This window comes from Argentina anserina, chromosome 2 (assembly GCF_933775445.1).
Source record: "Argentina anserina chromosome 2, drPotAnse1.1, whole genome shotgun sequence".
Lineage (NCBI taxonomy): Eukaryota > Viridiplantae > Streptophyta > Magnoliopsida > Rosales > Rosaceae > Argentina > Argentina anserina.
The window spans coordinates 10862909-10934997 of record NC_065873.1 but is presented as its reverse complement, the minus strand read 5'-3'; the positions used below and the strand labels follow the sequence as shown (position 1 = coordinate 10934997).

The 72089-nt window shown below is 37.6% G+C and overlaps 2 protein-coding genes, 2 long non-coding RNA genes, 1 other non-coding gene and 1 pseudogene across 18 annotated transcripts in view; 3 read left to right on the top strand and 3 right to left on the bottom strand.

The window, feature by feature from the left end:
* Positions 1-21147: 21147 nt before the first annotated feature.
* Positions 21148-26825, bottom strand: LOC126784921 (copper-transporting ATPase PAA1, chloroplastic). Of its 2 annotated transcripts, none has more exons than XM_050510472.1 (8): positions 26393-26825; positions 26236-26289; positions 25922-26075; positions 23466-23540; positions 23031-23308; positions 21881-22096; positions 21507-21605; positions 21148-21388 (listed from the first exon to the last, which is right to left on the bottom strand). In XM_050510472.1, the coding sequence occupies exons 1-8, from the start codon at positions 26759-26761 to the stop codon at positions 21176-21178; spliced, it is 1458 nt and encodes a 485-aa protein (XP_050366429.1). In that variant the 5' UTR covers positions 26762-26825; the 3' UTR covers positions 21148-21175. The 2 variants fall into 2 exon arrangements, with proteins under 2 accessions (XP_050366429.1, XP_050366428.1); XM_050510471.1 differs by having other exon boundaries at positions 21152-21388; positions 21863-22096.
* Positions 26826-27038: 213 nt separating this feature from the next.
* Positions 27039-37221, top strand: LOC126784919 (uncharacterized). 2 transcript variants are annotated; one of them, XM_050510469.1, is made up of 16 exons: positions 27039-27505; positions 27585-27675; positions 27759-28068; positions 28156-28366; positions 28860-29097; positions 29491-29957; positions 30466-30568; positions 30853-31049; positions 31142-31486; positions 31667-31759; positions 31830-32048; positions 33867-34106; positions 35503-35712; positions 36012-36281; positions 36395-36577; positions 36840-37221. In XM_050510469.1, exons 1-16 carry the CDS (start codon positions 27227-27229, stop codon positions 36999-37001), a joined length of 3618 nt encoding a protein of 1205 aa, XP_050366426.1. In that variant the 5' UTR covers positions 27039-27226; the 3' UTR covers positions 37002-37221. The 2 variants fall into 2 exon arrangements, with proteins under 2 accessions (XP_050366426.1, XP_050366424.1); XM_050510467.1 differs by having other exon boundaries at positions 36389-36577.
* A 6593-nt stretch (positions 37222-43814) lies between these two features.
* Positions 43815-47180, top strand: LOC126784922 (uncharacterized). Of its 11 annotated transcripts, none has more exons than XR_007671003.1 (10): positions 43815-44173; positions 44447-44481; positions 44626-44728; positions 44809-44901; positions 45093-45181; positions 45526-45634; positions 45873-46396; positions 46476-46730; positions 46788-46907; positions 46997-47180. It is a non-coding gene; the product is annotated as an uncharacterized LOC126784922 (long non-coding RNA). The 11 variants fall into 11 exon arrangements; XR_007670999.1 differs by having other exon boundaries at positions 44308-44481; XR_007670998.1 differs by having other exon boundaries at positions 43815-44481; positions 45873-45976; positions 46195-46396.
* A 1012-nt stretch (positions 47181-48192) lies between these two features.
* On the bottom strand, positions 48193-59957 carry LOC126783933 (heat shock 70 kDa protein 15-like; annotated as a pseudogene).
* A 368-nt stretch (positions 59958-60325) lies between these two features.
* LOC126785556 (small nucleolar RNA R71) lies at positions 60326-60432 on the top strand. The gene has a single exon (XR_007671086.1). It is a non-coding gene; the product is annotated as a small nucleolar RNA R71 (small nucleolar RNA).
* A 7191-nt stretch (positions 60433-67623) lies between these two features.
* The window catches only part of LOC126784923 (uncharacterized), a 10538-nt gene continuing 6072 nt past the window's right edge, over positions 67624-72089 (bottom strand). For both annotated transcript variants that reach the window (XR_007671010.1, XR_007671008.1), the window contains one exon: positions 67624-67916. This is a non-coding gene — a long non-coding RNA (uncharacterized LOC126784923). The remainder of the gene's footprint in view (positions 67917-72089) is intronic.

The window sequence follows — 72089 nt, the reverse complement described above, 5'->3', positions numbered from 1 at the left end:
CACAAATCGCAAGCTTCATCCAAGAATAAGAACAAAACCAAAACCGAATTTAAACAAGAGTGAGTCATGGTTACACTTTATAAATCAAGCAATCCACAAGTGTAGCCGAGACTTCTATGAATGAAACCTTCTTCACAAGCGTGTTTGAAGGCTATTGATTGGTGGGGAATGATGGAATCGGTTTTAGGATTTCTTGGAAGGGTGAAGGATGAATTCGGCAGAGCTATGGCTTGTGTTTGTGTGTAGGGCAAATGATGATCTGAATGGGGAGGCCGAGCCTCTATATATAGGGGTTTAGGAAGCCTTCTTGCCGTGCCATAAGGAGATAGAAACAATTGGGAAACTGAAATCCTCTTTGTTATGGATTTGATTTATGTACTCCATATCCAACTTGATGTAGGAAACCAAGTCCAATAGGGAGATCACATTAAGGGCTGCTCGGCATTCTCTTGGTCCAACTAGGAGTAGCTAGGCCGGCCTCCTCTTCTCCTTCTTCAACTCGAATATGATTTCCTTGTTCAACTAGGAATGCATCTCGGCAACTCTTCTTCCTTTCCAAATATGATTTGTCCTTCCTGAAAAGAATTCGTCGATTAAGGAATAGGAAAGAATGAAAATAGGAAAGTAGAGTCCTAGTCGAGTAAGGAATCCTATCTCAATAAGGAGTTCTAACACTTAGCACAATTTCATCATCAATTCATCTAAATTCGAAATAGCTCTCCTTAGAACATAGAAATGACAAATATGAAACTAAAACAACTAAATAAGAAGTAACAAAGCATAAGAATAGGGCATATATACATTAAGAACGTCACACTTTGTGCTCCTATCAATTTCATCATTAAATCACTCATAATCGATATAAGCACTGCCTAAACACTTATTCAACAAAAGGAACTAAAACACACTAAATAAGAGGTAATAAAGAGTAACAATATGGTATATATACATTAAGAACGTCACACTTTGTGCTCCTATCAAATTATCCCACACTTAGACTTTACTAGTCCCTTAGCAAAACTAAAACAAGAAACCAAAAACACAAACACAAAATCAAACAAAGATACAAAACACATTCTATTGCCTTTAACATTTTGTCCCAGAAATCTTCAAACGTATAGCATCAAGAATAACTCTCAATCGAAACAACAAGTAAAATTCAAAGGTTAATTAACATGTAGATCTCGCATAGCAAGTAAGACATGGCAGAACATTTAGTGATTGTAAGCTTAACATGTTTCAAACAAGTTCAAATTCATCTTCACAAGGGTATGCACTCTAATTTTCTCTCAAGATCATGGCTCATGCTTAAAAGCTTATCACACACAAAGATAGATATAAACATTAAGTTCAAAGTGAAAACCTCATGAAAGATACCAATCACATGCACAAATGCACCAAAACCATATGCTTACTCTTGTGACAATCTCTACAGATCAAGGGCTACTCATCTTAAGAATCATGTAGATCTTTATTATATGTAGACTTAGGCTCGGCAAGGATATAAGTTTTCAGATAGAGGAATCACAAAGGTCATCCTAAAGATTTAGTAGAGTGAGAACAAACCATCTTATGTCACCAAACTCCATAAAAACAAGGGCCAAGTATCATCTTGTTGGACCCATCATTCATTCTAAACAACGTGAAAACGAACAAAGACTAAAGTGTAACATTACTGAGACTTCAATAAGTACAACACAGCTCCAAATTCACAAACACAAGTGCCATGGCGTATACATTCATTTTCATTCTTCTCGTTTTTTCTTTCTTTTCAATCTATAATCTAATCATTTTTTTCTTCTTCTTTTCTCACGGCATCATGTTTTGATACATAGCATACACCCCACACTTGAATTTAAATCATCACTCCATATTTACATAAAAAATCGGCTATGCCAAGCCTTAAAGACAAGGGTAGAGAAAAACTATACTAAGCAAAGATATTAACATGTTGGTAATGACAGAAAAGGCTTAACGTAGGCTCAAAGGGGTTAACACTAAGGTGTCCCAAGAAGGGCAAACGTAAGGCATACATCTTTTTGGCATAAAGTGGTGGTAATCCTAAAAAGATCCAATAATCATTTTCAAAATCAGAGCATATTATGATATAAAGTCTTAACAATCAACAAGACTAAATTCTAGTAAATTTCTTGAGTCAATTAAAGAGCTATGGCATGTAAATTGATCAAGTTGAAAGAATAATGAGGTTACAACAAAACATAGCCAAGAAAATATAGATTTAACACTAAAAATGAAAAGCACATATATAACTCAAAAACACACATAGGGTTATATGAATCAAACTTGTTATCACTTGTTCATTCTATACCAATGTTACACTTCCTCATGTACTACATGTTCATACAATTTCTAACAACATCAATTAACCACCGAATAACAATTAAGCACCTTTCAATCTTGTGATCATCTATCAACCATAAATTCAAAGATTATACTCATCCTAGACAGTTAAAGACACCTAAGACTCAAAAACAAAAACAAAACAACAAAATCGAAAAATAGAAAACAAAAACAATAAAAATAGGAAATCAAACAGGAAAATCGAAAAACATAGGCATCAACCAATAGAATACAATGAACGATGTATATCCCACCTCACACTTAAAACTTACATTGCCCTTAATGTACAATATGATAAGCAATGAAAATTAAAAAGAGATAAGAAATCGCAAACACTCGTTGACAGCTTCTTCGTTGGCTTAAGTTTATAGTCTATGGCCTAGACTTCTCCATCAGATCACTTGCTAGCCGTAGGTTCAAGGATAGAAGTCTCCTCAACTACATGATGTACCAAACTTTCCATATACGACTTCAAGCGATGTCCATTGACCATGAACTCTGTCCTTTTCCCATCACTCTTGATCCGTATAGCTCCAAAAGGAAAAATGGTAGTGATAGTAAAAGGTCCTAACCATCTAGAACGTAATTTGCCTAAACATAACTTAAGTCGAGAATGAAACAATAAAACTTTCTGCCCAACGACAAAGTCTTTCTGACGAATCATGTGGTCATGGAACACCTTTGTTTTCTCCTTGTAAATCATAGTTGATTCATAGGCTGCATTTCTTATCTTTTCAAGCTCATGCAATTGTAACTTCCTATACAATCCGGCCTTGTCAATGTCTATGTTAAAGTTCTTCACAGCCCACCAAGCGCGATGTTCAAGCTCCACGGGAAGATGTCACGCCAGTTAAGTATATGGAAATTGTTTAGAAACAAGATAATTCACAATATCTACATACCATAGTTCACTTATCCCAACTCCGAAGAGTTGCTCATCCAGAAAACTCTCTTGAATGGCCAATGGTTCGACATCTCTCACTAGACAGCTCAAATGGACAACCACAACATTGTCACTTCCCTTCTTGTCCTTGATCTCAAGATCAAACTCTTATAGTAAGAGAATCCATCGAACCAATCTCGATTTGGCATCCTTCTTTGTCATCAAGTACTTTAAAGATGCATGGTCAGTGTATACAATAACCTTTGATTGAAGTACATAAGAATGAAACTTATCCAAAGAAAAGATAACCGCAAGAAGTTCTTTCTCAGTTGTGGTGTAGTTATGTTGAGCATCATTGAGCCTTCATGAGGTATAGTAAATCGCGTAGGGCTGCTTGTTTTTTCTCTGCCCTAGAACGGCTCCAACTCCATAGTCAGAGGAATCACATATTAATTCAAACGACAAAGACCAATCCGGCAGTGCCATGATCAATGTCGACATTAAGAGCCTCTTCAAGGTCTTAAATGCGTGCTTGCAATCATCATCAAAGTTAAAGGGAACGTCCTTTTAAAGCAATGAACTCAAAGGTCTTGCAATCTTGGAAAAATCTTTGATAAACCTATGATAGAAACCTGCATGTCCAAGAAACGATCGAACATTCCTCACAGTTGTGGGGAGGGGTAAGTGAAATGACAATATGGCCTAAGATCTATTTTAGACTTATCAACTTCAATTCTCTTAGATGAAACAATATGGCCTAAGACAATGCTTTGTGCAACCATGAAATGACATTTTCCCAATTCAAAACCAAGTTTGTTTCCTCACAACGTTTAAGCACAAGTTCCACATGCATCAAAATATTCACCATAAATAGAAAAGTCATTCATGTAAACTTCAATTTTAGAACCAATAAACTCAGAGAAAATGTGATACATATAACATTAAAACGTACTTGGAGTGTTGCATAAACCAAAAGGCATACAACGATAAGCAAACATGCCAAAATGACATGTGAACATCGTCTTTTCTTGATTTTCATCCGCAACACTAATATGATTGTAACCACTATAGCCATCGAGAAAATAATAGAAAGAATGACCAGCCAACCTCTCAAGCATTTGATCAATAAACGACAAAGGCATATGGTTTTTCCTTGTTGTGGCATTGAGCTTCCTATAGTCAATGCAAACTCGATGACTGGTAACTGTTCTCTGAGGCACTAACTCGTTATCTTCATTCTTCACCACTGTGATTCTGGACTTTTTTTGCATGATTTTAATAGGAGAAACCCACCGGCTATCGGAAATAGGGTAAATCACTTCACAATCATGCAATTTCGTGATCTCATCTTGCACAACCTTCATCATTGGTGGGTGGAGGCGTCTTTGGGCCTCCTTGGTTGGATTTGCTCTATCTTCAAGCAAAATTTGGTGAACACACATAGTGGGGCTGATTCCTTTAATGTCGGCTAAGGTCTAAGCTATGGCCGTCTTGTGTTGCTTAAGAACTTCAACAAGTCTCTCCTCTTGAACCTTGTTGAGTGCAGATGATATAATCACCGGCAATGTCTCTCCATCTCCTAGAAATGCATACTTCAATTGGTCGGGAAGTACCTTAAGATCAAGCTTTGGGGGCTGTACCACTGAAGGTAGATTCTTATTAGTAGTTAAGAGATTCGAAGGGGAGAAACATAACTTACCTCACATGGCAGAACCTCAAGAGAGGCCATGCACTAGGCCAAAATTTTAAATAGACAATAGTTGACAGACAATGCATGGTAAAAAAATCATTGTCTGAGTTTTCAGACAATGGTTTTAAAATAAGCATTGTATGAAACTCCTGTGTGGACAATGGTTTTATAAGTACCATTGTCAGATCTCATATAAGACAATACTTTATATTTTGCCTCAAAAAACACATTGTCCATGTTTCTGCTATAGACAATGGTTTTGTAACTGGATATTGTATGTACACGTGTTGAGGACAATGATTTTTCTTCTTTTCCAAAACATTGTCCTACACTATATATTTTACAATGGATTGGTTGAGAAGTTTTGATGCATTGTCCAAAAAATGAATGTTTTTTATAAATACAAGGGCATTCTCATCTTTGTGCATTAGTACAAATCGAAGTTGGGCTCTCACTAAAGTCACCAACTCTCACTCTGTCGGGCCTTTCTATCCTTCCTCCTCTAACCCTAAGTCACATTTCCCTTTTCTTCCCGAGCTCTCTTTCTTCTTCCCTCTACCGACACTGATAATGCCAATTCCGGCCACCATCTTCTTCTGATCATAACCTACCCAAACTCGCAGTCCAACAACATCTCCTAGCACCCCCGTCATTACCAGTAATGGATTCTCTATTCCCGGCGATTTCTCACTATAGTGTCGTCACCGCTGGACTCTTGGAGATGAAGGAGAGTACAAACTAAAAGTATGGGCAGCTACCCAGGCTAGGAGGTCGAGTCAGCAACATCATCGGAGCTTCAATCTTGGTCCTTTGCGATCCCTAACATCCGGTGAGTATTTGGCCTCATTACCATCAGAATTAGAGCCAAAGGCCTATCGTGACTCATATCCCAAAATTAGGCACCACCGCCGCTCCTCCACCGTAGCTCCACCTGCCGCTCCACTGTTCACGGTGGCTAGGGTTTCAGAAAATGATTATGATAGGTAAACCTCGTCTTCTCTTTTGTTTTGGAGCTATCATTTTGTATTGGATTGATTTATAATACAATATTTGAAATTCTGATTAATTGTGAGGGATCGGATTTTGACTTTGGTGAATATGGGGAGTCTCATAAATCTTTAAAGCTTGAAAATCACAAATATAGAAGGACTAAAGGTTACTGATTCAAATATAATTAGAATCAGAAAAGGTAAGGTTCCCTATATAGATTATGATGTGATTAGCAAATCGGATCATAGGTATTTTAGGTGACTGGAGGAGTTGCATATAGTGGAATACAGAAGAAAGCTTGCATTCTAATTTGGATAAGAAGATTTGGTAAGGGCCTTGATATTTTTTGCTCTTTACATTTTACTATCAATTATAAAATATTGTATTGAACTGTCAATGAACATTGTACGTATGTTGTAGGAACATCCTTGGATTTTACTTGCTTGCTTTGGGATGTGGTTTTGAAAATTTGCTACGTATTTGGTACTTCAATTTGGTTGATGCACATGACAGCAGAAAAGAAAGATCAATCTCAACTTGGAATGGAAGAATTGTAAGGATTTTAGTGATTATCGTTACAGTCAACTTGGAAAAGTTTGTGAAATAGTTTGTGATCAATGCATGCTGTAAATATTGAGAAGTAGTGAATATTTAACCAAAATGGTTATCCTTGAATTTATGGTCTATACTAACTGCATTGGATTTAGTTCATTGAGTTATTATTGATAGGAGCACAAAGTGTGACGTTTTAATGTATATATGCCATATTCTTGTGCTTTGTTACTTTTTATTTAGTTGTTTTAGATTCATATTTGTTATTTGTATGTTTAGGTAGAGTTATTTCGAAAAGAAGAGTTTTGATGATGAAATTGTGCTAATTGTTAGAAATCTTTTATTGAGCTATGATTCCTTACTCAACTAGGATTCTACTTTCCTATTTTCATTCTTGCCTATTCCTTATTTGTTGATTTCTTTTCAGGAAAGACAAATCCTAGTTGGACAAGGAGTAATGGAGTTATGATGCATTCCTAGTTGGACAAGGAGATCATGTCCGAGTTGGATAAGGACATAAGAGAGGTCGGCCTAGCATTTCCTAGTTCAACATGGAGAGTTGTCGTGCAGCCTTTGGTTGTCTCCCATTTGGATTTGATTTCCTACATCAAGTTGGATTTGGAGTTCAAGAATCATAGTCCATATCAAAGAACATTTCAACATCCCAATCGGATTATATCTCCTTATTGGGACGGAGTGAAGGCTGTTTTGAGTCATATATATAGAGGCACGACCTCCTTGTTAAATCATCATCAACCTTGCGCCATATACTAGCCAAAGCTCTACTGAATTTCATACTCACCAATTCAGAAAATCCTAAAACTGATTTCTCCATCCTTTCACCACCATATGCCTACGTGGTCATCCATTTCCCTAGAAGACTTGTTTCCGACTTTGTGACACCGAGTAGGATATCACAAAGTGTAACCATGATCCTTCTAGTTTTGATTTCGTGTTTTAGTTTTTGTTATTGGATGATTTATGTTTTGGTTTTGTTAAATTTTATTATGATTTTGTCTATGAAATTGTTATGACTTTCGAATGATGTATTGAATTAATGGTTTCGATTTCTATACAATGATTTTAGGTTTCCTTGCCGTGTGTTTCTGTTCAATATACTTAGAGAATTTTCAGTGTGTTCATATGAAAATATATTTGATTGATATGTGTAGTAAGATTGCATATGTTAATCAACCAAAGATATAAATATTTAGGATGCACGTAATAGACTAAGTATTTGTTCTTGATGTGGTTCACTGTTGATTTGCCTAAATAATCCATTGATGCCGTAAGGTTTATATGTGTTAGCTAGGTTTCGATTTAAGACTTGTGCTATGAACATGTTTATCTTTTCTATGTGATTTTCGAAATTGCATGATTGTTGGTTAAATAGGTGACATGCTTAATGAATTCAATATGCGTGGCTTTGAAGTTACATGCTAGGATAAGTATGTTAGATTTCAAAGAAGGCGCGTAGCAAGACTTGAATGTGTTGAGTGTCTATGTGTTAGGATAACCGCATAGGACCCTAAAATTGCTTGATCGATTTTAAGTTGAGAATAGATACTTTCGGCATGAACTTGATTGAGTATAAATTTCTTTCCTTTTGTTCTTTATATGATTTTTTTTGGTGATGACTTTTTGTGTTGCTTGGTTGATCACATGTATATATTAGTTTAGGTTTTATTTTCTGTTTTTATCTTTGATCCGAAACTCCTATCTAATCTTTTAAACTCTTATGAGTTCGTTGTTAATTATTTGTGATTATTTGCCCTGGCTGGATCCCCGGTTTGTGAACGATACCCTCTTGCTTCATACTACTTACAATGCTTACAGGGTTAATATTGATGTTGAGTAATCGAACCGATCAATTATTTGGTTAAAGTTTGAGGTAGTAAATGATATTGTTTGAATCATCTCTGTATTTGATGTATATGAATGCTATCTTTTGTTTCTTCAATATTAATAGCCAGGGTTATGGTATTGTTTGAATCATCTCTGTTACTAGGACAAGCTTGCTATAGTACTAACAAGAAGAAAGAATGGCTAAGACCACTATTTGAGGTAACTATGTTTCTCTTTCTTAGGAGGCTAGTATGTATTTATCTTTCAAGTCACAGAAATCTTCCCCATTATGCTTCAACATTAGAACTTACTCTTTCTCTTGATAATACACACTTCCATCTAGCTAAATTTATGTTCTTTGTGTTCAAATATGTTGTTGGGATGCACTATTGATTATTAGATACTCATGGTTCTCCATTAGGACTATAAAACTGATTTAGAGACGGAATCACATTATGCACATCAAGTATTTGACATAATGCTTGAATGACATAAGCAAACTAAGTCAGTGGCTATTCATGTTAAACGAAAACCCTAATTTTCTTGTGTCATCCTCAGCTTTTAAAACCTTAAAATAGACTCTTCAAGGATCATTTTAGTTTTGGTTTCATGTAAAATTTGATTTGAGAAACTTATGGTGTTTTAAAGTTTGTACACTGTTTCAGGAAATCTGCAGATTCTGCGGTTTTAGTGACTTTGGTTATGTGTTTGACCATTCATTTGAGCTCCAAATGACTTGAAATTTTGTGAGATTGTCACTTTACATGTCTACTTTCATCTGGAGATTTTCACTATAAAAGTATTTGAAGATCAATCTTTGGTGACTGTTTTTCTCTTGATACATGTTTTCTAAACATTTCTCAAAATTGATGCTCATTCTACAAAATTTGCAGCTTATCAACTCCTCTGATTTAAAAAATTCATGTGTTGCTATTCTATCTTTTGATTTTGTTGATACTTGGGAAACTTGAAAAGATTTTTCTTAGTCTGTTTGCACTTGTTGCCTTTGCTGCGACAACCTTGTTTATTGGTTAAGGGTGGTATGTATCATGTAATGCATGTGGAGTTTAATTTCTTATCTCTTTTGTAATAAATCTTTTAGGGGCGAAAGATGTCAAAAACCTTGGGGAATGTAATAGATCCTTTAGCTACAATCAAGGAATACATAACAGACGCATTACGATTTATACTGGCTCTAGGGACTGCTGGCCAGGTTTGTTTTCCATGAGTTATTATTGCATTAGTGTTAGATGTCAGAATGTTTTGACATGAATAATATATATGGAGTTTATGCTTTGGATTTTAGTGTGTACATGCTGATTTGATTTTATTGTTCTTGTAGGACCTTAATTTATCCACTGAGGGGATGACATCTAATAAGGCCTTCACTAATAAACTATATATGGAATGATGGAAAGTTTGTGTTGCAGAATTTGTCCAGTGAGGGTGATGCCTCAGCTTGGAAAAATGTACTTACGTATAAGGTTTGTTTCTTCTCTGGGTTTTTGTTATTTGTTCTTTTATAAAGTATTTTTCTTTTGACGGTGACCACACTTACTGGTCAAAATATGCTTTCAATCGATAAGTAAATCCTATTGTGCTTTCTTATTCTTCATAGGATGTGAGACTAGAGAACAATATGGAGGAAAATGAAGAAAGTAAAAACAGGAGGGTATGTGAGACTTTAGTGGATAGAGTTGTAACTGGAAAAGGTTATGTACAAGAAAGAGTATAATTATGCTATTACTTTCTTATTCTTCATAGAATGTGCTGAATTACTGTTGTGCAAACTATTGCTTAACTGACACTTCTCCAAGTATATTGGGGCCAGCAAAGCTCGTCTTTCCCAATCTGGTACATAGAATGACGTTTCTAAGGCTTCTGTTGCTCAAGCAGTTCCATTGTATGTTTTTGAAAACATACACAAATTGCTACACCCTTCATGTCGTTTGTACCTGAAAAACTCTAGTAGGTAAATGGTATAAGGATACTGTATAAACCATTATACTTGATTTTGCTCCATAGACTTAATGTGTATAATTAGATTTGAATCTTAGATTTTGTTATTGTACTGTAGGTACTTGGTGTTCATGAAAGATGATGTTGAATCTCCTCCAAGAATGCAACTGAAGGTAGAGAGTGGGTCGACTATCTACATGAATTCTTGAAGAAATGCCAACATGGTAATGAATTAGCTTATCATAGTGCATTTGATACAATAGAGATGATGTAATGAATTAGATGATTATGAGAATGCCTTTTTTTTTTGAATTGGTTTTGATTATTAGAAACAAATTGAATTTGGAACAAATGACAATTAAAATGAAAAAAAACTTAAATTATATAAAATAACTAAAAGGAGAAAGACTATTTTCTATATTGATTAAAAAGCATTGTCTGTGACTAACTATACAAAATAGGCAAACATAGAAGGAACCATTGTATTGCAATATTTTAGTCAATGAACAAGTAAAAAAACCATTGTCTTATATTACTCTAACAATAACACATTGGAAAAGTATCATTGTTAAAAGGTATTTTTATACAATGTTTGTTTGATTAAAAATATTGTATGTTCTGGTATTCAGACAATAAGTCTTTTAACCATGTGCATTGTCTGAGTTAGATATCAGACTAGGGGTGGGCACGGGACGGGGCTCATCCCACGTCCCGTCCCACTCTTTTTAATCGGAACGGGATCGGGACGGGACAAGGGTTTTTAAGAATGCATCCCACTCGGGATTAATCCCGGTTGGGACGGGACATGATCGGGACGGGACGGGACAAATCCCACATTCCTATGAAGTTAAATAAAAACATATATTTTTACTTTTTCATTAACAAAATAAAATTTAATAATAAAATTTTAACAAAAAAATGCATATTACGTTCAAAATATTATAATTTACCATTTTTAGACCTCCATCCCGTCCCTATGAATTTCGGGACGGGATAGGGATTTCCGTTTTTTATGCCCACCCCTATATCAGACAATGCTTTTCGTGCATTGTCTAAACCATATTACACCCTCATATCAGACAATGGGTAAAAACCATTGTTAACCTCGATTTTTGGCCTAGTGACGTTCTCTAACACAGAAGAAGGCACAATATCATTGGTTTCCAACTCAGAAACGTTGGAACCATCGCTTGCAAATCCAGCCCTTTGGGCAATGGTGAGTACCAACTCGTCAATTGTCAAGGTATCTAGATAGTTATCTGCAAGGAAATCAAGTATATCAACTGAAAAACAATAACTTAATTCCGAAAGGGGATACCTCATAACTTCAAAGATGTTGAAGCTTATCACTTCATCGTCAAACTCAAAGGTGAGTGATCCACTAAAAACGTCGATCTTTGATCTTGCAGTCCTCATGAAGGGACGGGAACCTCTCTGTCATCTACCTCCCTTGACTCCATGTCAAGGACATAGAAATCCGTAGGGAATATCAAGCTCAAAACCTACACAAGAACATCTTCAACATAGTCCAAAGGGGCTTTGTTGGAACAGTCAGCCAATCTAATAACAACATTATCTCTTTTCAAATCCCCTAGACCTAGATCAACATAAATGTAATAAGACATTACATTAATCGATGCTCCTAAGTCTAACATTATCTTATCAAATTTTGTGTTACCTATTCTACAAGGGATAGAAAAACTCCCTGGATCCTTCAGCTTAGGTGGTAGCTTCTTTTGGAGCACGGCTGAAACCATCTCACTCATCGTGACCACTTCCTTCTCTCGAGTCATTCTCCGTTGCACATGTATGAGTATAACATTATCAAAGCCCTTCAAGAGTTGTGTCGCGAGTTGGAAATAAGGTACCAAATCTTCCTTCTTGACCTCGTAATTAGTGGGTAGTTGATCAATCACCAACTTTGAGTCCCCATACACTTCGAGACTTTGGATTTCAATTTCTAACGATGTTTGCAATCCCATAACCAACACTTGGTACTCTGCGACATTGTTGGAGCACAACTCCCCAAGAGTGAAAGAATATGGCAATATCTGTTTTTGTGGAGAGACAAAGATAACACCAGCCCCTGCTCCATCTGCCCTAGATGAGCCATCAAAAACATCTTCCAAGTAAGGAGGACCTCTGCAAGGAAGACTTCCTCGTTTGGGAACTCATATGAAATTTCCCAATCCGCTGGAATAGGGTGGTCTGCCAAGAAGTCGGTCAACGCCTGTCATTTCACTACTTTAGCGGGCACATATACGATGTCGTATTGGTTCAATAATAATGCCCACTTAGCCATGCGCCCGGCTAGAACTGGTTTAGATAATATGAACTTAACTAGATTGGCTCGTGCCACCAAGTGCATTGTGTAAGCTTGCATGTAATGCCTCAATTTTTGAATGGCGAATACGAGTGCAAGACACATCTTCTCCATCGGCGGATAATTTAGCTTAGGTCTAGTGAGGGTCCGACTTAAGTAGTACAACGCTTTCTCTTTTTTGGCTTCATTTTCTTGGGCAAGAAGGGCCCTAAGTGATCTCTCTTATGCCGCGATGTAAAGGATAAGAGGTTTCCCGGCGATAGGTGCATCCAACACCGGAGGATTCGCCAGGTATTTTTTTTATGCTCTCAAAGGCATTGTGACAAGCTTCATCCCATAAAAATAGAACATCTTTCTTCATGAGTCGACTGAATGGTTGGCAATGGCCCGCCAGGTTTAATATGAACCGTTTGATGAAGGCAAGTCGTCCTTGGAGGCTTTTCAACTCGCGCAAATTTCTTGGCTCTGGCATTTCCTAGATGGCTTTAATTTTGGATTGGTCTACCTCAATGCCTCGGTGCTTCACGATGAATCCAAGAAATTTTCCAGAACTGACGCCGAAGGCACACTTCAAGGGATTCATTTTTAACTGCTATTTGCGTAACCTGTCGAACACTCTTCGTAGATCTTGCAGGTGATCAATTCTTTTCTTTGTTTTGAAAACCAAATCATCAAAAGCATTCTACATACTTGTGCAACATGTCACCGAAAATTTTCTACATAGCGCGTTGGTACGTTGCACCGGCATTTTTTAACCCGAATGACATGATCTTATAGCAATAAATTCCTTTGGGAGTTCGAAATGCAGTGAGTTCCTCATCCTCTAAGGCCATCCTTATCTGGTTGTAACCTGATGATCCGTCCATGAATGACAAAATCTCATGCCCGGTTATCGCATCCACTATGAGCTCTATGATTGGCAGAGGGAAATCATCTTTTGGACATGCCTCATTTAAATCACGAAAATCTACACAAACGCGGATTTGTCTGTTCTTCTTCTTGACATGAACAATGTTTGCGACCCACTTGGGATACTGAACCTCTCTAATGAAGCCTGCGGCAATCAACTTATCAACTTCTGCTTCAATTTGAGGAATAAGTTCTGTTCGAAAGCGTCTTTGTGTTTTCTTGGTTGGCCGAGCCTCTGTTTGACTGCAAGTCGATGAACTGCTACCTTTGGACATCCAAGCAAAACCATCTTTGGACTCGAGCAGCAAATCAAGATATTTTTTTTCTTTTTCAGAACTTAAAGACGCACTCACAAAAATAGGTCTTGGGTCTTCCTCTGTTCCCAAGTTAATCTCCTTAAGTTCGTCCATAGTGACTTGCCCCCCGTCTTCAAATTCTGGAGGAGCTTCGTCTACTTCAATTTCTAAATCATCATGATCGTCTTCCTCTATGGCATCTGCTTCTGCCACCGTGGCATGATAAGAGGTTTGGACAATGTCATCCTCACCGCCATTATCGAGGTTGCTGTCTCCTTTTTGGCCAGTGAATATGATGGTATGTTGCTTCACTTTGAGTTGATCCATGAAATCCACTTCCAACAAACAATACCTCTTCATGCGTGACGGGATAAGGCTTCGGATTTCTTTGCTCTCTGCTCGACTACAAGTCGTTTTCCTCTTGCATATTTGTTGTTCCTTAGGTGCTTGGATCCTTTCCAATGCAGGCTTTCACGAAATGGGGGTTGACTCTTTCTTATCTTTGTCTGAACTTGACATCCTTTTGAATACAAAAAACCGAGTGGTTGTACTACCGATGAGATTGAAGACAGAACCTCTACTTGCTGTCATGTTCACAGGGTCAAAAACCGACGCCCTTGTGATTGATCCTTCAATACGTTCAGATGTTGCTCTTCGGGAATCTGGAGAATGCGATCAAACAACGAAATGCGAGGGATTAACTGAACCTCTTGACTCTTCTCTTCAACTACCTCGACACTGATATGTTGCACATTGGCTCGCTCCGCCCTTATTCTTCTTGAAATTCTGATTGGCTTGCTCGAAGTGAAACCGAGACTAGCTTTATAAGAATCAATTGTTGCCCCTTGCTCTCTTAACTTCTTTTGTGGCTCATCGAGCTCATGCGCCATCTTTGTTGCAGCTTGGTCGTCCTTTTTGCTTGATGAACCAAAGTCGTATTCGGCCTTTTCTAACAGCTTGTATGCGTTAGGATCGAACCCTTCACTTGTTCTTTTCTTGGGCAGCGACCCATGTTCTGTCTTACCTTGAATTGGTTTGACAAACCCCTTTAGTGGCTGTATTGTAGGATTTTGGTTGCTCACCTTTATTAATGGCAATGTTGACTCATCCTTCAACAATTTCACATCATCCTCTTCTAATTTTTGTAGGCACTCTTGTGACTTTGTCCCCACAAATGGAGACTCCCCCTCCCTTCGTTTAGACTTTCGAACATAGCGAAGGACCGAAAGGCATGACTGGCTTTTCTTTCCACAGACGATGTTGCCACTTTAGATGAGACTTTTTGCGACACTTCACCATGAAGCTCAACGTCTTTTGATTTGGCATCATTCTCCCTAACTTGAGCTGTTTTCCCCGTGGAGGGTACTCCGACCAGAAGGACTTCTTTCATTGACTCCTCATCTGTGTAGAATTTAGAATCCGCAAAGTATGATTCAGCTTCTATGAATGGTTTGGTATCTCCTACCACGGTTTTCACAACTCCGCGATAGAACTTGAAGTATTGGTGTAAAGTTGATGGCACGATGCCATTTTCATGTACCCATGGTCGTCCCAACAACAAGTTGTATGAGGTCTTCGCATTGATAACATGAAACAAGGTTTTGATTTTAGTTCTCTGATGTCCATATCTTGTCTGATCATTCTTATCGCTCTTTGTCCTCCTTGGTTGAAACCTTGGATCATGAGACGACTCCTTGATAACTCATCAACGTTGATGCTGAGTTGAGACATGGTTAACTTGGGCATGATATTTACTGCTGACCCTCCGTCTATGAGCATGCGATTCAACTTCCGCTCTCGTATGTACCCTGTTACAAAAAGAGGTCGATTATGTGGCTTAGAGCCCAATTGGATGTCATCATCTGTGAAGTGAATGGTATCACAATATGCATCACACGCGCCACATTCCTTCATACTTGTGGAGTGTTTTCCTACGTCGATAAGCAACTCCACAAGTGCGCATCTCGTTGATTTTGGCAATTGCATCAAGTCAGAGAGGCTAAGTTGGAAAGGTAGACTCTCTGATTGTTTCAACACCTCATTTTTCTTTAACACTTGACTTGCACATATTTCCCTTGCTTCAGGCTTCTAGTCTTCTTTGGAGCTAACTTCACAACTTGTGGCCATTGAAGTGACATTCGGTTGTTTTGTAGGCAAGTGTTCTTTTAGCAAGTTCCGGTGAAGAGGCTTCCACAAATATGGAACGACTTTCATCTCAAAACTTCCTCGTCCGTTCTCCTCCCGTCGTGGAGGTGATTTCTTATGGCTTGGTTGGGCAATCGGTGAATTTGACATCATACATTTGCGAGTTCTTCTCCGGGTGACCAATATCCATCCTTCATCATCGGCATTAGAGGCAACTTGGGGGATAGGCGTGGAAGCATAACATTCTTTAACTTCTTTGGTCTTCTTATGTTCGCGTGCCTCCTTTGTGAAACATAACGTGCTTTCATCGGGTGAAAATGGAGTGGAACTGGCTCGAATGACCCGAATGTTATGGTAGTGCAATTGACTTTAGCAACATCCAGCTCAATCTTCCCTTGCTTGGCGAGGTTCATTATCAAATCCTTGAGAACAAAGCACTTCTCTATAAGGTGACTAATGAGGCGATGATATTTGCAATACTTCGGATCGTTGACACGATGCATTTCTTCTGGACGCTTGCACTCCAGAATATCTATTATCTTGTTTTCGAGCAGATCCTCTAACATGCCCGCCACATCAAAGTCTTGGAACAAGTACGTCTTTCGCTCCATCTCCTTCAACGTGCGTTTACTCCTATCGTAGGTTCGAGGAGGTTCCACCTTATTGAACTCTTTCTTATCCCGCGTAGAGATCTTAACCGGTGCAGTATTGATGACCATTAATTCTTTAGAAGGCTTCTTCACAACTTTGTCAAATCTGCTTCCGAAGACTTTGTCTTTTCGTTGGTCAACCATGGACTCATTCTTTCCCTTATGACTTGTCAAGCTTAGCTCTATGTCGTGGGCTCGAGTAGCCAACTCTTTGAAAGAACGAGGCTTGATTCCTTGCAAGATGTATAACAAATCAAAGTGCATGCCTTGGATGCACATTTCAACGACTGACACCTCTGACAGTCGGTCCTTGCAATCAAGGCTAAGTGAGCGCCATCTATTGATGTAGCCGATCGCGGGTTCATCCTTCCGTTACTTCGTGTTAGTTAGCTCCATCATGCTCACCGTCCGCCTTGTACTGAATCGATTAAGGAACTTGCGCTCCATTTGGTCCCAACTGTCAACATAGTCCGGCTCTAAGTCTGTATACCACTCGAAGGCATTTCCCTTTAAAGAGCGAACAAACTGCTTGCCAAGGTGATCACCTTATGTCCTGGCGTTACTGCAAGTCTCCACAAAGTAGGCAACGTGTTGCTTTGGGTTCCCTTTACCTTCAAATTGTTGGAAATTTGGTGGCTGATACCCCAGCGGCATCCTTAAGTTGTCGATCCTCTTAGTGTAAGGTTTGGAGTAAGTGAGGGGGTCACGAGAAGGACCTCCATATTGAGCCCGAATTGAGTTGGTGATGATGTCTTGCAATTGCTGGAGTGATAATGAACCAAGCGAGTCGCCATCGTTCTTGGACGTTTCTCCCTTTTCGTTTACTTTGCTCCTGCCAGGCGACCTTTTGGTGGAGTTCTCAGCATCGTGATCTTTCAACTTTCTATAAAGTTCAGCGATCATGTCCTTTTCTTCAACCGTTCGGATGAGCTTTTCAACCATCTCCAACAGATTGGAGAGTTGCTCCTCAATTGTGGATGCCCCAGTCACCAAGACCTGCGCATTGTCAGAAGAGGATTCATGTACCATAGAATGAAAGTTATCGCTATCTTCTATGGGACTTCCATGGTATGATGTCGTGCTTGATTCATTATCAGAGAAAACGTCTTCCAGGATAGGGCCATCACCATGAACAAGTAGAAGAGATTGCTCATTTGGCTCCTTCTCCTTTGACAGTTGCTTCTTCCCACTTTAAGAGACATGCTCTATTGCTCCCAAGCTCTCCAAGGTGATGACTGGTTGACGAGGCTTACTAGCAAGTGCTATAAACGTCGTGGGTTGAGCTTTAGCTACGCTCCGGGTGACAAGAGCAATTGGTTCACTCTTTGATTTGGAGAATGCTTTTTTGGATTTCTTGACCAGCTAGGCCTCTCTGCTTAACCTCGCGGTTGTGGACTTGGATTTCGTCGATAGAACGGCTTGGTTGTTCTTGGAAGCCATCGCACAAACGAATTTGAAGATTTCTTCGGAGAAGGAGATGAGAGGCCTAAAATGTCCCACTGGGCGTGCCAATTTGTAGAACGAGAATCTGAAAACAAACAAGAGTGCAGACATGATAGGAGCACAAAGTGTGACGTTCTTATTGCGTTTATGTCCTATTCTTACTCTTTGTTACCTCTTATATAGTATATTTTAGTTTCTTTTTTTTTATGAATAATTGTCTAGGTAGAGCTTATATCAATTATGAGTGAATTGATGATAAAATTGTGCTAAGAATCCTTGTTGAAATATGATTCCTTGTTCGAGTATGATTCATCCTTTCGTATTTTTTTGTTTCTAACGTACTTATTCTAATTAGGAAATACAAATCTATGTTGGAGAAGGAAAGCAATCCTAGTTCCACAAGGAAAGAGAAGAAGATACACTTAAAAGCCCAATTCATGCAAGAATGAAAATGCTGTCAAGATTTGTAGTCCAAATTCGACGGGCACCCATGGATAGCTCCAATCGAGTTAGAAGACCCACCTTATATGAATAAAACGCTATGTGAGTCTAATTTCTGTAGGATTTGGAATCAAATCAATATCTTTTTTCTATAGGGAGATATGACCGAATCATTGCTCGGAGGTCCAGTGAGCTCGGCGGAATTATCTCAGCCATTGATTTGCTTTTGATTCAAGGGCTATGAGGGAAACTTGAGACCTTGTTTCTCCTGCATATAGAGTACAAATATGTATCAGAATATCCATAAATCCCTGCACCAAAGAATGTCAAAGAAGGCATGCAGCAAATTAAATGAGAAGAGGCAAGAAAGTCAAAGAAGGCATGCAACAAATTTAATGAGGAGAGGTAAGAAACATCAAACTTGGCTGCAACAATTAAGACTTTTGCTACCTCCCTAATTCAAAGGAAGAAATTTGTGCAAAAGAAATCACCATTAAAGGAGGAAGAATATATGCAATTAATGCAAAAGATATGCAATCCTTATAGAAATCAGAATTCTGGCAGTGCAGATCATCCAACTTTAACGGGCTCCCCTGGACAGCTCAAAATGATTGAGAAAATGCATGATTTATGGATGAAAAGCCACGGAAGTATAGTTGAAATTGCCAGTTGGAATCATCTCAATATCTATTTTCTAGAGAAAGTTATGGCCACAACAAGGGACAAAGGTCTGATCTGCCGAATCTAGGAAACCTCAACCAATTTGGTTTCAACTTTGTGGACTTTGTGGCCATCCTCCCTTGGGTTTCTTCCTCTATATATAGCACCTCATTTCTACATAAAATCATCATCAACCTTGCTCACAAGACTTGCCAAAGCTCTGCCCAAACACTTTCATTCACCAAGCATCATAGAATCCGAATTCACCACCCTTCACCATATTTTCTGTCCAAAGCTTGGGAGCCTAGGATACCATTCTCTTGAAGATCTTGTGCTACCACTGTAAGGAACCTTGGAGGAGAATTATAAAGTGTAACTCTATGATCTTCATGTTTAGTTTTCGGGTTTTTATGTTCTTGTTCTTGGATGATTTATGTTTAGGTCTTGTTAAAGTTATTTTTATTCTTGTCTATGAGATATTTGTAACTTTTGAATGACATGATGAATTAAGGTTTTTGATTTTAATTCAATGATTTTAAGTTTTATGCCATGAGTTTCTGTTTATTTATGTTCTTAATTCATTTTCGGTGTGTTCTTATATTGCATGTGTGATTAAGACAAGTAGTTGATGTCACATATGTTAATCATTCAAAGTTAAAAATGATTTTGATACAAGTAGTTGATTAATTGTTTGTCCCCTTTGTTCCTCCACCGATTATGATCTTAAGTTCGACATTGGATATGTGCTTTAAACATGTTGATTTCTCTTTGTGATACGTAATTGCATGATGAATTGGTATGTTAGATTTCATAGCAAGACAAGTAATTGAGCTCGATAATATCTATGTATTAGGAACCAAGTAGGAACTTGATGCATGATCGAATTTAAGATGAACTATGATACTTACGGCATGAACAAGATTGAGAGTAGATTTCGTTACCTTTGTTCTTATGTTATTTGTTTGGTAATTTCTTATGTGTTGGTTGGTTGATCACATGTATATATTAGTTTAGGTTTATTTTATGTTTGATCCGAAATATATTCCAAAATCCTCAAACTCTTATGAATTCGTTGTTAGATGTTTGTGATTCTATGCCCTGGTTGGATCCCCGGTTTGTGAACGATACCCTCTTGCTTTATACTATTAACGATGCTTACAGGGTTAATATTGATCTCGAGTAATCGACCCGATCAAATGGCGCCGTTGCCGGGGATCCATCTTTATGGATCTCTAATCTTTTAATTTCGAATTCACTGTTCATATGGTAAATTTGTATATGTTTTTTTTGTTGTTGTTGTAACATATAGTAAATATATCTTAGGTTGTTGTTTTGGTGATTGAGTGAATGATTGTTGTAGGTTGTAAATCGAACGGAATATGTAAAGTCTATTTTGTTAATATTAGCCTTAACCCCTCATGTTTTCTTCCAAAGTTTTTGCATGAGGTTGAGGGCGGCTTTTATTAACACTTGGTGATTTGTCTAACACCCAAGTTTTAGTCCAGCTGAGTAAGGGGCACGCTCTTTTATTACCCTGGTGCATGAGACCAAAATTGGATCTCAGAGAACTATTGACTGACATACATCTCGGTGATGTAGTCGATAGGGAGTTCGCTCTCCGTAGTTCAACAAATGAGTCATACCATGTTCACTATCTCTAATTAAGCTATACGGCCTTCTGAAACAAAGACTTGATCTTGTGTCTAGGCATCCATACTTAGGCCGCACGTCCACCTCGGTTTACAACTTAGAATCAATCAATCATTCAATCATTGAAATAACAAAAAGAACTTGTGAATTGTATGAACTTTGTAAACGTAAAGAACTAACTTTGTCCTTGGTTGTTTCTTATTTCTTATTTAATTTCATTATATAGGGGTTGCTTGGGTTTAAAATTGATAAGATAAATTTTTCACCCTAATAATAAATTTATTAAAATTGATAGAAAGCAGGGGTTTGCTTGGGTTTTATATGTTTACTAAAGGCAGGTTCACTTTATAAATAAATATGTCTATATATACTTCAAGGTCAGATGGATATCACAGCTGTGAGAACATAACTGCAAAATAATGTCAATTCAAGCACTAAGAGTGATGACCTTGTCAGCCAGACTGGAGCCTCCTGACTCTGTGCTTGTTCTACTAGACGAACAATGTCTGCCATTGCAGTCTCACCACCAGGTCTCTGCACTGCAATTGTCAGACTTCCGTTGATATTTATGCTTCCAGCTGCAACTTGACTCTGGCATAAACAAAACGTATTCCAATGTCATGATAAATTCATATAACACATGGAAATTAGGTAAATGAAGTAATTTCTGAATAAAAATGAGGCCCATTCTGAGCAAGCAGATATGTACCCCAGGTAGTTTGGTCACAGGCAATGGCTCTCCAGTAAAACTTGACTCATCAATGGTACTTCTACCAGCTTTAACAATTCCATCTACTGGAACACGGTCCTAATGCAATGGGAGAAGTGAATTCCTTAAATTAAAAGAAATTGTATTTTAAACAAGAATTTATTATTCACAAACTACTATGTTTATGATCCCAGAAATTGAAAGCGAGAGCTAATTAAACAAGTGGTTTCCCACGGAATAAAAGAATAATTCCCCAAAAGCAAAATTCGATTATGGTATAAGTGAGAAAGCTACACATAGATAATGTTCAAGGGAAAGTACAAAACAACAAATAATAAATGACAAGTTGACCATACTCCAGGTAGAACAATAACTTGATCTCCTGCACAGAGGCTGTTCGATGGAACTTCAACTATGGTTTCCGAATCTTTAACACCATCATTGACGAGAAGACGAGCTTTTGCTGGTAAAATACTAAGAAGCTCGGTCATATCACTGCTTGCTTTAATTTTAGCTCTTTGTTCAAGATTCCTCCCCAGGAGTATGAATGCTATCAACATAATTGGTTCCTCAAAGAAAGTCTTCCAGCCCTGCATCCAGAAGCTAACATTGAGCATTTGGCAAAAGAAGCAGCAAGAAGAGTACAGATCTGTTCCTAGACATCTCTATTAATTTAGAAAACAAAAGGGAAAAGAGTGAATTTAAATTTTAAAATTAAGGTAATATATATATATATATATAAAGAAGACACAATCCAATCATTGGCTAGTCAGTCTATCAGGTAACTCAATCCATGCCACCAAAATTTCTCCACACAGCACATCTTCAGGTAACTCAATCATATCACCATTCTAGCAACAAATAATATTAATGAGGATGTATGATTGTATAAATGCAGTCATATCAGAATCTAGTCCTAACTTTTCTCTGCGTTTTTTTTTCTCTCTTTCTCCTTCGGGTAATCTCAATCATATCCACCATTCTAGCAACAAATAATATTAATGAGGATGTATGATTGTATAAATGCAGTCATATCACAATCTAGTCCTAACTTTTCTCTGCGTTTTTTTTTCTTTCTCTTTCTCCTTCTCCTTCCTTCTTTCTGTTCCCTCTTCTTCTATAATTAAGATTCTAGCATTCTTAACCTTGAGAGTTGTTAGCATATATAAATATGTAATTTTGATTATGTGTTTTATGATCTTTAAAATAATTATGTTGATAAGGTAATAATAGATCATATTTTAGATGTTTGGGCATTCACATAAAAGATGCAAGTACAAAAAAACAACACCAACTGATAAAACATAAAAAATGTGTTCCCCAGCATCCTAACTACTGTGGAAGGGGGGATTAAAACACTGGACCTTTACCAGCAATTTGCTGGAGGAAAAGTGAGGAAACCTAGAATGTCAAATTGCTGTTCATCATCTTAACAACAAAGAATTCAATTAGTTCATCCAGAATCAGTAATTAGAACTTCATAAATGTACACAACCCATAATGAAGAAGACGATTAGCACCAACCAGCTTTGGTATGAAGGCAGCTAAGGAACTGACTGTAAATGAAGATAAAGCCCCAAGACCAACTAAAGTATTCATATTTGGAGCCCCTTTAACAAGACTCTTCAAACCATCAAGGATAAGCCGACGCCCAAGACCAAGCAATGTAAATAAAGATAGAGACATATGGAATCCTGTTGAATGAAATCCATGGATCCATGAAGCAGTAGGTCCAAAAAAATGAGATAGATGACCGACTAGGCAGACAGCACATAGAGCCCAAGAGAAAGCAAGCTCCTGACCTAACCAAAAAAACAAGACAAATAGCAATTAGATGCACCATGCAAAGCATAAAAATAAAAAAGTAAACATCAGTAGTAAGTGCTTCGAAGCAGTTTGGACACACTGATTTAAATCTATCAAGTAAACTAGAGATGCTCACTACTTAAAGATGTCTACCACTTTCTTTCAGGCGTTTGCGCTTATCTTCCATTTTTCCTTCAAACATTTTCAGAAAACTGTTTCTTCCTGAATCTGCACATAAGGAATAACCAATTAGCACTAAAATTAAAGATATTTGTTCATACAGATGTGATGTATGGGAACAAAAAAACATTCTTTTTTACAGACAAAAATATTCTGAAGATGCTGGATAAAACTCTTAAAGAAAAGAAAGTATTTTTCTGTCCTAAGCAAAACCGTATTTTGTCTCCGTTACTGAAAAATACTTGTGTTCCTCTTGATGTAGATATTTTCAGATAAGTAGCCAGTACTGCATGATGCAGTAAAATAACAGCCTTCGCACATGACCCAGCACTCAAAAACACATCAACTATCATAGAAAGGAGTTTCCAGACACAACCTACAATACACAAGAAAGGTGCAGCATCTGATATATGCGATGGAAGGAGCAATTCTAGAAGTAGAATATACATATACAAAAGCTCCTCCCACTAAGGGATCTCTATTTTTTGACTATTTGAGGGATTGCTAAAAGACCTACAATTCAATCTCGTTTCTACAATATAATCGTGCATTTTTGAGGTCCTTGGTTAGAAAGTAGATCACCTCTGCATATATGATATGGGAAGTCACTTAGCACATACCATAAAATATCATGATCACAATGATCAGTTCTCAGTAATATTGTGTTCATCTTTCTTTTTGATTCAATTCCAGCTTCAATCCTCATTTCCTTTGCATTGGATCCAACAAATGAAAGATTTGCTTTGTCAAAAAGGGATGGAGAAAAAGATGTCTTGACCAGAATTTCCCAAAACTTTTCTAGCGAGTCCTCCCATGGTTACCAATAGAGGAAGCTACATGAAATAAGATGGATTTTGTATTGTACCATCCAACTACTTCTTAGGATGGCAACAGCTATGATCTTGGTAGATGCAGTAGTAAAATCAGGCAGTGAGAAAGGAGAATGCTCTATAGGAGTTACCAATTTGAGCTTTAAAGTAAAATATAGGGAGTGACAACACAATATGAACTCAGCTTCGGTCCTCCGAAGAAAGTCAGGGAAGTTGTATTTAGGATCGGGCATATAAAGAGTTGATAATATATAGCTAGAAATTGTAGCTATACCTATAGCATTCTATACAGCAAAGTGCTGACTACATGTTCATGAAAGAGAAGATAATAGATGCTTTAAATAATTGTGGACAAAATGTAAAGAGTATATACCAAGATCATCTATGCCCATATGGACAAACAATCAGTCTAAATCTCAAATACAAAATACAACAAATTATTTGATTTACGGAGTCCTTAATTTCCTATTAACATCTAAGAGATCTCTAAGTTCATAGGCTGGAAGTGAAACTGCACATTCTCCAATAAATAGGTGATCTGCCACAGAATTTCCCTCAAACCAATCCACCAAACGGTTGAGGCTACCTAAAGGAGCAAGCAAGTTGTATCAATAACAATGTTTAAGCCTCTATTTTTTCATCTAAGAAGTTGGAGAACTAAAACGTTATTTGCATATACACAACACTGAAATTAAATCAAATGATATTAGGACATACCATAAAGAATTATGGTTGACCCTGGAAAGACATGTTTTCACTTTTATGGTGATATATCTCCTTGTGTAGCTCCCTGACCTGCCACTTAACCCAGAACGCTTTACATAATAAAATAACAACCCTAAACAAATCATTACATCTACTGTGATTTTCAGATATTGGGGTGAGAACTAGACAACCAGAAGTAGAAATCTAAGTATTATCAAGGAATAATTCACGAAGCTGCATAGTCAACAGGCCAAAGAAACTGTTATCATGCAATAATATTGTTTGTTGACATAGAACAATAAAGGGATTTGTTACTAGAAGAGTAATTAGAAGAGTCGGCAGATTAGGGTTGTAATCAGAGACAGAAGCCTTTTGAGGTCTGGATATGGACGGAGCTCTACAGAGTTTTAGATCAGGGACAAGAATACAAACAGAACTAAACCATTGCCCAAAACAGATGGTTTAGTTCTGACAAAATCTACCTTATAATTTTTCTATTAGTCGTAGAAGTTAGATCAACTAAAATCCTAAGTCAAAAGGCTACAGGCAACATGGAGCAGTTATATAGTCCTTAGCCCCAATAAATACACTAATGAACCATTGTACACTATGTACAGTACATTAAATGTATACGATGTTCCAAAAATTGATCAGAAAATTTTATAAAGAAAAACAAGGGAGCTAGAATTGCTGTATGCATGAACCTACCTATATCAGCTGATAACATTGACTGTGACAAAATTTACCAATCATACAATTTCGAATATATAAAATCAGACTTAATAGATAGTTGATGCTAATGAAATTAAAAAGTTTCTTATCACAGAATTTTTTTCCAATCATACAATTATGAAAAAAAAATCAGATTCAATAATGAAATTAAAAGAGTCTTACCACGAATGTTAGAACTGAAACCACAATTAGTCAAATGCTTTGCAAGTGTCTCCCCCAACTGGGTTTGCCAGTTTGGTGTAAGCTTGGCTTCAGAGACAGGCCAAACAATTGCCACCTCTGTCGTAAGATTTACACTCGCAGATGACACCTGCGGCTGCCATAACATAAAAAAAAATAAAAATAAAACAACAAGCGAAAGCAGATTAACTAACTAATGAACCTAAAATTGCTTAAACTTGACAAAAACAACAACCAAAAAACAGAAGGCAAGAGTAATTCAATCACAATTCGAAAATCGAAACCGCACGACTTACTTGGCTCTCTAGAATTCGCTTCACACTTGCTGCACAACCTCCGCATGTCATTCCCTTTAGGAAATTGAGCAAACTCCATGACGTCAGAGATCGATCGATAGATAGATACACAAATCAAAGAAACACAGAGGAAATAAAGAGAGAGAGGGGCGCATACTCCAACATCGAGCATTATGACGTCAGTTGACACGGCAGAGACCTCACCGCCGCCGCTCTCTCCGCCGAAGCCGCCATTTCCACCGCCGGAAGCGAAGGACGCGTGGCTGCTGCCGACGCACTGTAAACGACGCCGTGTGGCAGGATCAACAGAAACAACGCCGCACAGGCTCTGCCGCCGCCTGAGAAGGCCGCCGCGCTGCCTCTGGCAGTGAAACGCGGCGTAGTTGGAAGTGAGGCGATTAGATATCAGTCGAGCGGCGAGGGGTTGAGCCGGAAAGATTTTGCAGAGGCGGCGGTTGAGGGCTTTGGTGACGGTGAGGAGAGCCAAAGCGGTGGATGTGGTCGTGGCGTTCAATGTTGACTCCATCGGAGAGAGAGAGAGAGATGATGCCCAATCCTCTCTTTCCTTCTTTATCTGCTTTGTATGCAATGCTGCCGTTGAAAAAAGATAACTATTACAAAATTACTAATAGGTACACTTAAGAGTTTTGAGCTCATATGATTAGTTAATTACCGCTAGGCACCGTTGTGTTTGAGAAAATATTACTGAGGGTCAGTATATGGGAGCCCAGTAATATTTGATTTTTTAAAGATATATGAATGCAAATATATACGAGCATGTATTGAGACATCATTAGGGTTTTGTGACTTCCTTCTCTCCTCTCTCTCGCCGCGCGCCTCTTTTCCTCTCTTCTTCTCTTCTTCTTCTTCTTTCCCGAGTTTCTTCTCCTTCTTCATCTGCCGTCACCATCTCACCAAGCCACCACCACAAAACGAATCCGTCATCCAAAACCAAGAGACGTTGGAAGTTTAGGGTTTTAGAGATACGGCGATGGTCGACGGTGGTAGCAGTGAGCAGTCACACAAGGCACATAGGTCCCGGCAGTCGGGCTCTAAGGCCGACAAGAAGCAGGAGAAGAAGAATAAGCAGAACAAGCCCCAAAAGGATCAGAACCCCAAGGCATTCGCTTTCAAGTCAACAGTCAAGGCCAAGCGTCTCCAGTCTCGCGCCGTCGAGAAAGAGCAGCGAAGGCTCCATGTCCCCACCATTGACCGCTCTTACGGCCTCGAACCGCCTCCTTTTGTTGTTCTTGTCCATGGGCCTCCCAAGGTATATATACCCTTGGTCATCATCATGCTCAACTCAGTTTTTTGTTTCTTTCAATTCTCTGAAACTCGATTGTTGTTAGGTTGGAAAGTCTCTGTTGATTAAGTCCCTGGTAAAGCATTATACGAAACATGATTTACGCCAAGTTCAAGGCCCTATTACCATTGTAACAGGTGCCTAGCTCTCTTTCCTTGTCTGCCTCTTTCGCAATCATTCGTGACTTTCGGCTTATCCCATTTTTTTGGATTGTTGATAGGGAAGCAGAGGCGGGTTCAGTTTGTGGAGTGCCCCAATGATATTAATGGTATGATTGATGCGGCGAAATTTGCTGATTTAGCATTGCTTCTTATAGATGGAAGCTATGGCTTTGAAATGGAAACATTTGAGTTCCTTAATATATTGCAAGTTCATGGCTTCCCAAAGGTCATGGGAGTTCTCACTCACCTTGATAAGTTCCAAGATGCAAAGAAACTGAGGAAAACAAAGCAGCATCTGAAACATCGTTTCTGGACTGAAATATATGACGGGGCTAAATTATTTTATTTGTCAGGTCTTATTCATGATAAGTAAGTATCCACTTGTGTGTTTCAATTGATGTTTATGGTGTTAATCAAATTTTTTATTTTCTTTCCTCTTCCCATCTTAACAACTAGGTATGTCAAACGTGAAATTCACAATCTGGCTCGTTTCATATCTGTTATGAAGTTCCATCCTTTGTCTTGGAGAACTGCTCATCCGTATGTTCTTGTAGATCGTTTTGAAGATGTAACTCCCCCTGAAAAAATGCGCTTGAATAACAAGTGTGATAGAAATATCACACTTTATGGTTATTTGCGGGGGTGTAACATGAAAAAAGGAACAAAGGTAATTATGATGCTTTTTTCCCCTTTGGCTTTTGCTCATTTTAATTGAAATATACTCTCTTCTTTGAAGACCAGATCAGTACTTGATTCTAGGTTTTGATATAGTGTTTCAAGGGTTTCCCACCAGGAGCTGTAATTACAACTTTTAGCCATATCAGGCTTTCCTGCCTTGTTTTTGAAAGGAAAAAAAAGTATCTGTATATAATTTACAGGATTTACTACCAACAAATTTGTGTGATTGATTGTAATGTCTCTTATCATTTTGGATAGATTGACAGTCTGGTAAAGAAATAGTAATAATACAAATTTTGAAGGTTGGCCTTAATTCTATGAGCATTTACTTGCTCTGAAACTAGGTTTTATGGATGTCATGTCGTTCCATTTGAATGATATATGTTTCTCTTAGGTTGTTCACGTAGGTGTCGGTGATTACAGTTAAAATTTAGTTGGTTTGATTGGAATGATATATTTTACTGATGTGCATTGTCTATCAGATTCATATTGCAGGTGTTGGTGATTACAGTGTTGCTGGAATGACGGGCTTAGCTGATCCATGCCCTCTACCCTCAGCTGCCAAAAAGAAGGGGCTGCGTGATAAAGAAAAATTGTTTTATGCACCTATGTCTGGACTTGGGGATCTCATGTATGACAAAGATGCTGTGTATGTAAATATAAATGATCACTTTGTTCAGTTTTCAAACCAGGATGAAAAGGGGAAAGCATCGAACGGAGGTTGGTTTTTCTTTTATGATAAATTCTGGTATAATTTAATATATGACACAATTAAAAATATTTAGGATTTAATAACTAAAGAATAACCTTGTATACTTTAATGGGAACTTTTTAGTTAACATATGAACCTCAAAGTGGCAACACGAGTACTCAAAGTGGTAGATCATACATACATAGAATAGAACATGTCTGAGTAATGTTGATGGACCGTGCATTTACCTTTTGTTTATATTCTTTGTGTGATTGTTTGGAAAATACCACATTATTTCTAGTGCACTCAGTGTCACCATTTTGTTCTTTAGGGTGATTTTTTTTTTCTGCAAAATCAGATTTTCGACCTCTTTGTCTATTTCCATCAATTTTATATGTTGGAAACTTGGCTCTCTGTCACAGGAGAGCTCGAGGATGTGGGTGTGAGCATGGTTAAAAGTCTTCAAAACCCAAAATATTCGCTTGATGAAAAGTTGGAGCAGAGCTTCATTAACTTTTATATCCAGAATCCGAATTCGGAACCTCAAAACAATAAGAAAGATCTTGACAAAGCCAGAGAAAGTATTCGGATGATAGAGCCTTTGGAGGAACATCAGTCTGAGGAAGCAATGATAGCTGGTGGCTCTGGTCAAGGATGTGAGCATGGTGATATTGATGGGTCAGAATCAAAATCTTATCAGAATGATGCTGCTGCTCAAAATGTTGCAATAACAGAAAGTGACACTAGTGAATCTGACAGAGAACATGGTGATGTACTAGATCAAGATGTTAATCTTAAAGATCACTTGAAGGAACTTGTTGAGCTTCACGATGGAAGGCCGAGAAGAAAAGTTGTCTTTAAAAATGATCGTAATCCTACCGTCGTGGAGGTGAGCATAGCTTGATAGCAAGTGTCTCTCCTAATATTTAGTTTGCATAAATTCCTGAAATTAGAATTTGATTGTCCTAATAAATAGGGTGTCTACATTCGTACAAGTAGAAATTGGTCGTCCATATACTGTACTATACACTTAAGAGCTCTAATAGTTTTTGATACTTGGGTGTTTTTCTGGAGTACACATATCTGTGCTAGAATCACAGTAAGGCTACTTTCAAGTACTGAGTATGATGATCAGATATGATCCCCTTCCTTGTGAACTTATTGGCTTTTATCTAACGATCGTTATGGGTTGGTCATGGTTTAGCACCACCATTTTTTTTTCTTAATGATCCTTTTACTCTATTTTGTCTTCGCAATATGCTATCCTGGTAATAAGTTTTTGATTGAGGATTGCATGTATGCTTTATATTGTTGCCCCCTTTTACTAGATGGAATGCCCCTTGTTACGACTGCCATGATCTTTGTCTATAGAACTTATGTTCGATGCTTCATTATAGGATACAGAAGATTCGGAAGATGATGACAACGGTGGGGATAATGATGCAGATAATCATACCTCTTCTGGTTCAGAGGAAGATAGAGATATCCATGAGACATATGGTACATATTTGCACTGTTAGTTTTGTATGTAATAATGTTCTCATTTTGAAGCAAGAACCATTCAAAGGTTCATAACCTTTAGAGCCTCTGTAACCTGGTTGGTTTATTTTACAAAGCTCCGAGTTATATGCTTTTTTAAACAAACAGTAATATAATAGATTTGTAGTGGATAGTTTCAAAAATTCTCTTCACGAATGGCATTACAATGTTTCTATTGTTGTTCCATTCACAATCGGTATTTTATTATCTGTGTAATGCGTTTACTGTTTTTGACCTCCTACTAGATGACATGGGAAACATAGCAAAGTGGAAAGAGTCTTTGGCAGAACGGACATATTCGAGACAGACTACTAACCTTATGCAACTTGTATATGGGAACTCATCATCAATTTCAACTAAAGCCACTGAAGAACAAGACAGTAGTACAGATGGGGAAAGTGATGAAGATGACTTCTTTAAACCAAAAGAAGATGGAATCAAGGTTTTTTGTGGAGAATGCTGTTTATAATATTTGCATCTGACAAATTTGCTGGTGGGCGTTGTTGTATCATTTTCTTCGTTTGTTTTTTGCAGAAAAATAGACTAGAAGAAGGAATTCAGAATGTTGAGGACTCTTCCAAATTTACAAATCCTTCAATCAAAAATTGGAATGATAAGAAGCTTATAGAAGGTGTGCGCGATCGTTTTGTGACTGGTGATTGGTCAAAGGCTGCTAAAAGAAATCAAGATTTAGGGGCTGCATCTGAAGATGAAGATGCTGTCTTTGGTGACTTTGAGGATTTAGAAACGGGTGAGAAGCACGATGGGTATCACATTAATGATACAAATGAAGTTGCAAACAGAAAAAAAGCTGGCTTAGATGAAGAGGAGCGGAGGCTCAGAAAGCTTGCTCTCCGTGCCAAGTTTGATGCTCAATATCCTTTTGACACTAAACGTTTCTTATAGTTTTCGATCCAAAGAAAAGTTCTTGTGGCTTACTTTTTCATTTGTGTTTGTGTTAGGTCGGTGGGTCCATATTCAAGGCTCTTGTTAAATAACGTTTTTTTTTTGTCCTAGTTAAAGGGAATGTCTTTTGTGACCTTAATAGTATCTACATATGATGAACCTGATACAAGTGACGAGGAACGTGATGATACTCACGTAAGCCAGTTTGGACGAGATCAAGCTAAAGAAAGCAGCTATGTTGACAAGGTAAGTTTCTGTCCTAGATCCAAGATCATTTCTACACTTGCTGGTGGGAGCTTATGCCAAATTCTTTCAGCTGAGGGAGGAAATTGAACTTCGGAAACAAATGAATTTAGCCGAACTCAATGACCTTGATGAGGACACCCGATTAGAAGTAGAGGGTTTCCGGACAGGGACTTACCTTCGGTTGGAAGTTCATGATGTTCCTTATGAGATGGTTGAATATTTTCGTCCCTGGCATCCTATTTTGGTTGGAGGAATTGGTCTTGGGGAAGAAAGCACTGGATACATGCAGGTAACTATAAATTGAAAGTACCATTTATTGGTTTCAAATTTCTATTGTTTTCTGCTAGCTCTCCCGTTTTGCTCTGCCAATTTAATATAGTTGCTAGCGATTAAACAATTAGAACTATACACTTGGGCCGGTTGTACAATAAAAGTACTTATTTTATTTTATACCGGCTCTCCAGTCCGATAGGGTTACTATAGTACTAGATAACTTGAGGCACAATAAGTGATTGTACTAAAGCTTAGAGTATGCTAACGCGTAGGTGATTAACTTTTTCTATGTTTTTTTTTTCTGACAAGAAACAATTTATTCACTAAATAATTGCTGAACTGTCCCTGAAACAAATTTGACAAAGTACTCTGGACTACAACATTTCTCTTCCTGGAATATCTTCTTCACCTATAGAGGAGGCCAACCCCTTTTTTCTAATCAATAGATATATAGCTTGAATTAGTGATGCTAAAACCAACTCTTTTCATTTTAGGAAAGCTTATCTTGAAAATCTGAATGATAGTTGAAAAATTGTGTTTTAAGCTGCTCAGATAAAAAGGCCTAAAGAGATGCTCAAAAACTCAATTCCCTCTCATAGCTCTTATGACCGCGCACCACGGCAGGCTTCAATGTTTTTTCCCCTTGTGATCTATTACCACCTTTGGTATAGCTATAACACACCACAGCCTAAATAATTTTGCCTTTTTTCACATGTCAACAAAGTAGATCAGTCTCCCCTTCCCCAGGGATTTGCACAACAGTTCAGTCGGGTGAGATACAGTTGTGTGCACTTCTCATGGACACAAAGCCATCCGGACACTTTTGACCTTACTTTTCCTAACAAATTTGTTCGCACAAAGACTGGTTCTGAATCGTCACAAATTAGGAAGATCTGAATCCTCCGAAGGTGAAATTCCAATTGTTCATGAGCACTTGTATTTATTGGTTGCTGAGCCCTGAAACACTTGTCTTAGGTTATGAAAACTCTGATCATTTTGATAAAATTCATTTGTATTGTAGGTGAATTGTAAGTTTAAAATTTTTACCTGTCTTTTCCAACTACTAGATCTTCAATAAGTGTACAATTCCTTACTCTGTCTCATAAGTCTGCTTAAGAGATCCAGAAAGTGTTCCGGGGATCACCTTGTCTTACTCCTCTGAAAGCTAATTTTTTTCCTTGGTCTTCAGTTTTTAACGTTGAAAAAACTTGTTGACCTCTGTCAACCGTCCTATGGTTTTTCTGTTTATTTTTTTAAATAATGATTCATAATCTTGGTTCTTTCTCAAAAAAAAAAAATCTTGTTTATTCCTCCAATTCCCAACCTAGATTTTCCAAGATATGTCTAGATTGTACAGGTTACTGTGTATGGCTGAATTACACTGGTCATAGGATTCTTTTAATTCTTCAGATATATTTTGACGACCAGCTGGCCTTTTTTCTTATCTCGTTAAACACCTCATTAGTGAATAAACTGCAAATGAAATCTTTCTCACTTCTCTGAAAGCACACTGAGCATGAGAAATAGTATCACTCTAAGCATGGGGTGATTAATTGATACCTTATAAATAAGAAAGAGCTATGAATTGTACTATGTTTTTTCATCCGAGCAAGAGGTGCCAGTCCAACATTAAGAACTGTAGTGAAAGTTTGGATTAATTCTTTTGGAATGTGGTCTTCTGTTCTTACCAGTCTCACAGGGCTATAGATTGATCTATGTTTTATTCATAATGAGCACTCTGTAATAACAATAGCTTGGTATTCTAATGTTGTGATCAATAATCCTATAACTTGGAATGTTTCATCTTTTGCAATGTTGTGTTTTATTCTACCAGGCCAGGTTAAAGCGGCATAGATGGCATAAGAAAGTGCTAAAGTCCAGTGACCCCATCATTGTATCTCTTGGTTGGAGGCGTTACCAAACAATTCCTGTTTATGCCATTGAAGATTGCAATGGAAGGCATCGCATGCTTAAGTACACTCCAGAACACATGCATTGCCTTGCAATGTTTTGGGGCCCGCTTGCCCCTCCCAATACTGGCGTGGTTGCTTTCCAGAATTTATCGAACAATCAGGTTTGGCCATTCTGTTCCATTTCTGTTAGTTTTTGCTATATATGTAGTACTCTATGTATGCACGTACAAACAAATGGAAAACTTTTGTTTCATTATCTATGTAATGTGAACATAAGCTGCATCCACATTCCATATATAATTTAATGGCATTAGATCACAAATTTGTTTAGTAAACTTTAGGCACAGAATGTTCTATTGCCATGAGTAAATCATGTGCACATTAATTCATCATTGGTCAACGGTTACTGTTTTACTGTGTGGGTTGTATGTTTGCTAGGATTAACTGGCAGTGACATAAAGAGGTATAAGATTCTTTGAACTAAAGTGCAATGGTAATGGGTAGCACCAGTTTATGTTTTGAGAAACCATCCTAACCATTTATTTTATCTGATTACTGCATCATGGCCACACTCGGATGTGGGCATTTTAGATTTCTGTATTCTGCAAATGTATTGAAATTTGGATTGCTGTTCTAAATTTTTGAAGCTTTTGAAGTATCATCATTTCTACATATTGGATCTACTGTAATCAGTGTTGTTTGCTAGAAAAAGCCTGATGTTTCTAGAGGAGTTAGAGCATTTATTTGGTGCTTTCTGGGAAATGCTTTTTCTTTGAGTCTGGTCCTGCTTTTTATAACTTTTAGAACTTGATTGCGTCAAATATGGGACTAGTTTGTGTTAGATAATGGAACCCACGCCGAGGGAGGACAATTATAAAACTCTGTTTTACAACTGCACGAGAAACAAACGAACCCTCTGGTATATACATTATCCTTGTAGGGTTGGTGGTGTACATGATACTTTGTGGAGAACTAAAAAGAGATTGATAATAGCTTAGTGTTGATGGTGGTTCAAGATAGATCTCTAAATGAAGATAGTTTGGTGCACAAATGAAATTTCTGAGGACGTCTGTTTTTCTTGATCCATACTGATTCAGTTGAGTACAGGTGCACCACCCCTGTAGCTTTAAGAATATCAAAAGTAGATCCATAGAATGTAGGGTTTATTTCAAGTGGTCGTTGTTGTAGTCCACAACGGACAGAAAAACAAGTACAAACAACTGTTCTCAGTTTGCAATAGAAACTGAAAAGCTCTTTTTACCAAAGAGAAAAAAAAAGGAATAGACGGAAAATCTCAAATTACAGTGCCTCAACCCTGACTAGTCACTTGTTCCAATTCCACAATTGGTAAACACTATTGACGCCTTTAAAGCACAGTTCACCTCTGGTTATTTTATTACTGGATTCCAGATTTCTGTTCCATCTGTTTTCAGAAATAAAAAGTCGTGCCCCCTCTTGCCAAAGTTATTTATCATATTTTTTGTATTTAGTTTTCTGATAACAAGTGTGGTTTTATATAACTTCATGCTTTTTACGGTATTTCTTTTGGTTGGCCAGGCAACGTTTAGGATCACCGCCACGGGAGTTGTGCTTGAGTTCAACCATGCATCTCGAATAGTGAAGAAACTCAAACTAGTTGGTTACCCTTGCAAGATATTCAAGAATACAGCACTTATAAAAGATATGTTTACTTCGGATCTTGAAATAGCACGATTTGAAGGTGCTTCTGTCCGAACAGTCAGTGGCATCCGGGGGCAGGTGAAAAAGGTACGGTGCATGTGGGGAATACCCATCTTCAGTCCCTTATATCTACTGAAGTTAGTTTGTCCATGCGAATCTGTTGCTTGCTTTTGCTTTCCAAAACCATAATTCATGGATCTTGTTGGTGCATTAGCTGTCTTTGTTTATGTTATTGTGATAAAATGATTGCTTTCAATGCTGGTATTGAATGATGGCAGAATAGACTTTATGAAATATTTTGAGGTCTTTACTGTTGCACTGGCATTGTGGCCAGATATCGGTTTGTATGGTCCGTGATGCTGATTATTTCTGTATGGTCTGTCCAGGCTGCAAAAGAAGAAATTGGTAACCAACCGAAAAAGAAGGGTGGACCACCAAAGGAGGGAATTGTTAGGTGCACCTTCGAGGACAAAATCAAGATGAGTGACATTGTGTTTCTGCGCGCGTGGACTCAAGTTGATGTTCCTTGCTTCTTCAACCCATTGACCACATCTCTGCAACCTCGTGATGTGACCTGGCAAGGGATGAAAACTGTAGCTGAGTTGAGGAGAGAACGTGATATTCCTATTCCTGTTAACATAGATTCACTTTACAAGGTATGTCTGATAAAAATGCGCAGTACAGCGACACTTAATCGCAGAAACTATACTTATTTTTACTAAATTAGTCTGTTTGGTTAGCTAAATTAGTCTATTCGCTTTAGCAACAGCCAAATGAAAGGAGGCGGAAAAAGTTCAACCCGCTGGTGATTCCTAAAGTGATCCAAAAAGGACTTCCATTCAAATCAAAGCCCAAAGATACACCGAGTAGAAGGCAAGCTGTTGTGAGGGAGCCTGGCGAACAGAAAGCTCAAGTTCTGATTCAAGATGCCAAGTTAATCAATTCTGACAAGGTAGACTAATATTGTCTTTGCAAACATCATTGTGATGGTCAAATTTGTTATAAAATTGAATGTGTGCACACCACTAAATAAGTTTTTCACACACGCTCACACATGAACACGCACACACATTGGGGTTTAATTTACGTGGTAATATCTCCATGGGCGAAGATTTATTTGCTTGATAGTTAACACAATAATACCTGATGTGTAGTGATTTTATTAATATATGTTTAGCTGAGTATCAAACTGTCAACTTCACATGGTCTTGCAGTTAAAGACGCGCAAGATTAAGGTTGGGAAAAAAAGAAAAGAAATTGAAGTACAGAAAGCCAAAGATGAGCAGGTGTCAAGAAAGCGCCAGAGAGAAGAACGACGTGAGAGATATCGGGTGCAAGACAAAGCTCAGAAGAAAACGAGGAGACACTTGGAGTGATGCTAGTCAGCAACAATGTTTTGGTTGAATAGGTGGTGTAGCAGTAAAGAAACAACTGATGCAGAAGTATGAAGAACACAAATTTGGCTTTTTTATTTCAATTCGATTTGATGCGAATATTTTAACTTCTGCTACGAATATTTTTTATTTATCAAATATTGCAGACGTTTCATACAAATTAATGGGCAATGAAATTTCCGACTTACCAGCCACTTCCGGATCCTGATGGCCCTTTGCTCTCATATGATCCTTCCACGCTTGATCTCTTTCCTTCTTCAATTGGACTTAGATCTGTTGACTCACGTTTTTTCTGAGATTGCTGTGCAAATGAGATATGTAAAAACTAAAAACTGCTTCTTGATCCAACAAGTGGACTCAGATCCTCTCCTCATGAGCGTCTCTTCATATTGCCTCATATCTTAATTAAAGCCGTTAATTTAATGATTAAACGGAAAAGAGTCAACTTGTATTTACAATTAACATTTTTTAACATTTTCTTATTTCCCTTCAGCAAAAGCTGCCTCTTCTTCTCTTGACTCATTTCCGTCGACGTCCAACTTACCTCCATTCTCCAAAACAACAAACATATGAAAATTTAAAGTGATATATATATATATATATATATATATATATCAATGAACGAATTAAATCTGTTAAATGTAAACCGTTTATGTAGATCTCAATTTTGAAAGTTCAAACCATTATCAAATTGAATGAAATTTTGCATAAATGATCTTGAATAGCATACCTAAATATTAAATCACATGTGAAGAAAAAGTTTGACCGAAAAGTGTGTTAAAATTGGAACTTCACTATGTAAATTTAGAGTGAAAGTTTACTCTAGACAAGGACTGTATGTTTCAATTACAAAGATTAAATTGTTACCCACATCAACACCTTTCTTGATTTGGGATTCAAAATTGATAATTCGATTATAGGCATGCCTAAAGAACGCAGGTTTCCCTTAGAAGTCCACCTTTGATATCAAGTTGTTGAAACATCACCAAGTCGACATTCTGATTAAACAAGATTTTTTTTTTCAAATCTATTTTATGGGCACATATTCATAGATCAAAACAAAATATATAATTAGCGTTTGATGTCCTTGTGACTGAGATAACACATTTAGGGGAAGGCAGATGGGTTTAACAGAAGATAAACACCGTTTTTGTATACCAAACACCCAAAATCTAGCATGAGCTGCTGTGGTAATTTTGGTGAACTCGCCGGAGCTGCTAGTGGTGCTTATGGACTCGTTGGTGAGAGAGAGAGAGAGAGAGAGAGAGTGTGTGAAATTTAATTTACTTTTTATAGTTAGTAGGGAGAGAGAGGGTGACTATGTTCATATGGGGGGTTTGGAGAGTGAAATTGAATTCACTATAGGACAAAACTTAGCAGACCAGCACTGGTCAGCTTCAACTGACCACGGCTAATCATATCATAACACACGGAAATATTTAATTATTATTTTCTAAAGCAGTTTAAGAACGAATGATTTCTATCTGAATGCTTCTTCTATACCTTAGTTGAAGCTTGGAAATTGCTTCTCTCTTTCTATGTGAAGCAATAAACAAAAGGGAATGAAATTTAAGGGTGAATTTGAGCTGTGCTCATGGAGCTTAGTTTTGGAAGAAGAGAACCATGGATTTGTCTTAATTGGGGAAGGAGGGAAACTCAGGCACCTAACCTAAAATCTGGGATTTTTCTTCCCTCTCCTCGCCGAAACAGTATGAATACTTCAATCGATAAAACCTCACCAAATTAACGGCAGTGTTGCGAGCCATGCAATCCCACAGCCCATTAATCTTCATTCCTCCGAGCTATGTTGTCAAGTTTGGGTTCGCAGAAGCTTTTTCAGGTTAAGAGCAGTTGGTAGATACAAGAGTTTCACGAATATCGATCACAACAACAAGATGAATACATCTTATCCCAACTTTGAGTGTTGCCGACTTGCCGTGGAAGAGATAGACACAAGTAGAGAAAGTTAGATGGTGATGATGTTTAGAACTCGAGCTGAAAACAATTTAGAAAGAAAAAGGCCAGGTGTCATGATTAGATTGGCCAGGGTCAGCTAGAGCTGACCAGGGCTGGTCTGCTAAGTTTTTTCCTTCACTATATATAATTTGGTGCCTACTGTTCATCTTCGAAGGGGAGGGACTGTAGCTAAGGATTCAGGCTACTAATGAGCCCTTATTTCCCTCTTATTTACGATCTTGCCATTAGAGAGAGAGATAGAGAATGTGTGTATGCGAAATTTAATTTACTTTTAATACTTAGTAGGGTGAGAGAGGGTGACACTGTTTATATGGGGGGTATGGAAAGAGAGAGAGAGAGAGTGTGTGTAAAATTTAATTTATTTTAATTCACTATATATCATTTGGTGTCTACTGTTCACCTTCGGAAGTATACAGTAAGGATTTGGGCTTTTAATGAGCTCTTATTTCCCTCTTATTTACAGTCTTGCCATCAACCTGTCTACAAAATAGAACAAACCCATCAGTTGCACGTGTCAAGCCTCCTAATTCTCTAGGTCGGTCTCGACTGCTTTGTTCTCAAGTCTACCCAAACTTCTACCGCCTCTTCTCTTCGTTCTCAACTCTATCGCTATGTCCTCATAATATCCCGTCAGTTGTTAAGGTAAAGTTAATTGAGATTTTTGAATACTTTTGTTTTATTTTCGCATCGATCCCTTTATTTTTAAATCGGTTCCTTAAATTGTTGCGTTTTTTCGTTCTTTGTTTGTTGTTTGTGATTGTTGTTGTCACATCGTAGAAAAGGAAAATGACCGTATTGAAATGGTAATATAGAAAGTTAACAAGCGAAGCTAATAGCTCCACACGGGTCTGCACTTGTTCTTCGTCTTGTTCCTACGCTCCTACTCCATGCTTCAAGCTTCTCAAGCATGGACAAGGTGTAAGGTGAAACCATGCCATGCACGCCCCTGCCTATAGCATTAGCGAGGGTGTAACAGTTTGTGTGTTGGTTGGTTGATCACATGTACATATTAGATTAGTTTTACTTTCTGTTCTTAAACCAATTCGAAACTCATAAAACCTAAACCCCAATTTGCAATTTTGATGTTTACTTGATTGTGTGACCTTCCCTATATTTAGGCCCCCGGGTTTATTGATGGCTAAATAACACGCCTATCAGGCCTTCATTATCCCATCATCAATATATGTATAGTTGGATACAATTGTTCATGTATATTGGTTATCACTCTCCACTCAATCGTACTAAAATACAAAAATTGATGGTTGTCTTCACAGGATTAAGAAATTGATGTTGATGCCCTTATATTGTTTACTTGGTCCTCATACTGAATTTAACTCATCTAAAGTTATCTTTTACCTTTCAGTGATTCCTTAACTCAAAATGTGCACTAGGGTTCAAATTTTCCTAAGTTCAAGTAGGAGCACCACCACAAATGAAGGTCGAAAGGAACCCAAACAAATTGCTTTCAGGATATATCAATCGCCAGTTAATGGTCAGTTATTTTCGTAACTTGAATAGTTGGAATTGCTTCTTCTCTGTTGTGTTCTCTTCCTCTTTCTATGCTGTTGCTGATTTGTTTAGCGTTTTTTTTTAAATCTTAGCAGCTATTTCTTTGGATACATACTACTACAGGCTTTTATTAAAATTTCCACCATTGTTTTAACAAAGGCATTCCTGCAAAAAAAAAAAAGTAATGGTTCTCAAAATTCTATTCTAATCCATAATGACATATTGAAAATAATATCAAACGTAGTTACTTGATTGATTTTCTTTTTTGCCACAGGAGAACCACAAACTTCAACACTGCCAACTAAGCCATCCAAAAATAGGCAGCCAACTTTTGATTTCTTAATTTGTATATCATGATGACGACATTGGTTGATGTGCTTAGCTTTTTGGAATTAATCTCAAGAGAGATTTTAAATACACACCCCAAATCTCTTAATACACACTCATACTTAATACATCACTTATTTCAATTCTCATTCCAATATTTTTAATATGTCATTATTAGATATACAAGGATACTTTTACAGTGATTAGTATATATATATATATATTAACATCGTATACATGTTCATATCGATTCTTATTTGTTCTTACGAATCATTATAGATTGCAATTTTTTTTTTCAAATTCTTTAACCATAAAAATGATAAACAACATGAAATATATATATATATATATATATATATTGATTGTTTGAAGAAGATGAATATTTCTTTGTTAATAATGTATGAAGATGAAATTTAATGAAGGATGAAAAATCATAATTCTTTTTCATGAATTACTTTATTTGGGACTCTAAAAATAGAAATGATCTTTTTCGGTGAAAATTAAGGAATGAGTTGATTGTTTGAATCTCCCACTTAATTTTCCATCAAAATATATACTAATTTAAATTTCCTTGTAAATTTTCTTATTTTAATTGTTTCTATAAATAAATTCTTAGTTTTGGTCATTCAACATACATGCAAAATGTTATTTAAATTGAATGATAGGGGTGTGTATCAAGAGTTTATAGGTGTGTATTTAAAACTTAGGTGTGTATCTATATGTGTCATTTTTTTTTATAAATCATATTAGGTGATGTTGAATATGATCTGTGTATTGTTTTGTTTTGTATTTTGAAACCTCCTGATATGTTATGCTTTAGTTTTGTGTGGAAATCAGTGAACCTTCATCTGTAATCACTATGTAACGTAAATATCTTTATTAATGTATATGTACTTATTTATAAATGATCGAGCTCTTACAAATATATGCAAGTGCTGATGTTATTTTGACATTTTAGCGTAAGACACAGAAAATAAATAGTGCGATTACAAAGCCGTGGCAAAGCGTAGCCACACTAACTAGTCTAGTTTATCATTAATTTATGTGAGAAGTGGAAATCCCATCGGCTCCTCACATACCATTGTTTTGATTAAAAATTTTGAATATATATTCTTCATTTCGTGGAGTGTTTTAGATCGATCCCCACTAGCTAACTCGTAGTGTCCTAGGGCTGGGCGCGGGTTTAGCCCGAGCTATTTTTTTCAAGGCCCGGTCCCGGCCCGGTTGTAGTATGACGGGCCGGGCTTTATTCTTAAAAAATCAGGGCCCAGGTAAAACTCGGCCCGGGTCAGTTAATTGAAGCGCCCGGGTAAAACCCAGACCAGTATCATCTGGGCCTAACTCTGTTTTTGGTTATGTTCCAGTGTTATTATATCTATTCTATAACTTTAGGATCACATATGAAAGCCAATTACATAATGACACGCAATGTCCCGGGTTTCCGGGTTTTTTTGTTTAAGGATTTGAAGGCCCGGGACCGGCCCGGCCATAACAAAGCCTGACCCATTTATCACATGACAACACACGAGCCCGGAAAATAATCCGGTCCCTCCGGACGGACCCGTCGGTCCGGTCCGGGTTTTTTTTTCTTCTTCGGGCTTTTTGCCCAGCCCTAATCATACCCAAATTTTGATGCATATTTATGATGGCTTGCTGGACTAATTAAGAACCTCAATGATCTATTTGGAGCTTGCAAAATTATTAAGTTATTCAAAAGAAAAAAAAAGAAAAAAAGTTTTCAACTGGTCAAGAAAGTTGGACCAGAAATCAAATAACCAGTTGGTCAGTCATGCGGTGCTTTTTTGGAAAACAAGAAGTTATGACTGTTTAAGTGTGTGAATGTCATATCACATGTGAATTAGGACGAACACTAATTTTTGTGTGTCCTTTTAAAAAGAGACAATTGTTTTAGGGCTGACGCCTGGCACAAATGATTGGTAGGAATGATGTGACGGTGATTCATCTCACTTTTCATCAAATTTGTTCACGGACATAGGAGTTGAGCAACAAGAGAGGGATCCTTTATAAGTACAGAGGGGCTAATATTGGGTTCCTAGGTGGATTTTGTTGGTGTCTTCGCCTTTGTGGGGGTTATCAAGAACGGAAGGCGGTTGAGATAATCGATCCCAATATCCGTCCAATTTCTTGTTTAGAACATGTTTCTCTCTAATGTCATGAGTCTTACATGTCATTGATAAAATAGGGGAAAACTTGATTTTAATGATGTTGATTTTCATGATATTTTTCTGGTATGTCACCATAATTAATTGTAAAGTGAATAAAGTAAACAATTACGTAGTCTTGGCTAGTTTGTGCTTATTAAATACAAGTTTGTAGCCGATTAATTCTACTCTCGCATGTTACATATGGTAATCTCATATCTAGGCTCTATATATCCTTGTGTATTTAGTTTCATTAATTAAGATTTAAGACTTAGAAAAGTCGTACTAACCCTCATTATGTTAAATAAGTTTTATATTTGAAAGTTGTAACTACAACCCACACAAGGATTAATTTTTCATAATCACACCCAAATTGAGCCCCACCCCCCCATATGCAATATTTCCACAAATTAACAGCAGATACACCATATGTATTTGAAAGCAGAATAGCAGGGACACCATGTTAGTTAGCGAGAGATGGCTTGATTATACTATATTATCAAACAATGTGTGTGCAAGAGGTTACTATCTATACTTTCGAGCCAATATATATGAGTCGAGAGAGTTTGCTACAAAAGAAAAGAATTTTTGTCAAACTGATTAGGCTGGGATCCAAATCCTTTTCAAAATTTATTTTCCAGAAAACGAAAAATAATGCATACCGGAAAAATGATTACACACTCTAAACGAGAATTATTCTGGCCACGACTCACGACAAGAAGAGAGTGACATGGCAGTCAGTGATTGGCAGGTAAAAAAACCACATGCGCGGTGGGATTGCAAAATTGATTTGAATCCGTTCTAAACCTAACTTGATTAATCCGCCACCCTCCTCCTCATCCATGGCCACCATTTGCTGTGAAACCCAGAACTAATTTCCGACCTTTTCTCATCATCCTCACCACCGCTGTCTACCCCACTTCGTCGCCCTTCTCTCAGTCCCACATGCGCAGCTCAACGTCTTAACCAGTGAGATAACCGCAATATGCAGCAGGACGAGGTCATATGGCAGGTCATCCGCCACAAGCACTCCAAGTAGGTCGTCGTTTACCTCATCTCCTTCATAGCTTTTCAATCCGATTCTTCTAATATTCGGTTTTCCCCTTACCGGGATTTTGCAACCGGAGCTCCTGCCCTCTCTTGCCAATAGTCGCTACGCCACCATTCGCGACCACGATGGTACTTACTGTTCTCTCTGAAATTTTCATATTTGGTTTTTTATGAGGAAATGTGCAGATGCCTGTACAAAGTTCGTTGTTTTACTTTGGACTACGCTTTTTTCGTGTTTTTCGTTCGACTTACCTTCTTGACAGTTGATGAGGTTATGAGTCAGGAGGTTGCATACAACTTTGGTGCCCATTCGATGAACTGTTTCATACAATAGAGTTTGATCCATTTGTATGCTTGAGCATGAATTGAGATTAGGGGTTGATAGATTAGTGTGTTCTGTAGGCAGGGAGACTGAGAAAATACTTATGAATGCTACCGTAAGTCTTCTATCTTTATGTGAACACTATAAGAATAGCTTATAAATTAAACAAATTGTGGAACATTGTCCTTTCATGTCAAGTTATTATACATTACTAGCAATGCCCATGACCTTTTATGTAATTTTGTTGGTGTCCCTGCAGGAGTCTTTTATCTTCATATGAAAACTATAGAGAGAGCTCATATGCCAAACAAATTGTGGGAAAGAGTTATGAGAAAGCACTTGAAATCATTGACAAACATCTGGTATTCCTTCCCTCTCATTTCGTGTATCGAGATTCAGATTCTTGAATTTGGTAATCACTATGGCCTTTTTGAATGGACAGATAGCCTAAGTTTCTTATACATAAAACAAAGCAACGGCGCACTAAAATGACTCAGATGCATAAGCGCATGAGGAAACTTGCTTTGAAAACAAGGTATAAATCATCTCATTTCCTAATTACACTCTCTGTAGCTCCTGAATATCTAATGATAATTGTACTTTAATCAAAAAGATTGTTGGGAAGAATGCCTTCAGAGTTCAGAGTAATAGTTTTATTACTCTTATAATGTTCACATTAGATATATTCACCCAACAAACTTAGCATTACTTTGTGCTGTTTATCAGGGGGAAAATAATGACAATTCCCAAGGAAGGAAATAAAGAGAGAATCTAGAAGAGAGGGTAAGGCTGAAACGACTGCAGTCCTGGAACAGGTCATGACTTATGCTGCTTCCATACATCATAAAGTTACTAGATGTATATCTTATTCCACTTGACTCTCATGTTTCCTATTCTTCTGCAGACCATTAAGAAAGAACTATTAGCACGGCTTAAGAACAGTGTGTATGATGATCTATATAAAGATATATATAATCACCCTTTTAATAAATACCAAAAAATCCTTGAAGGGGAAGAAAAGAATACTAAAGTAGAAGAAGACTACGATTCATGTGCAAGTATCTCCTTTCTTTTAAGTAGACCCGATTGCAAGCTTTACTTGAACAATTAGATTTGTATTTTATCGTCATCTAAATACTCTTGTTTGTGGAAAAAGCAGGAAGGTATGCCATAATATGTTGAAGGTTATGAGGATCTTGAAGAGGAGGATGATATTGAAGATATGGGTGATCTTGCATTGAACCATTCACATGCAGATGATGATGATGGTAGATCTTAATTCTGTACCTTAACAAATATTGTAGAAAGTGAACATCTGTGTAGTCCATGCTCCATAGTGCATTTGCATAAACCCAGTGTTCATACTGTATGGTGGTTTGACTTTTAGAAGATAGAAGATTTATGAGGTTATTTTCCCTTTTTTTGTATAAAGAATTATGAAAAGTTTCGTATGTCTTTGTCTGTATCAAATGGACTGAATACATCTTAATGGTGCTGTTGGAACAGATGAAGAGGTAGAAGCAGGTACTGACAAGAGAGGGAGAAAGTCTCGGAAGTTTATGAAACATGGAGCTGGTGCCAAATCAAAGAAACCTAGGGTCCTTGTTGAGGTAATGGCTAATTGTTCTTATATTCTTCTAGTCTGCTACCTTTTGAATATTAACGCATTTTAGTTTGTCATTCTAAGTTTCTATTTTCTAACAAGTAATGTGAGGGTAAATGATTTTTATTGATGATGAATTAAATGAAGGGTGCAAAATTACTGGATATTACAGCAAAATATGATTTTTTCACTACTTCCTCGTATAAAATCATTAACTCGATCCAGATCTCTGAAGCACTTGGGCAAAGGATTTTCTGACATTTGTGCCTATGCTGCTACGCATATGTGGGGTTATAGAGCAAATTGCACTTGTTGTATGAGTCATTATGTAGGTGAGGTTTGTAAAGTCCGTCGATTCGATTAAGGATTAAGGAAAGATGGTGGAAATGACTTTCCAATTGCACTTGTTGTATGAGTCATTATGTAGGTGAGGTTTGTAAAGTCCGTCGATTCGATTAAGGATTAAGGAAAGATGGTGGAAATGACTTTCTAATATGTGCGTGTAGCTTTGACTCGCAGAAGATGGTATAAATAGAAGAGCAATCTACCTGATACAAAACATCCAACATTCGATATCAGTTGAGTTACAATGGCAGGCTTGGCGCAACCGAAATCCCAGAGGTGGTGCCTAGGGCTCCTCCAATGGCCAGACTTTGGCACAGCAGCTGACAACTTAGACTCGATTGCTGCAATGATGCTCATAAGGCTGGGTTACAGGCACTTCGACACAGCTTCCATATACACCTCAGAGCAGACTCTAGGTGAAGCTGTGACCGCTCTTAGCCTCGGCCTTATTGCCTCTAGAGAGCAGACTCTAGGTGAAGCTGTGACCGCTCTTAGCCTCGGCCTTATTGCCTCTAGAGGCTAAGCACTTCAAAGTTGTGGTGCAATGATGCTCATCCAGACTTGGTCATTCCTGCTCTAAAGAAATCACTTCAGTAAGTCACACAATAATTAGCTAGTAGCATTTCAAAGTTTGGTAAATTTGTGGGGACTAATTAGTTTATAATTGAATGTGTATTTGCAGTAGTCATCAAATGGAGTACCTTGATCTGTATCTGATTCACTGGCCCACAAGTGGCAAGTGTTATAACAAATGTATCAATTAGATACTGATCAATCCTTTTGCTTGATTTATACAGTAGTAGAGTAATTGAATTTTACAGCAATATAAAACAAATTGAAGTCTATATAGCAATAACAATTCTTATTCTAAAGTTTTATATCTAAGCAAACACTGATATAGAAAAATAGAATTGTATATGAAGGATGAATTGGAAACTGACTTGCTTGGTTTTGATAGAGGCTTGCAAACACTGATATAGAAAAATAGAATTGTATACGAAGGATGAATTGGAAACTGACTTGCTTGGTTTTGATAGAGCAAGTGTTATAACAAATGTATCAATTAGATACTGATCAATCCTTTTGCTTGATTTATACAGTAGTAGAGTAATTGAATTTTACAGCATAGCAATAACAATTCTTATTCTAAAGTGTTATATCTAAGCAAACACTGATATAGAAAAATAGAATTGTATATGAAGGATGAATTGGAAACTGACTTGCTTGGTTTTGATAGAGGCTTGCAAACACTGATATAGAAAAATAGAATTGTATACGAAGGATGAATTGGAAACTGACTTGCTTGGTTTTGATAGAGCAAGTGTTATAACAAATGTATCAATTAGATACTGATCAATCCTTTTGCTTGATTTATACAGTAGTAGAGTAATTGAATTTTACAGCATAGCAATAACAATTCTTATTCTAAAGTTTTATATCTAAGCAAACACTGATATAGAAAAATAGAATTGTATATGAAGGATGAATTGGAATCTGACTTGCTTGGTTTTGATAGAGGCTTGCAAACACTGATATAGAAAAATAGAATTGTATACGAAGCATGACTTGGAAACTGACTTGCTTGGTTTTGATAGAGGCTTGCAGTAGCAATCTCAGTAGCAATCTCCTAAGACATAAATTCACCCGTACTAGTGCTCGTACAACCTTGGACGTCTATCTTGCAGGATGCAACTATCAAGTTCTTGTCTATGCACCCAACAAAAACTTCTTGCAAACTCTAATTTGTAGTGGTAACAAATAAAATGTATAATGGGAGGTAAATATTGTAGTGGTAACAAATAAAACGTATAATGGACCTGTCAAGTGCTTCAGTCTTCCTTTTCACGTCAGCTGACAAAATAAAACGTATAATGGAAGTTACCTGTCAAGCGCTTCAGTCTTCCCTTTCACGTCAGCTGACAAGAGCACACTCGCTGACGACCTATAATGCACAAAGGCATACAATTTAGACAGAAGATATTGAATACTGGGAAAAGTTGGACACTTTACAAAGAAATAACAAGTTGAAAGACCTTTTGTTTATCAGCCATACCAATGTGATCAAATTTTGGATCACTTGATATTGCAGCTTCTCTTTAACTAATGACACAGATCCCTTCTCAGTATGCTCCATGTACCGCTATTCAATAATATCACCTTGCTCTAAACTATCAAAATGAATAGTTGATTGATAAAGAGAAGTCAAAGAAGATAATCAGTATAATGACTGAATGAGCCTTAGTCATGCTTAGGGCTTTGTTACTTTTGACAATCCTCCAGTTCATGCTGCCCAGTTCTACATTGATGATATTGCGGCTGTTACTAGGCCTAGGAGAGTTTCTTGCTCTAGCCAGTTTTTAGTTTTTCTTTCTGCTTTGTTTAGGCTCTTTGAGCCTCACTTGTAACCAAAAAAAAAAGGAAAAAAAGGAAAAAAAGAAGAAGATGGTGCCAGAAACCTCACCTTCTTTTGCCAACCAGCATTTAGAGAGTTATTATTGATGGTGCCCCAATTGCTTGTTTTCTTGAAACTAACATTATCGAAAGATAGGGAGACATCATGATGTATCTTTGATATTGTAAAGCTTTTGCCAATGAAATTATATTCGAACAAAAAAAATAAGCTCCTTAAATTCCAGTAACTTGTCACTCAACTGGAGGCACAAAAAAAAGGTTTTATTGATGCATCCCCCAAGGACAAAATATAACTGCTTTTGCTGGCCCGCAGGGCGGGGGTGGAGGGTAAAAAAATTAGCAGTAGAAGTAGAAGTCTAAAAGCAGAAAACAAATTAAAGTACCTTGTTTCTCATGTCGTAAACATATGCCTCAACATAATTTTCTTGTCTTTTGTTTCTTCCATAACACGATTTTGTAATGCCATATCATATTCACTTTCTATTGCCTTCTGCACATCTGCTGCAACCATTCCTCCATAAACTAACTCTACACAGGAATGATTGTTTTCTTTACCTTTCTTTTAGGAGCATCAGCCTGCATGCAAATTGATTTATCAGCAAAGCTACTATTTTTTTACACTGAGATTGAATGCAAAATGCCGACAATATGAACGCAAAATAGCTGAATATGGAGGAGAGATGCAATCAAAGGTTGATGTCAACCATCTACAGCCTTTGTCTACAAAGATTTGATGCATAAAAATGTCACCCAGATGCCACAGTATACACAATTCATCCTAATCCAAATGACATGCCCAAGAATGCATCTTTTTTATATGGAAAGAACTATATCATGTGAAATAGTAACTTAGTTAACACATAGCAAACCCACATCAGGCTACTGACCTTGGCATCTGTTTCCATCTGCACAGACTTGTCACCAGACTCGGGAACACCATTTTCAGCACTTGGAGCATCATTACTCTTGGCATGTTGCATGTTGACATCAGCCTCCTCAGAACTTGGCAGAGGCACATCACTGGGTGCCTCATCAGTCTCCATCTTAGTTTCCTCTGGTTGCTCTTTTGTGACATGAACCTCAATTTCTTCCTCTTCCAAAAGCTACAGAAGAAGTTCAGAAAAGATAATAAGATTGCGACAAGATAAGAAAGATAAACTAGGAATACTTGAACGCATGAATATTGAAAAACCTACAGTGGCTGAATCCACAGAAACGATCCCCATGATAATTCAAGCGAGCTTTGACCTTCACCTTTGCCCTTTGACCTTTAGTAGATTGGAAAGGACAAATCTGCACATATCATTTGAAAACAAATTCAATTCCTGACCAAGCAACGAGGAATCAGAGCATACAAGTATAAGATTTACTATGCAATTTGACCACTCACCGTATATGTACTGATCTTGCAGGTGCCTGTAAATCACCAAGATCGGTATACTGCACATCCACTTGAAATGTGCCAGTCCTGTAAAATGTAAGAGCCTTGATACTTGGAATGGGATTTCCCTTGGGAAAGACAAGAGTACTCTGATATGCTCCTCCATTCTGGGCATCAGGTCCAGAACCTTTCTAAGACAAAGCAATCGAGAATGGGAAACTTTCATTCACCTGCATATAAAATAAGAAATATAAGAACAAACAAAGATAATTGCAAGTACAACAGCTTGCCCCTTCTGCAATACAGGAATCAAACCAGCTAAACAAATAAAGAGTCTGGATACTTTACTTGAAACTATCGGACTTAAAATGTGGGACTGAGAATTGCACAGTGCAAAGCACAACCCCTCGCAACACACTCACTAGCATTGATAGTTCTCCTTGGTTCCTTATTTGAAAACTCTGTCAATATCTTAATTATTCAGGTACACTGAACCAACAACTTCAACAGTATGGATGTTCTCTATTGAATCAGCAAGGGCCTTCTCCAAACTAGGAGCACTAATTTGATCAAATTCGTCCCGCTTAATAAAACCTCTAACATCTTTTTCATCCATTAAGCACTTGATATTCAGAGGTGCCTCTAGATTTGCTCAGTGCAACCTTCTTCAGCTTCTCACAAGCCACCCGAAGCCGAAGGCAGGCCCTTGCATTCTGGTAAACAACCTCAGACGGTTCAATCCAGCAATTCTTGCAGCAACCTCAACAACTCTTTCTGGAGATCAGTGAAGTACACCGGAATTCCTATACATCAATCTACAACTGCTGCATTAAGAATCTTCTGAGCTATGATCTTCAGATCAGAGAACACCATGCTCAAGACTTTGGAACCAATGCATGATAAAAATGGGAGATGAAGCATGTAAAGTGTACCAGGGAAACAAGAGTCTGGGATGGGGGAAGAAGAGAGAAGAGGGTATAACCTGAAAGGAGCCATTTTGAGACCCACAAAGCATTCAAGCCACTCCACACCCAAAAGAAGAAGAAAAACCCAACAATCAAAACCCCAAATAATAAAAAACTTTGAAAACCAAAAAGAAATTCAATTCAATTCGTCCATGATTCAATCAAGCCCTAATGATACATTACATATTCAAAACGAAAGGGAATCAAAGATGAAACAGACGAACCTGATTCTGGAAGCCCTAGTGAAGTCGTGCACAACCGAGTTCTCCAAATATAACTCGTTTCCTGCAAAATTAGAACCCAAAAGTTCAAACCAATACAAACCCACCAAATATCACAAACGAAGGGGCAGAGAGAATTCAAGAACCTACTCAAATTCTTTGATCTGGGTCTTTCTCTAGAACCCTGAAACCCCAAAACCCAGAAAGATTTAGAGCGGAGAGGGAGAGAGTTGGGAATTTTAGAGAGAAGGAAGCATGAAATCAATTCTGGGCATTTGGGAAATCCGAAATCCTAACGTCTCTATTTGAACGCAACGGCTACTTCTTTCATTAAGGGTTTGAGTCAAAGTAAAGATGTCGGGCTGAGGTGGCATCGTGTGATTGGTTGTGTCAGGTACATCACAATTCCCTACTGAACAGTGACTATGTGTATTACACTTACACGTAAATACTGTATGGTATTTGAGTGAAAAAATTGTGAGGGTAAATAGGTGGGTGAAATCAAAATCATGAATTTAAATTAGTTTAAATATTGAGGTACTAAACCCGCACACGTTTTGCGAATAAAACACGATTTCTAGGGTTAGTTTGCGAAATCGGGAAAGTTGAAATTGACGATATTCGGGATTTTGAATCGGACACCGATCATAATTTTGATGGTTAGTTCTGACTATGGCTCAATGTTGAATCACATGAGTCTATAACACGACATAGGATATTAAGTTTGGAATTGAGTATTAAGTTGGGGAGCGCGAAGTTATCTTATAATCAATGCCAGATTACTTTTAGTAAGATTAGCAAGTCCCTAAACCCCAAATTGAGGAGATCTCTTGGGTGGGGAGTTTAATGAATTCTCAAATACATCGAGCAAATTAGTTCATGGTGCCTCGATTTTACCCAGTTGAACCCGGTTTCGGCACCTAATCCCCCAAGTCTTCAGTTAAGACTCAAGAGAGATCCGGGGTGGGGTCGGGTGTGGGGGGGGGGGGGTTTGGAGGTCCGGACCCAGGGCATTACTTTGTGCAATAGTTATGACATACTCCAACATAAGTAGCCAATTTATATCGGGTAGTAGTAGTACATTATCTGCACGTTTGTTACCCAGGACTGTCTAAGTCAGGACTATTTCTTATAACAGTCCCGGACTATGAAGAAAAGTATGGTTCTAATGTTCATTTCAGGTGGATCGACATACGTTTTTATTTGGTTCATGATTTTTCTTAGGATTTATGTTGTTTCTTTGAAATGCTCCCTTCATATTTTCATGACTACAATTTGGATTATTATCTTAATAATTTGGACCATGAAGCTATTTTCTATCTGATGGGAATGTATCCTTATGGTGATTATAATGTGATAGGAGCACTTTGTGCTACATTCTTAATATGTTTTTACCTCCATTTGTACATTACTAGCCTTATTATTGTAGTATTGAGTCATTGAGTCGAGTTAGGAGTCTAGGTGGCGTTAGTTGCATTTTGGTGCTAAGATGGGTGTAAAACGCAGAAATTATCGAGAGTATTATAGAGTAGTATTCCTTGACGAACTAGAAAACCTAGTTGGATTAGGATTTTTATTATTCGACATTTCTGTAACATTTGTGATTTATATTTATTATTTTGTTTCCTTATTTTCAGAATTAAATGTGAGATAATGACTTAGAAATTATGGAAAGAAAGAAGAGAAGAAGGAAACAAAAGGAGAAAAAGGAAAGAAGTAATTTAGTTTCTGAATGGGATGAAAAGGAAGAAGTATGCAGCCTCAAAAGAGGGAAAGTTCATTCGGCAATTAAAAGGAAAGAAGAAGAAAAGAAGGAAAAAAAAAGAATAAAAAAGAAGTAGAGGATCAGCCCATCAAAAACCCTAGCAGCCCCTCTCACTTATTCCTCTATAAATAGCATGTCATTCCTACACATTGGTATCACCATTCTCTCATAAACACAGTCGAATTGCTGTCCAAAAATACTCAGAAAATTCGAGCCAAAATCTTCATCCATCTCCATCTTTGCCGTGCCATCCTCTTGCCTCTTCCACCACTGAATTCATCTTCCTCCATCCTTCAAGGTTTCTAATGTGTGATTGATCCATGACTTGTAAATTTTCTTTTGGTTTTCTGCAAATTTCGAATTCATTTTATGAATCATTGGATGTTATTTTCGGTTTCATATATGAAGAACATAAATTCAGACTTCTTTGGTTTTATGTTTTGATTGCATGAACTCATGAAATATGTGTGTATGCCGTGTGTAGCATCTATGGGCAGTAGATTTTCGATTTCTATTTAGGTTTTATTTCAATTTATTCCTTGAATTTGTACATCTAAATCAATGCTTGAGGAAGCCAAGGCCATGGTTCTCCTAAGGTTGCGATTTAATTCACCAAATTGTTCTTTGATTGAATATGTGCTTCGTGTTTCAATTATTGATACTTGTTTAGGGTTGTGATAGTTCTAGGAATTTGCATGCTTAATCAAGATGAGTGACGCCATGCTTGCTTGCATGTCTCCAATTCGACTTAATGTGCTGATATGCTACTTTGTGTTTAACTAGTACGCTTCGTTATGTTGAACTCTCTTTAGCATATGTTTAGGATTGAACGCTTCGTTGATTCTAAATAATTAAGAAGTCTGAAGTGGTTCATCTAATCGTTAAGACTTCTTAATTATTTAGAATCAACGAAGGGTTAACATAAACAAAAGGCTTAACATAAACAAAAGGATATAACTTGTATGCCATCCTATAGGCTCAAAGAGCATCATCTAATCGTCGAGACCAATCCTTGCGTGACCGTTGACCGTCTAACAGACTTCTCCAAAATTCTTTTGATCTCACGACTCCTCCATCACTAATGATAACTCTCGGCATACCAAACCTAGAGAAAATTTTAGCGCGAAGAAAATTTGCAACAACTCGAGAATCATTAGTACGAGTGTCTTTTGCTTCCACCCATTTCGAAACATAATCAATTATTTCGACAAATATAATCGGTGTCATAGGCATTTTATCTCTATACTAAACTTCCCATGCGTTGGCATCTATCACAAGTCATGCAAAAATGTTATTCATCTTTGAAAATCGTAGGCCAAACGAATCCACATTCTAACACCTTAGGAGCAGTCATACGTGAACCAAAATGTCCACCACAAGAATCAGAATGACAAAAAGTAAGTATAGAATGATGTTCAGATTCAGGGACATACCTCCTGATAGGAGCACAAAGTGTGACGTTCTTAATGTGATTATGCCCTATTCTTACTCTTTGTTACCTCTTATTTAGTATGTTTTAGTTTCTTTTGTATGAATAAGTGTCTAGGTAGAGCTTATATCAATTATAAGTAAATTGATGATGAAATCGTGCTAAGTGTTAATAATCCTTGTTGAGATATGATTCCTTGTTCGAGTAGGATTCATCCTTTCATATTTCTTTGTTTCTAATATACTTATTCTTATTAGGAAATACAAATCCATGTTGGAGAAGGAAAGCAATCCTAGTTCCACAAGGAAAGAGAAGAATATACACTTAAAAGCCCAATCCATGCAAGAATGAAAATGCTGTCAAGATTTGTAGTCCAACTTCGTCGGGCTCCCCTGGATAGCTCCGATTGCATTAGAAGATGTACCTTATATGGATAAAACGGATTTTGAGTCTAGTTTCTGTAGGATTTGGAATCAAATCAATATCTTATTCCTATAGGAAGATATGACCAAATCATTACTCGGAGGTCAGGTGAGCTCGGCGGAATTATCTCAGCCATTGATTTGCTTTTGATCCAAGGGTTATGAGCGAAACTTGGGACCTTGTTTGTCCTGCATATAGAGCACAAATATGATCAGAATCTTCATAAATCCCTGCACCAAAGAATGTCAAAGAAGGCATGCAACAAATTAAATGAGAAGAGGCAAGAAAGTCAAAGAAGGCATGCAGCAAATTTAATGAGGAGAGCTAAGAAAAATCAAACATGGCTGCGTTCAATTTCCAATCTTGTGATCATCTTTCAACCAATCATTCAAAGATCAACTCATCCTAGACAGTTAAAGGCATACCTAAGACTCAAAACAAAACAAAAAATACAAATAAAATTTTATTTTTTTGATTTTATGACTCTAACATGTAAACCTTCCCCCACACTCGAATCATGCATTGTCCTCAATGAATATCAAAAAATAAATAATGCAATGAAAGACTCATAGTGGAAAGAAACAACTACAAAAATAAAAACATGGGAAAAAGATGAGAAAATCTCCCCCATGTCGCGGTCCAACAGCTTGCATTCCATGCTTCATAACGTTTGAAAGTAATCTTCAATCAGTAAGACAACAGTGGGAATTGAAAGCTAATATTTCTAGCTTTCCAAGCATATAAAGTACGTTCGCTAACTCCAAATGAGGAGAAAGTTATGCCCCTGCAAATTTGTCACGTAAAACAGGTTCATAGAATCAAAAACTGGAATGACCTTTACCTCTTTGTACCTGATTTTCGTTGACTTAAACAGCCGGAATGAAAAAGTGTTATGAATGAAAGTTTCAGATAACACAACAAACTTTCAATCCATGTATGGTACGACTGCCCAGTTTGGCCGGAAGTACTCCCTGTTTTGCAATTTCCGGACTACAACTGCACGAGTTCTGAATTTCTGACACGACATTCCTGCCTTCAAATTGCAACTGGGAATGATGTAGACCTCTAAATCCAGTTCTGTAAAAAGTTCCAGCAACTAGACTCAAATACCTTTGTTTCCATATAAAGCACATATTCCAACTCCCTGTGAACTAGGAGATACAGTCTGCCGAAGTCGACGGACTGTTTCTGCCAGATTCTGTTGAACGAAAATTTTTGGATCTTCTTCACGTTTTCTCGAAAACTAATTGACACAAACACAAAACACATTAAAAATAAAAAAAATAAATAAAAACAATAAATAGAAAAGAAAACAAATTGGGTTGCCTCCCAACAAGCTCTTAAGTTTAAAGTCTAATAGCTTAGACCGAGTTTTCATTTGAATCATTTTGTAGGTGACACATTATGGGGTTTCTCCTCCGCCATTTTGTTGTCCAACCTTGTAGTATATTCTCGAGCTCATTGTTGGTCACTTCACTATAAACCTGTAGAATATCAATTAAAATCATTAGTGACAAGTGGGACCTACCGAACATAACATAGGACACGAGGTCCTTAAGAGACTTTGTTCCTCCTGCATATGATATTCTGTGGAATTTAAAATGCAACATGAATGAGATACAGAATGAATGCAATGCAGAATGAATGCAATTAGAATGAAATGATGAAGATGCAATGCAAAAGTTAGAGCATAACAATTAGGAAGTCATTGTATATACAAGTCACAAACATGTCAAAAGTCATTTAAATATAATAAGTACATGTTAAGGGGAAAAAGAAACGAAAACAAGCTTAACAATCAATCCAAATTCGTTTTAATTTCTCAACTAAATAAACCTAAATTTGCAGCCATGTTTGATTTTTCTTAGCTCTCCTCATTAAATTTGCTACATGCCTTCTTTGACTTTCTTGCCTCTTCTCATTTAATTTGCTGCATGCCTTCTTTGACATTCTTTGGTGCAGGGATTTATGGAGATTCTGATCATATTTGTGCTCTATATGCAGGAAAAACAAGGTCCCAAGTTTCCCTCATAACCCTTGGATCAAAAGCAAATCAATGGCTGAGATAATTCCGCCGAGCTCACCTGACCTCCGAGTAATGATTTGGTCATATCTCCCTGTAGGAATAAGATATTGATTTGATTCCACATCCTACAGAAACTAGACTCAAAATCCTTTTTATCCATATAAGGTACATCTTCTAATGCAATCAGAGCTATCCAGGGGAGCCCGTCGAAGTTGGACTACAAATCTTGACAGCATTTTCATTCTTGCATGGATTGGGCTTTTAAATGTATATTCTTCTCTTTCCTTGTGGAACTAGGATTGCTTTCCTTCTCCAACATGGATTTGTATTTCCTAATAAGAATAAGTATATTAGAAACAAAGAAATATGAAAGGATGAATCCTACTCGAACAAGGAATCATATCTCAACAAGGATTATTAACACTTAGCACGATTTCATCATCAATTTACTTATAATTGATATAAGCTCTACCTAGACACTTATTCATACAAAAGAAACTAAAACATACTAAATAAGAGGTAACAAAGAGTAAGAATAGGGCATAATCACATTAAGAACGTCACACTTTGTGCTCCTATCACCTCCTAATGATTTGATCAACACAATGCTTCCACAAGTATGGTTCATCCCAAACATAATACTTAGCTAATGCCTTGAGTCTAATATTTTGAGCATGCGATAAAGTATATGGAAATTATTTAGAAACAAGATAATTCACAATATCTGTATACCATGGTTCACTTACCTCAACTCGAAAGAGTTGCTCATCCGGAAAACTCTCTTGGATAGCCCAAGGCTCGACATCTCTCACCAAACGGCTCAAATGGTCCGCCACAACATTGTCATGTCCCTTCTTGTCCTTGATCTCGAGATCAAACTCTTGGAGTAAGTAAGAACAATGACTTTGGATTGAAGTAAGTAAGAACAAAACTTATCTAAAGCAAAGATCACGGCAAGAAGTTCTTTTTCAGTTGTGGTGTAGTTATATTGAGCATCATTGAGCGTTCGTGAGGCATAATAAATGGCGTAGGGCTGCTTATCCTTCCTCTGCCTTAGCACGGCTCCAACCGCATAGTCGGAGGCATCACACATCAACTCAAATGGCAAGGATCAATCTTGCGGTGCCATGATTGGTGCCGACGTCAAGAGCTTCTTCAAGGTCTCAAATGCATGCTTGCAATCATTATCGAAGTGAAAGGGAACGTCCTTTTAAAGCAATGAACTCAATGGTCTCGCAATCTTGGAAAAGTCCTTGATAAACCTACGATAGAAACCTGCATGCCCAAGAAACGATCGAGCATCCCTCACATTTGTGGGGAAGGGTAAGTGACGCATAAGATCTATTTTAGACTTATCAACCTCAATTCCTCTAGATGAAAAAATATGGCCTAAGACAATGCCTTGCGAACCATAAAATGACATTTTCCCAATTCAAAACCAAGTTAGTTTATTTACAACGTTTAAGCACAAGTTCCACATTCTCTAGACATGCATCAAAATTTTCACCACAAACAAAGAAATCATCCATGAAAACTTCAATTTTAAAACCAATATACTAAGAGAAAATGTGATACATACAATGTTGAAACGTACCTGGAGCGTTGCATAAACCAAAAGACATGCGACGATAAGCAAACATCATGTGCCAAGGTATCTAGATAGTTATCTGCAAGGGAATCGAGAATGTCAACTGAAAAACAATCACTCAATTCTGAAAGAGGATACCTCATGGCTTCAAAGATGTTGAAGCTAATTACTTCACCGTCGAACTCAATGAGTGATCCACTAAACACGTCGATTTTTGTTCGTGCAGTCCTCATGAAGGGACGGCCCAACAAGATAGGGACCTCCTTGTCATCTGCTTCAGTTGGCTCTATGTCAATGACATAGAAGTCTGCAGGGAAAATGAAGCTTGAAACCTGCACAAGAATGTCTTCAACATAGCCCAAGGGAACTTTGTTGGAACAATCTGCCAATCGAATCACAACATTATTTCATTTCAAATCACCTAGACCTAGATCCTCATAAATATAGTAAGGCATTATATTGATCGATGCACCTAAGTCTAGAATTATCATTTCAAATGTCATGTTTCCGACTGTACAAGGGATATAAAACCTCCCTGGATCCTTAAGCTTTGGTGGTAGCTTCCTTTGGAGCATAGCAGAAACCGTCTCTCATTGTGACAACCTCCTTCTCTCGAGTCAGCTTCTTATTGGTGCACAATTCTTCCAAAAACTTATCATACCTAGGATTCTATTGTATGAATTCAATAAGAGGCATGTTCACTTCCACCTTCTGAAAGATGTTGAGCTTGGCTTAGAGTCATCCTTCTTTTGCTTTGCAAATCTATTGGGAAAGGGAACACGAGGAAGACCATTAGTTGAAACCAAACTACTAGAGTTAGTATCTTTACCTTTGTCATGCATGACATGATCACTTTGGGGAGGAGGCATGACATCATTAGCCTTAGAAGAGGCATGGTCCTTCTCTAAGTCATTAGCATTGGAACTCTCAGCCTCTTTTCCTTTAGAAGGCACAACCTTCTTGTTTTGTTGTAATGGAGCATCCAAGATCTTCCCACTTCTTGTCATCATGGCCTTCACGTTAGGATTTGGCTCAGTTTGGTTCGGTAACTTACCTCATTCATGGATCTTGCCCATGAAGTCAATCACTTGTCTCATCTGCTGCTTAAGCTCGGTTATGTCCTTAGAATGAGCTTGTTGACCTGTAACTAAAGCTTGAGTAGCAGAGTTTAAATTTTGTTGCCCTTGAGCCAGGGACTTCAAAAGTTCATCATAGTTAGGTGTAGATGCATTATTCGAACCATGAACATTAGAGTTAAAGGGAACATAACATTGAAGTACCTGAGGCCTCACAAACAAACCTGAAAGATGAAGTCCTTGACCTTGAGCATTGGACGGTTGAGCATTATTGTTCCAACGAAAGTTGGGATGATCTCTAAGTCCAGGATTGTATGTGTTCGAGTAAGGATCATACATAGGCCTTTGTTGCCCCATGAAGTTCAACTCCTCTTCAGTCATTGCACCATTTGGCCAATTTTCTGCTGTGTGATCTTTGAAAGAACAAATGCCACACACTTGAGTGTTGATGGTCGAACCATTGAGTGCCTTGACTAGAACGTCAAGCTTTCTTTCTAAAGTAGCCATCTGATTTCTTGTATCAACATCATTACACCCCACGGCTCTTGCTTCCTCTCTTTTCCTTGGAACTAAATTGCTGATTGTTGTCGGCCAAGTCATCAATTAAGGTGTAAGCTTCTTGACCGATCTTGTTCATGAATGTGCAGCCACATGCCGAATCTTCCATGCTCTTATTAGTGGTGTCGAGTCTTTCATAGAAGAATTGCACCAAGTCATCCAACGAAATACCATGGTGAGGGCACTTCCTTCGTAGTTCTTGAATTTCCTCACATGCCTCATAGAGTGAATCACCATCCTTTTGAGAGAAGTTCTGAATCTCCCTCCTAAGTTTTTTCGTGAGTTGAGCAGGGAAGAATTGCTTCAAGAAGCTCCTAGTCATTTCATCCCATGTGGTGATTATTCCCGCAGGCAGAGAGTACAACCAACGCTGCCGAAATTGAATGACTTGATGATGAAATTGTGCTAAGTGTTAGAGATCCTTATTGAGCCAGGATTCCTTACTCGACTAGGATTCTACTTTCTTATTTTCATTCTTTCCTATTCCTTAATCGTCGATTTCTTTTCAGGAAAGACAAAATCATACTTGGAAAGGAAGTAGTGATGCCGTGATGCATTCCTAGTGAGACAAGGAAATCATATCCGAGTTGAAGACGGAGAAGAAGAGGCCGACTTAGCTATTCCTAGTTGAAAAAGGAGATATGCCGTGCAGCCATATGTGTTTTCCCTATTGGATTTGGTTTCCTACATCAAGTTAGATTTGGAGTACATGAATAAAAATCCATAACAAAGAAGATTTCAGCTTCTCAATTGGATTCTATCTCCTAAAAGGGACGGCAAAGAGGGCTTTGTAACTCCTATATATAGAGGCTCGGCCTCCCCATTCATTCATCATCAACCTTGCACACAAGCACAAGCCTAGCTCTGTCGAATCAATCCCTCACCCTTCTAAGAAATGCTAAAACTGATTCCACCAATCTTTAGCCTTCAAGCACCCTTGTGAAGAGGTTCCATCCCCTTAGAAGTCACGGATACACCTTGTAGAATCGCTTGATTGATAAAGTGTAACCATGATTCTCTCTTTGTTAAATTCGGTTTTGGTCTTCTTGTTCTTGGATGAGCATGCGATTTGTGTAGAGTAATCTTGTTTCGATTTTGTCTATGAAATAGCTGCTTGATTCAATTTATATAAAAATGCGAATTCTGTTTTGGTTTCTGTCGTGCCTTGTTCTTGGAAGATTTCGATTCCTAAGTGTTATGATTATGCTTATAGCATGATATTTAGGTTGTTGGATTAAAGACTTATGCTAAGAACACGTTTACTCTTTTATATGTAAGTTTCGAATTGCATGGTTGTTGGTTAAGTAGGTGACATGCTTAATGGATTCAATGTGCATGGCTTTGGAATTACATAATAAGATGAACATGTTAGATTTCGATTAGGGCTGCTTGGTATTAATCGAATGTGTTAAGTGTCTATGTGATTAGGTTACTGCTTAGAACCCTAATTGCATGATCCAACCTTAAGAGTTCATGAGGAAGTCTCGGCATGATTCTAAAAGAAGACATAAAACTTGTTTTCGATTTCTTTATGTGAATTGTTTTGGTGATGTATTATGTGTTGGTTGGTTGATCACATGTATATATTAGTTTAGGTTTTATTTTCTGTTTTTATCTTTGAATGCCGAACATATATCAAACTCTTTTATATCTTTATGAATTCGTGTTAAGTGTTGTGATCCTAAGCCTTGGCTGGATCCCCGGTTTGTGAACGATACCCTCTTGCTTTATACTACTAATGATGCTTACAGGGTTAAATATTGATGTCGAGTAATCGAGCAACTATCAGGTTTCCATGTCGTTTTTTAACTGTCGTAGAAATTCTTCTATGACGTTTACCAACTGTAATCTAATGTATTTGATCATGCTTATTAGTAGCCATAGATTTTTTTTATGACGTTCATAATTAAATTAGCATAGGATGTTTTCCATGATATTAAACAAACGTCATGTTATGCTTTCATGATGTTTTCAATTTGTCATTCTCCCACAATCAGTTACAAAGAGAAAATGTCATAAGGGAATTAAATCTTTGTAAAATAAATATAATAAATAAAAATTGAAAACTAATATTCATATGATTATCAAATAGAATAGTTATATGATTCAAAATAAGTAGGCACTAATGTTGTGCTAGCTACCAAAGAAATGATTCAAAATACACAATAGCTAGTTTATGCCTTAGTAGCCAATCAACAACAAAGTAGTTCAAAGTTAGCATGCATTATGCTAGCTTAACCAAAAGCAAATCATCTTAAAAGTGCAGCAGTAGTAGTACTAAGTCTATCATTTCGTGCATGAGATAATATACTTGATTGGCCAAGTAATGGTACTTCCTAATGCATCTTCCATAGTTGAGAACTCTGGTGTTGATATGTAGAACTCATCATTTGCAATGATAACTTCTTCTATGGAAACTCTATAGCAATCGGGTCTAAGCTTGTAACCATGCACCTCCGTTGCCGAGTCAATTGCAGATATGTGTCATTTGGAAATGACTTCACTAGTGCCCTCTGAAGTGAGCAAGTCTAATTTATCATCAACACTGAAGGTGCTTCCTTTTGCTAAGTACACAAGTCAAAATGGAATAGAAACATAATCAACACTTTGGTTAATATAGAACATATTATATAAATATAACACACAACAAATTTGATATCTAAACTGGAAACATCACAATATATTTCAAGCTAGGAAACATAACTATAATTAGAGAGATATTATAACATATCTAAATGCATTTCAGAATTAAACCTGCAGTACTATCTAATCAGAGAGATATTATGATCCTATCAGAGAGACGAACGAACATAGAGAGTTCAGTACCTCCATTACCCCAAATATCTGCAATACTATGCAATCAATAGAACACAACTCCAATATTATCAATCACCCCAGAAAAGCTATATACGGCTTCAATATATTCATGTAAACTGAAGGATGTTAGATCAAATAATAGTAGCACATCATTAGAACACTATCTCTACAAATTAAGTCTGCCAGAAAATAGGTACAAAGATATAGAGATCATTAAAGACTGCTAGCTACCTAAAGAAATCAAAATTCAGTAGTAGCTATAATCAAGTAGCAAGCATATATGGTTAGGGTAAAATCAGGATACCACAGGAATATATTGAACCTGAGTTAGTTTGTGCAGATGCATAATGTAAAATTACCTTAGAACTAGCAGTGTCAGGGCTAGAGTTCATATTTCCATCACCATTCTCATGTCCATCCAAAATGGTGAATATGCACTAAGTTAGTACTTAATCATAAACTCAGTTAAAAGCAACTTACAAAATCCACAAGTAACAAACTAGTTGAGCATGATGAGAAGTACTTGGTCGCATGAAACTTCCACCATCACAACCACCACTATGCACATTACCATCACCGGTAGAAGATTGCTTCTTTAAAAAATAATCCCCAAGCATTTCGGAATGCATATACATACAGTATTTGATTTGAAAACAATGTGAGAAGAAAAAACTAACCTGACTGAGAATGAAATCCTCGAATATCTTGAAACTCTAGTTGTTCGTTTCAAGATTTTGATTATTCTCCTCAAGTTTAACTTCTAATGCTTCTTTCTAGGACTGTTTTGTAGTTGAGCATCAACCATTGAAGGTATAACACCTGCTCCCATACCTCTAACACAACCAAGTCTGTCCTTGCCAAGAACTTGACTCAACACATCATACTTTACATGAATAGGTTCTTTAGAAGGCGGTTGCTCCTTAAGGTTTCGCTTGTATCTCGGCCTAAATAAATGAATATAGAGAAATTTGTAAAACAATAAAGCCAATCATAATAATATGAAACTCAATCTGGTCATATATTTGATGCTTACAATTTTTTGCCTTACGATATGATTTTTGGCCTTCTTTGGCTGGTGGCCTAAACAGTATATTTATGTCTAGTTCAACTTCATTTCAAGATTTTTCTTGTTCTTTTATGAGAACAAATTGATAATTAGTTCAAACTTTACTACATTACAAATCAGTCCAAAATAGTCGAAAGTAAAAAATAAGTGAGCTTTACATAATGTTATTACTTGCATATTCATGTACCATTCTTGCATAACTTTGTCGACTCATTGTGTGATGCATTGTCTGCTTAGCCCAGATCATCTTCATTTTCTCACTCTTTTCCTGCATATGACAACACAATCATTAATCTTTTATTTTGTTGCCTACAAAATATCACAAATACTTAACCAGATTGATTTACCAGCCATCTAACTGAGAACCATTCTACCATAAAGGCATCCCACTCTGTTTGGGGCACATCAACGGGTCAAAGTAAGGCAAGGAACCCTTTACGTTTTGCTTTAGTATGTCATGCATCTATAACTACCTTGATACTTGTTGAAAGTACATTCTTATACGCTCTCCATAGCCTTCCCATTTGTTGTAAGATGAATGTCTTATGCATAAGTTCCACTTGATATTGTTGCTATATCAAAAAAATATCAAACTATTAATTATTAAATCTTCAACAATCAAGGGTATTGGAAATCAGAAAAAATTATACAAAAAACTTGTATAAAGTAGAAAAAGATGGAAGAGAGAACAACTACTTCTGATACAAAAAACTTGCATAAACTTCTGAAGCTTAACTTTTGTAAAGGTGTAAGGATGTGAAGTATCAATCTTATCTTTTCTTTCTTACTAGAACATCATCGTCCATAAGTTCCATTAACTCTAAATCTCTACATGATAAACCTCAAATTTTAGAATCCTGCTTCTCATCAAAGAACGCTCGTAAAATAGCCCTAGACACATTCTTTTCACAATGCATGGCATCTGTATTATAACACAAAGGTAGTTCCTAAATATAAAATAGCAAAACAGAACACATAAATCAATATAATATATCTAATAATAGCTTATAGCAAGGTTAAATCAGAACCTCCCAATATGGCAGGTCATATAACACAGACTTCTTTAATATCTTAGCCGGATCACCTCTTTAACTTCTTCACTTTCCTTTTTTTCTCCCACTTATTTTTAAATCCAGCTAAAGCTGCAACTATAGCTCTCCCGGTAAAAAATTTAGGCCTCATTCTTTTCACCTTTTTTCCATTGAACCACTTGTGCTTTGAGTGGAATTAGTGGTTTTGTTGAAGAAATTGCCTATATATATGGTATAAACCGTTTTGTTTGCAAGAGGTAACCACTAAGATGATATATCATGACCACATATGAGACAATCAAATTCTCTATTTATAGCCAAACCCGGATAAACCGGAAAATCAATAATGGTCCATAATAAGATAGCTCTAAAGTTGAACCTAGCTTTACTATATAGGCATCATACATTTCAACACCATTCCACAACTTGACTAGGTCATCTATAAGAGGCTGCAAATATATATATATATATATATATATATATATCAATGTTATTGACTAGGACCTAGAATAAGTAAGCTAAGCATCAAGTTTTCAGATGATATACAAATATTTGGGGGAAGATTATATAGGACTAGACTCACTAGCCAGGTACTATGTTTAGTTTTTTTTTCACTGAATGGATTGAACCCATCGGTTGCATGTCCAAGTCTAAAATTTCTAGAATCAGATGCAAACGTTGGCCATTTTTTATCTACAAAACTCCATTGAACCGAGTCAACTGGATGACACATCATGCCATCTTGACAGTGATGAGTGGAGTTCCATGTTAATTGTTCTCCTATGGCCAGTGAAAGAAACATCATTGAAGTCTAGGAATTATGGGAAAGTACCGCAAAACTTTTACAGGAGTTTCTTTTGCTATCTTTTTAGTGCGTGGGTTTACTTTCCACCTTGAAGCCTGACATTCAATACATTTTTGTAAGTCCTTGAACACACAACAATCATTGATGCATGCATGTATCTTCTCATAGCGTAAATCAAAATCCTTAAGTGTCTTCTTTACTGTGTACAATGAATAAGGACATATATTCCCTTCAGGCAACATATTCTTGAATTCCTTCAAGATGTTGTCAAACCCAACATTGGAAAACAAAAAGGCTACACTTAACTACCTAAAAGATGAACTATGAGAATTTAAGAAGATGGAGGGTTGAGAGTTGAGAAGTAAGAAGTTGTGCGAGTTAAGAGTTTTGAGTTATGAGAGTTTTGAGTTCTAAGAGTTGTCATCCAAAATGAGAAAGGAGAGTATAAATAGGCCAATAGTAAAGAATGGAGGGTGGAGATGTAAATAAATGAATGGTTAGATGTGATGGACAAGGGTAGAAGCATAAATAGTTGATATTGTCTCATAAAATAACCAACACATCGAAACATATTTTGGTGGAGAAGAAAATGTGAGGGTATGAGGGTAATTGGCTAGGGACAAAACCTAGAGATGGTCTCATTTACTTGTCTTCATCTAATTTGAATTTAAATTCACAATTTATGATTCACTAATGCTCCATTGACTAGTTGACTACAACCACCACCATATTCCAAGAACCACCTTGCCTCCGCCGAACTTTGACCACTTTAACGTGACCGGTGAATTTCGTCTTTTAGTGACTTTTTCGCGTTTGCTCATTTTATTCTGATTTTTCACTCGTATCCGGAATGTGCGCTAAATCCACTCCTTTTATCGTGTTGAAACGATCATTTCCTCATTTTCCTTACATGAGTAGGAAACGTAATAAGAAATCTATATATATATACAAATAGATAAAGCAAAAGAATAAAATAAGACAAGAATGACTAGGTTAATATTGACCTAACACTTGATATCACATATAAATTATGTACCAATGTTACACTTCGTCATCTACTACATGTTCGTACTACTTCTAACAATATCAATTAACCATCGAATAACAATTAAGTACATCTCAATCTTGTGATCATCTATCAACCATAAATTCAAAGATGATACTCATCTTAGACAGCTAAAAGCACCTATGACTCAAAACAAAACAAAAACAATTAAGCAATATGAAAGCAATTACGTTTTTTTATGTTTTATGATTTTTCCGATTTATTTTTCTTTCGTTTTCTTTTTTATGATTCTAACAACATAAATAAAGAAAAACAAAGAAGCAAACCCCACCCCACACTTCAAACGTTACATTGCCCTTAATCTAACAAAGAAAGACAAACAAAACCTGTAGCATGGCATATAATGCCCAAAAAAATAAAAAATAAACAAGGGTTCGAATTGAAATAAAGAGATGGAGGGAAAAGAAAATGCAAACACTTAGTGATGGCTTCTCCAAAACATCAAATCTGATGAGTTTCCTCCCATAAAGGGCTTCAGTTTAACGTACCTTAGCCTAGACATCTTCATCTCTTCACTTGCCTACGTTCAAGGAGAGAAGTCTCCTCAACGTTGTACTCCCCAAAGCTCTCACAGTACGGCTTCAAGCGATGCCCATTGACCGTGAATTCTGATCATTTCACATACCTTTTTATCTATATAGCTCCAGAATGAAAAATGTTAGTAATAGTAAATGGTCCTAACCATCTAGAACATAACTTACCATGAAATAACTGAAGTCCAGAATGAAACAATAAAACTTTTAGCCCAACGACAAAGTCTTTCTGACGAATCATGCGATCATGGAACGCTTTAGTCTTCTCTTTAGGAATCGCTGCCGAATCGTAGGCATCATTTCGAATCTCTTCAAGCTCTTGTAATTGTAACTTCCTATGCATTCCGGCCTCATCAATATCCATGTAAACGTTCTTTACCGCCCATCAAGCTCAATGTTGAAGCTCCACAGGAAAATGGCATGTCTTGCCATAGACTAACCTGAAAGAGGACATACCAATCGGAGTTTCAAATGCAGTTCTATAAGCCCATAAAGCATCATCTAACCTGTCACATCCCGGATTGGAACATGAACAATATATTAGGATTTAAAAGGAGATTAGCAAGCAAACCGAGCTATTAGGTTTCGCTCAGACACTCACTAACGTGAACAAGTAAGTAAAAGGTTTTCAACAAGATAGTACTTCACATTTCCACGAAAATAAATACAACAAGAATGCGGAAGGTAGCGTTAATGCCACCGGCCCAAATTTAACAAGTAGCCAACCCAATTTTTAATACAAAATGAAGGTGGCTACAAAACAAGGAATCAACCTCGGGAAACTTTACTCGAAAACATTGATACAAGACTCGAATGAGATACATAAGGGTGAACATGAACGCTAACTCTCAAATGAGGCTCCTAGCTCCAGAAATAACAATTGGACTTGCAAGACAACTATCTTAGGGGTGTGCGTTGTCCTCGCTTGCCCAGTAGGGGCCAGCCCACCCATGAGGTTTGAAAACCAAAATCAGGTAAGGATAAGTTTTATAAAACGTTGAGGGTAGTTTAGCGCAGAGAAAACCACTTTAATTAAAAACAAATGCAAGTTTGGGAATATCATGCTAAAATAGTTTGTGGAGCTCCAAAGGTAAGGCAAATTCAGCTTCAAGCAATGCTCGACCGATCCTAGCGACTAAATAGTCTAGGCCAACTACATGTCTGTTGTAGCACAAAGTAGCGAGAATGTCCATTTAAACGGAATGCCCTCAATAGTATAGAATAGAATTGATCCAATAATAAATAGGGTATTTCCCTTCTGGAGGTTCATGGTCATCGATATCGTAGGATTACCTAGAATGCTAGGCTCTCGTCACTCTCAGGTCATGTAATAACCCTAAATTTTTTTTTTCAAACAATATTTGGTTGATTGAATTCTATGAAATTGTGAAATTTAATTAGAATGAGTGTGATTGGTTGCGACGTTATGAAACGAGAAACGGGAACGTTCTCGGAACGTTTAATTCGAAAAACGTTACGTTTCCGCAACGTATATATCAACTTTTATTCCGTCGATCGTTTGTGAAAACTTTCTTCGCGAAAGTCATAGAGCTCGTCGATACGAGTTCGTGGATATGTGACGCGTACGAATCGGACGTCGAACGTAAAAATTATTAACGAATGAAGTTGCTTTCCGATTTAAGAAACGGGTATAAATAGAAAATTATTGGAGTTAGGGTTTCCATTTCTGGAAACCCTCACCCCGCGCCTCATTCTCTCATTTCCCTCGTTCTCTCTCTTCTCTCTCGCCTCTCCCCGATTCCCCTCCCTCTCCCTCTAGCCTCACCGGCGATCTCGCCGACCGACCCTCCATAGGCCACACCGCCTAGCCCAAAAGGACCGCGCGACCCTCCGCACCAAACCCTGAGCTCGCGCCGCTCTGTCTCGCCGCCGAGAGTCTCCTCTCTCGCCCCGAGCCTTCCTCGACATCACGCCGCGATCTCCGCCTCCGAGCCGTCGTGCACCTCACCGTCACTCCCTGGGGCATCGCAAGACCCTCAGCTACCACCCTCGAGCACCCCGTGCATTGTTTCGTCGCCAAGGAGCCGGATCGACGATTGAAGATCCTGTGAGAAGCCCGTCGACGAATCGATCGTTTCCGATAAATTTTGAGCTCCGATCTAGGTGATCGATAAATCAAGGAAAGGAATTATCTTCGGAAATTGTGGAATTACGCTCGAGTCGATAAGGTGAGTAAAATCTCACATATTTACGAATCTACCCTTGCGGTGATTCTAAGATATTTACAAGAGTTTTTAATATTGAAATACGACATGTATACAATATAATGGATTCTATATATATTGTATAAATGGTAATAAGTACATATATATATAATTTGCTATATTATATACTGTTATGAATTCATCTGGATTAGGTCAATTCGATGACAAGCATGTGAGTTTAATATTGAGATTGTTAAACGTTTTGTCTTCAGATGTGTTTATAAATTATGACACGTATAAGATATAATGAATTATATATATATATCGTACAAATGGTAAATAAATACGTATATATATATAGTTTGCTATATAATATACTGTTATGATTTTATTGTGATTTTGATTTGTACAATATGATGTGAGATTATTGTACGTGATTTTTAACATTGAGATTGTGAAAATGTGAATTGTCTTCGGACCTGATGTTTGGTACAATATGATGTGAGATTATTGTACGGGTTTGGCAAGTCGAAACCTAGCCTTTGGCCGGGCGAAAGTTACGATACAGTTAGAGCTCTAGTCTGTCTGCCGTAGTACTGCATGTGAGGTAACGGGTGGTTATCTGCTCATGGGTACACAGATTGATTTGGATGTTGGGTAGCGGGTGGCTATCCAATATCAGCGGTGTATTACGAGAGGGGTTACAGATGTGTACCAGCGTTCTTGGTACCGGTATTATAAATGCATTTGGGTAACCAGAAGGGTTACTTAATTTCTCATGAGCGTTCATTTCATATTTCTTTGGGACAACCAGATGGGCCGTCCATTGACTCATGAGTGCATTTATATTTGTTTGATTTCTAGATTTTTTTTCGTATATATATTGATATGCGAGTTGTTTTCATTTTACTCATACGAGCTATAAAGCTTACCGGGTTTGTGTTTACAATCCCGGTGCACCAATTCAATGGTGTAGGGGATACTTCCGCAGGTGTTGATTAGTGGAGTTTGAGAGATGACTCCAGAGACTCGAAGTTGTTCGTATCCAGCTTGTGGTGAGGTTTCTAGCGTCGAATTTTGTGGGAAAATTGGTGTGGATTGATTTGTGAGTTTTGTACATGCTACTCGGTATTGATATGTCGTCAGGTACGCAAGAGTGTTTTAGGAGCCATACCTTATGGTTTGGTCCTCTAGGGAGTATCGTGATGATACTTCAATGATTCATCTTATTCTGGAATTTCATGTTGATATCTATTGAATCTGTCTTAGTTGAATTCGAGACTTCACAAGTATTGACTAAGTGTTTCATTGTTTGAAGGTGATGAACGCTGATAAGGGCCGAGGACAGGGCCGAGGATGGGCGAGAGGCCGAGGTCGAGGTAGGACCGCAGGCAGAGTCCGCAACGTGGAGAACCTGTATGAGGAGGCTGCTCAACAGGAGGAGCAGGTTAAGCCAGCTCCTGCGGTTAGAGATGACGGTCGAGTGTTGAAACTGATCAAGGATATTAGTGCACTGTCAGCGCCGACCTTTCATGGAGGACTAGATCATATGGTAGCTGACCATTGGATTGAGGGTATGGAGACTTATTTTGAGATGATAGAGTGCACAGAGATTGAGAAGAGAAAGATAGCTACATTCTTTCTCAAAGGTGATGCTCTAGACTGGTGGAAGAGCATGAGACAGACTGTGGATGTGTCTACATTCACATGGGGAGGTTTCACCACCATATTCCGAGAGAAGTATTTTCCAGCCTCAGTACAGGAGGACTTAGAGTTGGAGTTTCTAGCACTAGTACAGGGAGACATGACCATTAGAGAGTATGATGCTCGATTTTCACAGCTGTATCGGTATGTCAGGCCTATGGGTACGACCGCTTTAGCTCAGAAGTATCTACGAGGGTTGAAACAGGAGTACAAGACCATGATATCAGTCCTTTGCCTGACTACTAAGGAGTTGATATTTGAGAGTGCCATGAACTTGGAGCAAGCAAGTAAGACTCAAGCAGGAGATGTGGGAAGCAGAGATGTAAAGGGAAAAGGCAAGGCAATCTGTACAGGTAGCGAGCACTCAGGACCGACGGGTAGGTCATGGAAGAGGCCAAGACCCCACTATCAGGTTCCGGCAAGGGTGTCACCCCTAGCTATCAGGGCTGCACCAGTCAGACCATTGGCAGCGGTGAGGTGTTATGGTTGCAACGAGATGGGACATTACGCCTCGGCATGTCCGAAACCGAAGAGAGCAGGCTGCCACCGGTGCGGGCAAGTCGGACACATAGCTAGAGATTGTACCCGACCTCTTCAGGGTAGGCAGGAACGGCCGCAGAGACAGCTACCAGCGGGCCAAGCTAGAGTGTTCGCAGTGGGGTCAGCGAGACACAGGAGTGGAAGGTACATTATCACTTTTTGACTACCTTGCTAGAGTACTGTTTGATACGGGAGCATCGCATT

Bases quoted from the DNA above. Each gene is read 5' to 3' on its own strand.
- LOC126784919 (XM_050510467.1), top strand. From the start codon at position 27,227: ATGGTCGACGGTGGTAGCAGTGAGCAGTCACACAAGGCACATAGGTCC. The intron at 32,049-33,866 runs GTAACTATAAAT...TTATTCTACCAG, and splicing joins AAAGCACTGGATACATGCAG to GCCAGGTTAAAGCGGCATAG. The intron at 36,282-36,388 runs GTATGTCTGATA...TATTCGCTTTAG, and splicing joins ACATAGATTCACTTTACAAG to CAACAGCCAAATGAAAGGAG.
- LOC126784921 (XM_050510471.1), bottom strand. From the start codon at position 26,761: ATGGAGTCAACATTGAACGCCACGACCACATCCACCGCTTTGGCTCTC. The intron at 22,097-23,030 runs GTTGGTGCTAAT...TTCTGGATGCAG, and splicing joins CTGCCTTCATACCAAAGCTG to GGCTGGAAGACTTTCTTTGA. The intron at 21,389-21,506 runs GTACATATCTGC...TGTTTATGCCAG, and splicing joins CTGTGACCAAACTACCTGGG to AGTCAAGTTGCAGCTGGAAG.